Below are 72,089 nucleotides of genomic sequence, written 5' to 3'. Positions count from 1 at the left end.
CACAGTGGAACAGAGAAAGTAAAAGATTGTGAAATAGACTTTGAGCCTCTTTGTGATGGGACCACCAGGTGTTGCTCATTCATAGACTGCAGAGAGCGAGTTGGAGCATAGACCTGAAGAAGTGAATTGAAGTAAGTGTGTGCGGTTCCATTAGCTGTTCTGAAGGCCAGAGTCAAAGCCTTGAATTTGATGCGGGCAGCTACAGGTAGCCAGTGGAGGGAAATCAAGAGTGGGGTGACTCGAGCCCTTTTTGGCTGATTGAAGACCAGTCGTGCTGCTGCATTCTGGACCATCTGCAGTGGCTTAATTTTGTTAGCTGGGAGGCCAGCTAACAGAGCATTGCAGTAGTCCAGTCTTGAAATGACCAGAGCTTGGACCAGGAGCTGTGCAGCATATTAAGACAGGAAAGGTCTGATTTTCCTGATGTTGTAAAATCATTCTAGACCGGGTGGTTGATGAGATGTGTGCAGTGAAATTAAGCTGGTCATCTACCACCACTCCCAGGTCCTGGGCTGTTCTGTTTGGTGTTAGTGTAGTTGAACCAAGATGAATAGTGAGGTTGTGGTGAGCAGATGAGTTGGCTGGGACCATGAGGAGTTCTGTCTTGGCAAGGTTGAGCTGAAGGTGGTGTTTCTTCATCCAGGCTGAAATGTCAGAGAGGCAGGCAGAGATATGAGCTGAGACAGTAGTGTCTCCAGGCTTGAACAACAGGAAGAGCTGTGTATCATCTGCATAGCAGTGATAGGAAAAGCCATGTGCCTCAATGACCATTCCGAGTGATGTTGTGTACATCGAGAAGAGGAGGAGTCCAAGCACTGTTCCTTGAGGAACCCCAGTGGTCAGCTGGTGTGTCTTGGACACCTCTCCTCTCCAGGAGACCTTGAAAGATCTGCCAGTGAGATATAACTCAAACCATCCAAGCGCAGTTCCTGTGATGCCCAGGTCAGACAGGGTGGACAGGAGGATCTTGTGGTTCACTGTGTCAAAGGCAGCAGACAAATCAAGGAGGATGAGGATGGATGATTTGAAGTTAGCTCTCGCCAGTCACAGGGTTTCAGCTACTCACAAGAGGGCAGTATCTGTTGAGTGTCCTTTTTTGAAGCCAGACTGATGTCTGATGAGTAGGTTGTTCTGTGAGAGAAAAGCAGACAACTGGTTGAATACGACTCTCTCAAGAGTTTTATACAGGAAGGTTAGGAGAGAGACTGGTCTGTAGTTGTCAACTACTGTGGGGTTATGTGCTTTTTTTTAAGTAGTGGGGTTACTTGTGTGAATGAACCGCCACATCCTCACACGGTTCTACACCTGCACTGTAGAGAGCATCCTGACTGGCTGCATCTCCGCCTGGTACGGCAATAGCACCGCCCACAACCGCAAAGCACTGCAAAGGGTGGTGTGAACTGCCAGACACATCATCGGAGGTGAGCTTCCCTCCCTCCAGGAAATATATACAAGGCGGTGTGTGAAAAAAGCTCGGAGGATCATCAGAGACTCCAGCCACCCGAGCCATGGGCTGTTCTCACTGCTACCATCAGGCAGGCGGTATCGCAGCATCAGGACCCGCACCAGCCGACTCCATGATAGCTTCTTCCCCCAAGCAATCAGACTTCTGAACTCTTGATCTCCCACGATCAAAATACATCAGCACTGCACTTTATTACCCTTACTCTTATATCTCACACCGGACTGTCATAAATTATATTATTATTATATTATATTCTCTCTTAACAACTTACTATCAACCGACAGCCTGAATGTCAGTACAGTACAATACTGTACATTCTATATATATATATACTTTTTTTTATATATTTTTAATTTTTATTGAATAATGTGTATCTATATAGTAAAAAAAAACAAAAAAAAAACAGCGTATTGTTTACTGTACAGTGTATGTTATTATTTGTATATTGTTGAGTGTAATTATGTGTATAACAGATGTTTAAATTGTGTTGTGTTAATTTGATGTTATTGTAAATTGGTATATGTCTCATCACTGTCACGACTGCTATGTTGATCGGAACTGCACCCAAGAATTTCACACACCATTGCACTTGTGTATATGGCTGTGTGACAATAAAGTGATTTGATTTGATTTGATTGATTGATACTTGAACCTGCTTGAATGTATTGGGAAAGTTTCCAGTTGTGAAAGATGCACTGATAATGTATATGAGTGCGGGTAAGATTGATGGAGAGGCAGCTTGTATAAAATGTGAGGGGACAGGGTCAAGTGGACAGGTGGTAGGACGGTTAGAAAGAAGCACTTTGGAGACCTCAGTCTCAGAGAGAGGGGAGAAAGAGGAGAACAGAGGATGGGATGTTGGAAGAGAGTGGCTGTGGGTGTTAGGTGTAGAGAACTGACTGCTGATGCTCGATACTTTGTCAGTAAAAAATGTGGCAAAATCATCAGCAGTCAGAGTACTGGTGGTAGAATGTGGTGGAGGTGGACAGAGAAGAGAAAGTTGATAATAGTTTACGGGAATCTGAAGTGTTACTGATCTTGTTGTGGTAATAATTTTAGCAGCAGAAACTCTAGCGGAAAAAGAGAAGTGACTGATACTAACACAGGTCAACAGGGTCTTTTGACTTGTGCCAGTTTCTCTCTGCAGCCCTCAGCTCAGTGATCACGAAGTAACCTCGAGGTCAGTGAATTAAATTAAACTGAATTAAATCTAGTGCTCGAACTTTGTGCGAGATACCAACAGCTGTTCCCATTTACAAATATTATACTTATAAGATACAGATTAATCTATATATTAGATGCAGAACATACATTATTAATAGAAAACATAAGTATTAATTTAGTACAATCTTGTTTTAAATAATTAAAAAATAATAATCGTAAAAGGCCGACTTAAGCATGAAGATCTACATATTCTGCAAAGATCCTGTTAAATGAAAAATATATGGCAGTAAATAATTTCCGAAGCATATTATAGATTCTGACTTCCATTGCATTTCCACGCCAGTAATCATCAGATGTCCTCAGCGTTTCAAAACAATTAATTATTTTGCAAAGCAATTGGTTCAGTCGATTAAAAATGTCAGAAAGCTTCGATTCTCCCGTCACCAGTGTTTATATAATAAACTGTGGATATTCTTAAACTTCAATAATATCAAACCAACAATGAATCAACACAACTTTAAACATTTAATAACATTGTATTGTTTTCAAATATGCATAAATGGAAAAGTACAGACGGTTCATGTAAATCATCAAATGTAGAGTTGACCCTTGACCTGGACACGACAAAAGAACCAATTACGATTCTCAGAAACAGTTCCTGTTCTGAAAACAGAAAATCTCTAATTATTTCTCAAACTGTTTTATCAGACACAGTTTCGCAGGCTAATAACATCAACGAATGATCACTGTTATTACTGTATGTAGTGTTATCGCAGGCCTTTGCGCTTCATCAGCTTTTTCTTCTTCAGCTCAGCGAGTTTCAGTTTCTTCTTGTTTATTTGAGACTTTGGAGCGTCGAGTTCGATCTGAACGGGTTTCTGCTCTGCCTGGAGTTATAAACACTTCGTCTTTGACATCACTTCCTGTCCCTCTTTCCTCTTCTCGTTCTTGATCTCCTTCACCATCTGTCTCTCCTTCTGTTTAGCCGCCATGGCCAAACGAATCATTTGCCGATGCTGCAAACAAAAACATCAATGTGTCCAATAACATGCGTGTTTCAGATCACGTGACAGTGTGACAATCACTGAACAGCGAGAAGCTTCTTACCATGTTGGGCGACTGGAAATGCGGGTTTTCATACAGGGTGGGTCCGCCGAAGCTGCCCTGGAATATCTTGATGAAGTTCAGAACAAAGCGAGGACCGATTTCAACGAGAGACGCGTCTTCTTCAGTGATCTATGGATGACATCACAACCATCGATTAAAAAAACCCTTCAGTGTTAAAACATTTATGTCAGCGTCCTTGAGTATTTATGATCTCACCTGATAGTTTCTGAACCATATTCTGTTGTCTGCGATAGTGAACGTTAACACGTGATCCACAAACGGCTGACTCCTCGGGTGATACTGAGGTGTCGAGAAGATCTACAAGACCAACGTCACAGTAAAATGACTGAAAGGAGTTTGTAGTTCATGTCATCGTCTATTTATTAGTGTACAACTAAAGCTTAAGATATACACATTATTACAGCTATGACTTCAACTAAAGTTTACTCACTAAACAGCACAGGAAAGAAAACTGCACTTGTCAAGTGATTTCATGGGATTTAAAGAACAAAACACTGATACTAACCTGAGTGAAGAGTTCTTTTAACAGCACGTAATGAGGCTCCTGGTCAAATTTCTATAAAGTGACAGAAAAGCATTGTTGTCATTATCATGTGTTTGTGTGTGTGTGTGTGTGTATGATCTTAAGTGTGTTTTTACTCACCTGGTCAAACAGCAGCAACGGTCTGGAGCCTTTTAAACAGTTCCCCGTCATTTTCATCTCAGCGAGTGTGTGAACTAAACACACATTTACATCATATCAAACCTTTATATTTAGATACAACACAGTGTGGAATATTTGTGGAAATACTGAAAGAATTAATTTGTACCATTTTGAACAAGAAACTTGGCCGACGGTCCGTGAGGGACATCTGAGATCCTAGAAAAGAAGATAAATTTACTTAAAATATTAACAAGACCAATTACACATTATCTACTGCATATATACTATTTAAATCATCATAAAGTGGTTAAAACAGCTTCTTTTACTGATATTGTGTGAATTTTACTCATTGAATGAGGCATAAAGTAATTTATAACACATTTTAATGTCACATTAGTTGATGTTTTACATGTAGTGTCCTCATAATTAAATGTACTTCTAAACATTTACATTTATGCATTGGGCAGACGCTTTTATCCAAAGTGACTTACAGTGCCCTTATTACAGGGACAATCCCCCTGGAGCAACCTGGAGTTAAGTGTCTTGCTCAAGGACACAATGGTGGTGGCTGTGAGGATTGAACCAGCAACCTTCTGCTTGCCAGTTCAGTGCTTTAGTCCACTACACCACCACCACACCTGGCACCTCCCACAGCGGTGTGAATGAAGTCTGAATGTTCGAAAACAATGTGCGGTTGCTCAGCTGTTTACAACTTTTTTTTGGCTCCGAGCAAAGAACGAAAAAGAACTTTGCCATGAGTGTACCGAGGCCTTAAGTCTACAAATGTCCCGATACAGGAGTCGGAATCTGGTCCAATACCATGCTCATGTACTTGTAGTAGAAATGCTCCGATACCAAAAACCGATACCATCTGACGTATGAATGTCATTCCGTAAACATTCAGCACACAAATTAATATCACATTATGTCAGTGTGATTATTAAACTACAAAGGCAAATAGAGATAAATACATAGTGTGCATGTGCTGCACACTTCATACACTATATTGCCAAAAGTATTCGCTCACCCATCCAAATAATTGAATTCAGGTGTTCCAATCACTTCCATGGCCACAGGTGTATAAAATGAAGCACCTAGGCATGCAGACTGCTTCTACAAACATTTGTGAAAGAATATGGGCCGCTCTCAGGAGCTCAGTGAATTCCAGCGTGGTACTGTGATAGGATGCCACCTGTGCAACAAGTCCAGTCGTGAAATTTCCTCGCTACTAAATATTCCACAGTCAACTGTCAGTGGTATTATAACAAAGTGGAAGCGATTGGGAATGACAGCAACTCAGCCACGAAGTGGTAGGCCACGTAAAATGACAGAGCGGGGTCAGCGGATGCTGAGGCGCATAGTGCGCAGAGGTCACCAACTTTCTGCAGAGTCAATCGCTACAGACCTCCAAAGTTCATGTGGCCTTCAGATTAGCTCAAGAACAGTGCGTAGAGAGCTTCATGGAATGGGTTTCCATGGCCGAGCAGCTGCATCCAAGCCATACATCACCAAGTGCAATGCAAAGCGTCGGATGCAGTGGTGTAAAGCACGCCGCCACTGGACTCTAGAGCAGTGGAGACGCGTTCTCTGGAGTGACGAATCACGCTTCTCCATCTGGCAATCTGATGGACGAGTCTGGGTTTGGCGGTTGCCAGGAGAACGGTACTTGTCTGACTGCATTGTGCCAACTGTGAAGTTTGGTGGAGGGGGATTATGGTGTGGGGTTGTTTTTCAGGAGCTGGGCTTGGCCCCTTAGTTCCAGTGAAAGGAACTCTGAATGCTTCAGCATACCAAGAGATTTTGGACAATTCCATGCTCCCAACTTTGTGGGAACAGTTTGGGGATGGCCCCTTCCTGTTCCAACATGACTGCGCACCAGTGCACAAAGCAAGGTCCATAAAGACATGGATGAGTGAGTTTGGTGTGGAAGAACTTGACTGGCCTGCACAGAGTCCTGACCTCAACCCAACAGAGCACCTTTGGGATGGATTAGAGCGAAGACTGCGAGCCAGGCCTTCTCGTCCAACATCAGTGTCTGACCTCACAAATGTGCTTCTGGAAGAATGGTCAAAAATTCCCATAAACACACTCCTAAACCTTGTGGAAAGCCTTCCCAGAAGAGTTGAAGTTGTTATAGCTGCAAAGGGTGGGCCGACGTCATATTAAACCCTATGGATTAAGAATGGGATGTCACTTAAGTTCATATGTGTCTAAAGGCAGATGAGCGAATATTTTTGGCAATATAGTGTATATGAGTGCTTATATTATATATGAATATGCTCATATCATTTAGAGCTCCTGGAAACATCATCATGAGCATCGAGCGCTCTGTTTGTAGCAGATGACAGCGAGCAGAGCACTAATTCACTTTGCAGCATGAGCCACACACAAACTACATATTTATTTCATTAAATAGCAGCCTTTTACGGTTTAATTATCACACTTAGTGACCGGCTTTTCTGGAAAAAACACACAGAAAAGGCTTCACTCCAAAATAAAAGCTACATTTAAATGGAAAAATTTATCATGACTGTATAATAGTTGTGTAATATTCACTGCAATACTACTAATAATAAATCAATAGAAATGTTATTATATTTAAGCAATATCTCACATCTGTGATACTCTGTTACACAGCACTTTATTTGACCAAAAATAACTCCAATGTTTTATTTTTAATTGTGAGCTTCTGTATAAAAGTTCTTAATTTCATAAAAATAATACAATGTTATGTTGAATATGAATTGTTCTATTTTCATTTGTTCTATTTTATTTTCACTGAAAACAAGTTTTAAAGAATTAATTTGTTGAAACACCATTTTGATGATAAAATTGAAGTAAACTGTTGATATGTAATTCAGAAAAAATCACAAAACAGGTATCGGCGAGTACCGAAAAGTAACAGTACTCGTTCTCAAATAAATGTTATGGAGACATCTCATGAATAATACAGTGTTTACTCACCACATGTAAAGATCCTGCTTCTTCTTGGCTTCAAAAAAGATGCACTTGTTACAGTTTTTAATTTCACACGCCTTTAACAGATCAGTAAGAACGAACTTTTCAGACATTAAAGATCAGTGAGTTGTCTTTTTATTGGATGGGTTAATTACCTCATTATCCACAAACAGTTTGTCTTTTCTATCCATTTTGGTGTCTGTAAAAATAAAATAAAAAACTTCAGAGATTTGTCAAACTTCACAAATGAATGATAAGATTTGTGTTTATCCTGGTTTAAGTTTAGTCATTCAGCAGGTCTGATGTGCTTTTACCAGCTTTACTGTGTGGCATTATAGTCTTTAAGTCCTGCATCAGGTGTCTCGTCCTGAAGTTGATTCCACAAGAGGAAAACACCAAAACTCTCTCTTTATTTGTCCATTCACCCTTATAACATTCAGATCAAGATAAATTCATTAACTTCTTCATCAGTGAATACATGAAATGACCAAACCACAACAAACATTACATAGAATCATAAACACACATTAAACATAGAGACATTAAATCAGCATTAATCCACTATAATCATTCACTTATATTCCTGCAACACTAAGAAGCTCATGAATATGTAATGAAGTAAACACTTGTTTATTGCACCGTATATTTTTGATCCAAATAATTAGAATAAAAGTGAAAGAACATATGAGTTTACATAAGATTAGTTTATAAATACATTGTTTGGATTAAAGTGATTGATTTGGACTCACCATGCTGACGGAACGCGGATAATATTTGTTTGTTCTTGATCAGATTTTAGATTCTGTTCTTTATTTTGCTGTGTTTGAGCTGTTTTCTGCGGATCTCTCCACTGCATGCTTTCTTTTGGGTGCTGCCAACTTTCTCAGGCACGTCACCGGAAGCGTCCTCTTCCTCTTCCTCTTCCTCTTCTCATTAACGGCGGTTGTGTAGTGCATTTCCCGCCACTTTCTGTTTGCATGGCTTAGAGACTGCCCTTCCTCTCTTCTCTTGCCCCACAAACCCCCTTCGGTCCCAAAGCAGGAACAGAGAGGGTTGGAGAAAATAAACAAAAAATTAATTAACAAATTAACCCTTCCTCTATATTCTACCAAGTAGAATTGTATCTTTTATCAACTGAACATATGTATTTTTTCCCTTTAACAGGGTCTTTACTGATAACTGTTTTCCCTCCATCCTCTCCAACGTCTCCTTTAATTCCTTTCTGCATCATATTTCTTACACGGTATTAACACGTTCCACATGTTCCAGTCCACACAAATCACACAGTCCTGATGTTTGTTTACCCATTAAACATTTTGTGCTGTTTAACCCTGTATACCCCAATCTAACTCTTGCTATTATACAATCTTCTTTCCTGTTTCCTCTAGACTGCCTTCCTACCATAGGCTGAATATCATAAACATTTCTCCCATTCACCCCTGAACCCCAATGACTCTGCCAGGATTGATTTGCTTGTGTCTTTATTATTGTTTTGAACTCTGATCTACTGTATGGAATTTGTAAATCTACATCACTTCTTTACATTGCCTCTTTCGCCAGCTTATCTGCAATTTCATTCCCTCCTACCCCTACATGACCTGGGACCCACAATAAAAAACACTTTTATATTTCTTTGTTCCAAAATATACAAGTCTTGAAGTATTTCTACTACAGTATCCTGCCTACTATTTGATTGTTGAACTTCCAGACGTAATAAAGAGATAGAGATTCTGTGCAGATAACTGCCTTCATAGTCCTTATTTTATATTTTATTTATTTTTAGTTCTCCTGTGTATACTGATAAGTAGTCTGATATTCTTTTCTTTTCTGCAATTTCCATTTTTGGAATAACATATGCTATCCCTACTTGATTCCTCATAGGATCTTTTGAAGCATCTGTAAATATCTGAGAGCAAAATCTATAATTATTCCAGATATACTCCCTTACTATACTAGCTTCTTGAACCATGCTTCCTTTCTTTTCTCTTGTTTTTAACAGAGTTTAGTCAACTGCTGGACTAGGTAACAGCTGAATTAACCAATCATGGAATACTTTCAAGATTTCCTAATCCCATTTCATTCACTATGTTTCCAATCCTTCTACACTTTTCCATTCCCCCAACATGCTTTTATTACAGATTTCGTTGGCTGTGACTCATCTTGACCTTTTAAATTTGTCCAAAACATTGTCTTCAGTTGTTTCCGCCTAATACACAGCGGCATTTCCCCCACCTCAACTTGCAATGCCGATACCAGTGTAGATGTATGTGCACCTCAGCAGATTCTCAGTGCTTGGGACTGTATTCTATCTAACCTTAATAACTGTGTCTTGCTGGCTGAATCATAGACTACACACCTGTAATCCAATACTGATCTGATCATTGATATATATATATATATCGTCTTCAGAGCTTCTCTGTTTGCTCCCCACTCTCTTCCAGCTAAACACTTCAATACATTTAAAATACCTTTGCATTTTTTCTATTTTATCTATAAGACTTTTCCATGTAAATTTTTTATTGAACCATACCCCCAAAAACCTTACTACTGTACCTGACACAATGATTTATCATAAAATGTAAGATTTACTTTACAGTTAACTTTTCTCTTTGTGAAAACCATCATCTGCATTTTTCAACGGAAAATTTTAATCCCCATTTTTTGACCAATTCTCTACCTGCATCAATGCTTTTTGCATTTTCCTTTCACAATATTTTATGTTCCTCCCTCCACACCAGAGAGCCCCATCATCAGCAAATAGAGATTTACTTACTTTACTTTCGACTGTTTCAAATACATCATTTATCATAATTATGAACAATAAAGCACTTATGATGCTACCCTGTGGGGATCCATTTCTCCGATATTTCCTCTCCGACTTTAACTTTTATTACTCTTTCAGCAAGAAATTCTTTTATCCAATTATATATTCTACCCCCTGTCCCCAACTGCTCTAGTTTAATTAATATTCTCTCCTTCCATAACATATCATAAGCTTTTTCTACATCTAAAAAACCTGCTATCACTGATTCTTTATTTTGTAATGTTTTCCGTATATCATTCTCTAAACACACAACTGAATCCACTGTACTTCTCCCACTTCTACATCCATGTTGGTATGGGGAGAAACTTTTCCTTTTTTCCAAATAATATATTAGCCTATCTGCTATCGTCCTCTCCATTAATTTGGATAAATGAGACGTTAGTGCTATTGGTCTATAATTTAGCGGGTTACTTGGGTCTTTCCCTGGTTTTTTATTGGTATTATTAAAGCTTCTTTCCAACTCTGGGGGATTTCCCCTTCCATCCAAACTTTATTATAAAACTTTAAAACCACCTTTATAGACTCATTACTAAGATGTTTCAACATTTCATAACTTATACCATCTTGTCCTGGAGTTGTTTTTTTCATTTTTCTAACGCTCTTCCTAACAAATTGTTCATGGCTTCTCTCTTTCTCATTAAGTTAGGATCTCTAATAATGTCTTCTTCCTAATTTCTTTACATTCCTCTGATAAATTCTCGGAACTATTCACTTTAATGAACGCACTTCTCATTAAAGCTGCTTTCTCTTTATTACTTACTGCAACAACTTCCCCTAAGCATAATACTGGAAATTATGCTTATCAAATCAAAATCAAATCACTTTATTGTCACACAGCCATATACACAAGTGCAATGGTGTGTGAAATTCTTGTGTGCAGTTCCGATCAACATAGCAGTCGTGACAGTGATGAGACATATACCAATTTACAATAAACATCAAATTAACACAACACAATTTAAACATCTGATATACACATAATTACACTCAACACAATATACAAATAATAACATACACTGTACAGTATACAATACGCACTATATAGATACACATTATTCAATAAAAATTAAAAATAAAAATATATATAAAAAAGTATATATAGTATATATAGAATGTACAGTATTATACTGTATTGACATTCAGACTGTCAGTTGATAGTCAGTCGTTAAGAGAGAATATAATATAATAGTAATATAATTTATGACAGTCCGGTGTGAGATAAAAGAGTAAGGGTAATAAAGTGCAGTGCTGACGTATTTTGATCATGGGAGATCAAGAGTTCAGAAGTCTGATTGCTTGGGGGAAGAAGCTATCATGGAGTCGGCTGGTGCGGGTCCTGATGCTGCGATACCGCCTACCTGATGGTAGCAGTGAGAACAGCCCATGGCTCGGGTGGCTGGAGTCTCTGATGATCCTCCGAGCTTTTTTCACACACCGCCTTGTATATATGTCCTGGAGGGAGGGAAGCTCACCTCCGATGATGTGTCTGGCAGTTCGCACCACCCTTTGCAGTGCTTTGCGGTTGTGGGCGGTGCTATTGCCGTACCAGGCGGAGATACAGCCAGTCAGGATGCTCTCTACAGTGCTGGTGTAGAACCGTGTGAGGATGTGGCGGTTCATTCCAAACTTCCTCAGCCATCTCAGGAAGAAGAGGCGCTGATGAGCCTTCTTCACAACGACTTCAGTGTGGATGGACCATGTGAGTTCCTCAGTGACGTGGACACCCAGGAACTTGAAGCTGCTGACTCTCTCCACTGGTGCTCCATTGATGGTGATGGGACTGTGTTCTCTGTCTTTTCTTCTGAAGTCCACCACAAGCTCCTTTGTCTTACTGACGTTGAGGGAGGGGTTGTGCTCCTGACACCAGTGTGTCAGAGTGTGCACCTCCTCTCTGTAGGCTGTTTCATCATTGTCAGTGATCAGAACTACCACCGTCGTGTCATCAGCAAACTTAATGATGGCATTGGAGTTATGTGTTGCCACACAGTCATGTGTGTACAGGGAATACAGTAGTGGGCTGAGAACACAGTCCTGCGGGGCTCCAGTGTTGAGGGTCAGTGATGAGGAGATGTTGCTGCCTATTCTAACCACCTGGTGTCTGCTTGACAGGAAGTCCAGGATCCAGCTGCACAGCGAGCTGTTTAAGCCCAGAGCCCGGAGTTTCTCATCTAGCTTGGAGGGCACTATGGTGTTGAATGCTGAGCTGTAGTCTACAAACAACATTCTCACATAAGTGTTCTTTTTTTCCAGGTGGGAGAGAGCAGTGTGTATTGTAGATGCAATGGCATCATCAGTGGAGCGGTTGTTGCGGTAAGCAAACTGCAATGGGTCTAGTGATGGAGGCAGCACAGAGCAGATGTAATCTCTGATTAGTCTCTCAAAGCATTTGCTGATGATGGGGGTCAGAGCAACAGGACGCCAGTCATTTAAGCAGATTATTATTATTCTTGACTACTTTAAACACTTTCCTTTTCTTTTTAACTGCATTTGAACAATCCTCAGTCCACCATGGATCTATCTTCTCTTTCCTTTTCTCTTTACTTCTTAGAATACTTTGTATAACTATGTTTATCTCTTTACTCACTTCTATTATCTCACTTCTTCTTTTCACTTACCTCAATTTTTTAAAGCCTTCTTCACTCAAATTACCAAATTCCCCCAATCAGCTTTTTCTAACACACATTATTCTTGGATTTTCCCTCTTTAACCTCCTTCGATCATTATATAACACATGATTGGAAAATTATCACTTTGTACATTCCTTTAATACTTCCCAATTCACAACCCCTCTTAATGAACTAGAAACAATTGTTAATTCCACTTCTGATTCTAATCCTGTTGCCATATCTATCCTTGTTGCCCTCCCATCATTTAAATATACCATATTCTTTCCTTCTAGTATTCTCTCTATTACCAGTCCATTATGATCTACCTTTTTCCCACCCCATAATGTGCTATGTGCATTAAAATATCCACACCAAATTACCCTTTCCCCATCTAATCCTTCAACTTCTTCAAGCTCCATTACGTCTAACTTTCTACATGGATTATAAAAGTTACACACTACATAATTTCTCTTCTTGACCCAAATCTCTATTACCACATACTCCATATTCAACCCTTTTCCTATCACTTTATATGGAATACCATATTTTATAAAGATTATACATCCACCCCATTTCCTTTTTCCCTATCCTTCCTTACACTTGAATATCCCTTCACCGTTTAAGCCATGATTCCTGAATACAAATCACATCGGGTTTAATTTCCAACTTATTTATATACTGCAGGTTCACCCTTCTTAAACTATAATCACACTCAAAATTACATTAAACAATTAAAAGAGAAAACATAAACCCACATCCTGGGGTTCAAAAATCGGAGTCTATTCAAAATATAAATGAAACCTGGAAATAAAGTTTTAGGATTTTGCAGGTGCGATTAACTGAAAAGGGTTTAATAATTGATCAGTTTGTGACGCGTGTTGGCACAGTCATTGACCAGGAAAATAACAATGAAAAGGTTGCCGACCCATGCTCTAAAGGAAAGTGTAAAACTCTTGTTACTGCTCACTAAATTTGTCAACATTTTTAATATCTTTTTAGCTTTTTGCATTTGACTTAAATGGTGGAACAAAATGACTCTTTAAAAGTACAAATACTCCATGTAGTTTGTCAATTAATATGAGCTCATAAAAACGGCATGTATAATTATATAAGAATGAGAGAAATATTGTTTTAAGTTGTTTAAAATGAAGCATAGCACGTCACACTGCAGGAGATTCAACTCTCCATTTAATTGTTTTATTTTCATGATTCACAAAACGCGATGACGTTTCAGTAGAAACCCCGCCCACTAACGTCGCTGCGTGTGTACGTGCGCGCGAGTGTGTTTGTGGGTTGATCAGAGTTGAAGTGCACGCGTTGAGCGACGGTTATGAGTCCGTTTCTGTTTCCTTCTGGATCTGATTCTGATGAATATGTGAGATTAACGGCTATTAACGGGACTGACTGTCGGTCTCCAGTTCCGATCGAGTCTTCATGATCAAAGAATCCGCGGAGTGAGTAACTTTAATAAATAAACACAAACACACATTACAACACAAACTACGTTTCCATCCAAAGATTGTTTGCGAAAAACTTTTAGCGCATCAAAATAAAGATGTAATTATTGCAAATTAGCAAATTATCAATAAAATTTCATAAGTGTCAATATAATATTTTTCCGTTTAACTCTAGCACATAAAGTCTGTCGATACTTCAAATATCGTGAAAAACTGGTTTGGAAACACTTTGTCGAGAAAACTGGCATTAACGCAAAAATATAGAGTCACATGACAGAATTTACCGCAATCATTAGCCTGTGTTAATCAAGACAACAAGGTATACATCCTTGAACACAGTTTATTGTATGTGATTATGGATTGATCTGAACAGCAAACATGACACTTCCAGGAGTGCCAATTAACCCTATAACCCTAACATAACCCTAACCCTAAAACTCTATAACCCTAACCTAACCCTATAACTCTAACCCTACTTAACCTAACCCTTTAACCCTAACCTACCCTAAAACCCTAACCCTATAACTCTAGAACCCAAACATGACACTTCCAGGAGTGCCAACACAAATATCTCGTATCATGCACCTGTCATCGACAAGTACAAGGAGAACAAATGAATGGCCACTGTTTGTGATTCATTTAATCACATCTGTTTATTTATTAAAGTTGCTTTTCCACACCATTCAAAGTAATAGAATTAGCCTATAATACAAAACACATATCATTTCTGTGCACAAAGATGTTTTAAATTAAAACAAATACACGATACTAGCAGAAAAACATCAGTGTGCTTTTCTGGAACACTAACATATAGCCCAATTATATTAAATTATTGTTTAGCTTAGTTTTGAAAAAAATGCCGGCAATATTCCCTGTATTAAATTAATTACCAAACGAAAAAAGCATTAAATTAAAAAAATCAATTACCAAACGAAATATATATATATATATATATATATATATATATATATATATATTTTAGACCTATATATGCCTTTTCTTTACACAAACTTAAATTAGCTTTACCCTGTTCTGTAGATGAAACAAGTCGTCTGAATGACATTCTCAGAATGTTCTAGACTTTTATCAAGACTATAAACTATTAGAACTATTTGTCTAATGCTGATTTCACTTTCAGAAAACGAGTATTTGAACATTTTAAAACATTTAAATATTTTAAATCTAACCCTCTTGACCTTGGGTTGCATTAGCTGAGCTTCTTCAGAAAATATAAAATGCATTATGACGCTAAAATTAATTTTAGATGACAATCAAGTTCAGTTGGTTGTTAAAAGTTGCTGGACAAATATGCGGGACATAATGCAGTTGTGATGGCGATGCTTTAGATCAGATGATTGTTCAAAATATCCTATTGAATATCAGGAATGTATCATATATGTAAACCCTGATATTACACAGCATCAATGTTTCTTTAATATCTGTGCACACAGTATATACACGTCGATGGATGATCCTTATACTGAGACTGAGAGTTTCCCCATTACTTGGTGCAGGTTGCCAACTTGAACAGGGCCATGATGATTCACTTTCGGGTCAGAACCGGTGTCAACCTGCGATAGACGCAACATCAGGACCAATATTTCAGTCCTATCAGAAGGGCAACTGCTCCCTTTTGATTGCATTTATTTGTGGAATTAAAATGACAGTTAGTGATAAACACACATTTCTATATGGAAATCGCTCGGGGGCAGATTTCTTTTGCGAAAAACCAAAACGTATGCAACAAACTGTTTTTTTTTAAGCATGATGTTGTCACGCACACCATTTTTATCGATAAAAGGCCATTTGAATGGAAACAGGCAGAAGACGGCAAACCTTTTTTTATGCATTTTCACTTTGTCGATAACAAAATAGTGTGAAAAGTGGAAGGAAACTAGACTACAGACGTATTTCTACAGACACTCACACACTAAACACTACACAAACACTCACAGACTGACACACACAGTCGTACACACACACACACTCACAGACTACACACACACAGAAACACACACACACTTTTTTAATAGATAAACACTTCATTGACATATTAACTAATACTCAAACAGCAGATGATTCGTAAAATAAACTCCTGTAGGTGTTGTTTGTTTGTTTGTTTGTTTATTTAGTATCTTTATGTTGAGTTTGGAGGAGATTGTTATTTGTCCTTTTGATACAGTTACAGTAAATTCCTGCTTTCTGTTTCAGTTTGAATCTTTAGGAATTTAATGGGTTTTTCCCTCATCTGTGTGTTTATGATTGTTACTAACATGTGACTCAGTTTTACTCTTTGCTGTAAACATCTCAACTGTGTGTCAGTGTTCGACAATAGCAGAAATAAAGGTGTTTTACTGGAGATCAGTGGATGTATTTCTGCTGTTGTGATTGACCAGACTATCAGATCGGTTCTTATTGAGTTCACTGGAGATGTTGTTTGGTGTTGAGCTTTAAATTGGCTGAAGTTTGAAGGACATTAAATGACATCTCATCACATCATGAAAGATGGGAGACAAAACTGATGATCACCTTTTACCGTCAAGTGTTTCTTGCTGCAGTGTTTTAATGAATATATGTATTTTAGTTTTGATGGTTTTACACTGCAGAGAATTGCTCATACATTTGAAGTTGGAAGTTTACATACACTTAGGTTGAATTCATTAAAGAGCATATTATGCTAATTTACAGGATTGTGATTTTATTTTGGGTGTCTACTAGAATACATTTACATGCATTAATGTTCAAAAAACACATAATTTTTCTCATACTGTACATTTCTGCTAAACCTATTTTCATCCTCTGGCTCAAATGCTCTGAATTACCTCCTGTCTCTTTAAAGCCCCCCTTTCCGAAAAGCCCAGTTGGCTTTGATTGGTCAGCTGGCCTAGTCTGTTGTGATTGGTCAACCACGTAGAGCGTGTGTCGGAAATGTAACGCCCCTTACCATAACCGATTTTCAGGCTTCCTGAGCAGCTGTAAACACTATTGTAACTATGGTAACCGTGGCGTTGGTTTTTGCCATACCAGTTTGAGTCCGATAATGAAAGTTTGGAAGAACAAGCTGATCGACCCGAATCACCTTCGCAAGCACGGTAAGTTTTAATTTAGTAGCTTTCTTACAAGTACACTGTTGATTATTGTGAACTTAACAAAGCTTCAAGTAAAAGACACGTAGAGCATCTAAGTTAGTCATCTTGTGCTGGAATGGGTGTAGCTGAACTTTTGTTGTCAGAGATATGAACGGAGAACAGAGGCTTACTCCCGGTTAGTGAGCAAGTTAGCCATGGACTACCGATAGCGGCCGTAACATTACAGCTTGTAATTATCAGTAACCACTGCTACTTCAATTCACCTGCCTTTGGAAGTCCAAACAAAGAGGTTTTTCTTTTGCAGTGAAGAAAACAGCATCTTCTCGACATGGTGACAACACTAACCCAACTCATCCTGGCCTCGGCTATAACTACGTTTGTTTGAGTGTGGGCCAAAGTAGCCCTTAGGCGGGCATTATGTAAATGTGTTACATAGTGATGAAGATTCTTTACTACAATCCAGCCATTTTTTGTAGCTCTTGAGCAATGTTGTCTGTGGGAGAGAATAACTCCCTTTTGCGTGGACTTCGTGCTTTGTAACTTTGCAGACCTTTTACATGCACAAACAGCTATATTACACACTAAAGGAAAGGTAAAATCCCAAAAAGCATAATAGGGCCTCTTTAAAACTCATTTTTTAACCACTCCACAGATTTCATATTAGCAAACTATAGGTTTGGCAAGTCGTTTAGGACATCTACTTTGTGCATGACACGAGTAATTTTTCCAACAATTGTTTACATACAGATTGTTTCACTTTTAATTGACTATATCACAATTCCAGTGGGTCAGAAGTTTACATACACTAAGTTAACTGTGACTTTAAGCAGCTTGGAAAATTCCAGAAAATGTTGTCAAGCCTTTAGGCAATTAGCCAATTAACTTCTGATAGGAGGTGTAGTGAATTGGAGGTGTACCTGTGGATGTATTTTAAGGCCTACCTTCAAACTCAGTGCCTCTTTGCTTGACATCATGGGAAAATCAAAAGAAATCAGCCAAGACCTCAGAAAAAAAAAAAACTGTGGACCTCCACAAGTCTGGTTCATCCTTGGGAGCAATTTCCAAACACCTGAAGGTACCACGATCATCTGTACAAACAATAGTACGCAAGTATAAACACCATGTGACCACACAGCCATCATACTGCTCAGGAAGGAGATGCATTCTGTCTCCTAGAGATGAACGTAGTTTGGTGTGAAAAGTGCAAATCAATCCCAGAACAACAGCAAAGAACCTTGTGAAGATGCTGGAGGAAACAGGTAGACAAGTATCTATATCCACAGTAAAACGAGTCCTATATGGACATAACCTGAAAGGCTGCTCAGCAAGGAAGAAGCCACTGCTCCAAAACCGCCATAAAAAAACCAGACTACAGTTTGCAAGTGCACATGGGGACAATTATCTGTCCTCTGGTCTGATGAAACAAAACTGTTTGGCCATAATGACCATCGTTATGTTTGGAGGTAAAAGGGTGAGGCTTGCAAGCCGAAGAACACCATCCCAACCGTGAAGCATGGGGGTGGCAGCATCATGTTGTGGGGGTGCTTTGCTGCAGGAGGGACTGGTGCACTTCACAAAATAGATGGCATCATGAGGAAGGAAAATTATGTGGATATATTGAAGCAACATCTCAAGACATCAGCCAGGAAGTTAAAGCTCGGTCGCACATGGGTCTTCCAAATGGACAATGACCCCAAGCATACCTCCAAAGTTGTGGCAAAATGGCTTAAGGACAACAAAGTCAAGGTATTGGAGTGGCCATCACAAAGCCCTGACCTCAATCCGAGGAGGCCTACAAACCTGACTCAGTTACGCCAGTTCTGTCTGGAGGAATGGGACAAAATTCCAGCAACTTATTGTGAGAAGCTTGTGGAAGGATACCCAAAACATTTGACCCAAGTTAAACAATTTAAAGGCAATGCTACCAAATACTAACAAAGTGTATGTAAACGTCTGACCCACTGGGAATGTGATGAAAGAAATAAAAGCTGAAATAAATCATTCTCTCTACTATTATTCTGACATTTCACATTCTTAAAATAAAGTAGTGATCCTAACTGACCTAAGACAGGGAATGTTTTCTATGATTAAATGTCAGGAATTGTGAAAAACTGAGTTTAAATGTATTTGGCTAAAGTGTATGTAAACTTCTGACTTCAACTGTATGTAAAGTTCTTATGGAGCAGGTTGAAACAGGTTCTAGTGGGTTGCAGTTATTTTCTGCTTGTGTTCCTCACAGATCTTTTGAGCTGCAGAATGAGTAACACACTGTCCTGCAGAACAAATCCTCTCCATTACAAATATTCTTTAACTAGTTTCATTCTGAGTTAACTGCGTCTTTCACATGTCATGAACTTATCTGTCCCTCCAGAAACCCACAAACACACTCTCTCACACATACACTCTCTCTCTCTCTCTCTCTCTCTCTCTCACACACACACACACTTCTGAAGATAACAGTATGACTGCATGTCTGTATACGCCCTGATAACAGTCAGTCTGCATGTTTTTGTCAGCAGTGTTTGTGTCATGTTGTTCTGAACAAGATGGACAGGAAAAAGAAAGTTCAGAAGATGAGTGTTAAAATTGTGTTTGAGGAGATTGAGTAACACACTGTCCTGCAGAACAAATCCTCTCCATTACAGATATTCTTTAACTAGTTTCATTCTGAGTTAACTGCGTCTTTCACAAGTCATTAACTAATCTGTCCCTCCAGAAACCCACAAACACAACATTAAATCATGTCAGTGTTTAATCTAGCACATGCTTTTGTAGTGTGTAATGTGACCACAGACTCGTTTCACCTCTCGCTGCAGCTTACATTGTGTTATGAACTATTGTACAGATGTTGTGCGGTATTATGTTGTAGTATTGTGGGTGTTTTTCATTGGATGATGATGATGGTGTTGTGTTGTTATTGGACTGGCTATTGTGAGTCCCTGAAGAATGTGAGCTGTAAACGATCTTTGTGTCCTTCATTAAGACACTAACACTGCATTTAAACTGTATGGCTTAATGCACAGTTCTTTTGACCATATCCAATTTTCTTTTCCCCCAACTGTTTACATTCACATAAGACATAAGGACTGTTTACATTTTACATTAATTAGCCATAAAGACACTCTAGGCTGTCAGTCAGCATTATTCAGCAGTTTTTAGCATTGTTCTAGTCTTAATAAGTGATTAATATGAACAGCAAAGATTAAACCCTTATTTTCTTTCTTTTTTTTTTATATATTAAATTTTTTTTGATTGATTCCTATATTAACACATACAAGCAAGAACATATACAAACAGAATCAATACTTAACCCCCTCTATTACTACCCCCCCCTCCCAATCCCCGACCCTACCCAAAACAACATCCCAGTGGTCCCACATAATTATAGACACACAAAAACAAATATTAAAAAATATAATAATGAATCAAATATAATTCACACACATAACCTCTACATCTCTCTCTCCACTGTCCCTCCCCGAGAGCCCTCCAAAAATGCCAAATATTTGCCCCACTTTCCCATAAACAAGTCCAAATTACCCTATCCTCTAGATACCCCTTCTTCAAACACTGCCACCCTCCCCATCTCTGTACACCACTCTAGAAATGATGGCACTCCGTTGGACTTCCAACCCCTTAAAATGACTTGTCTGCCAATCATAACACTTGTTAAAACCAAATGTTTTGTAAATTTGTTCCCCAAATTTATGACAGCTCCGTCGCCCAAAATACAAAGTCTGGGGCAAAGCAAAACTTGAGTGCCCAAAACGTCAAACAAATAGCTCTGCACCTTCATCCAAAAAATCTTGAATCTTAACACACCCCCAAATGGCACGAGTTGTGTCTCCAACTTCTGATTGACAACGCCAGCAGTTGGGTGTGTCTTTAAGACCAAACCTATATAATCTAGAGGGGGGTCCAGTAAAATCTATGTAGAATCTTAAATTGCATAAGGAGAACCCTTGCATCTCTAGATGCAGACTTGACATTTTTTAGAATCTTAGTCCACACTTCCTCCTCCAATACCAAATTCAAATATTTTTCCCATAATCTCCTGATAGAAGTTAAAGCTCCGTCCCCCAGACTCTGAATTAGCAGGGAGTAATACACTGATGCCTCATGACCTTTTCCAAAAGCAGTAATCACCTCTCCCAAAGCATCTGCTGCTTTAAGGGGGTGTGTGCTACTCCCAAAAATAGTACAGAGCAGGTGGCGCAGCTATAAGTACATATAAAACTGAGATCTGGGAATCCCAAAATGATGACCCAGATTCTCAAAAGATCTCAACACTCCACTCTCATATAGGTCACCGAGTGTATTAACCCCCCTCACAATCCACTCTGACCAACAGAAAGGGGACTTATTGATACATAATTTTGGGTTCAGCCATATGCTTGAGGCAACATTTAAATAAATGTCCGAATTAAATACTCTGGCCACTCTTGTCCAAATCATGTGCAAATGTGAAATAACGGGGTATGACTTAACTCCTTCGGTTAGTTTAATAGAAAGGCTTTGCAATGGTGAAATAGGGGCAAGGACTTCCTGTTCAATAGAAAACCAGGGAGGGGCTCTCTCAGGTGGAAGCGACCAATGAGCCAAATGTCTGAGACCGAACGCATAATAATAAAACAAAATCTTGTGTAAGCCTAACCCACCTTTGTCAATCGGCCTATGTAATTTGTTGGAATGTAGTCTGGGATGTTTACCATTCCAAATGAAGGACTTTGCAATTCTATCAAATTGCTTAAAATAAGAGAGAGGGACATCTACAGGGAGAGACTGAAGCAGGTAGTTGAATTTTGGAATACTGTTCATTTTAATAACATTAATCTTCCCAATCATCGATAAATGTAATGAAGCCCATCTGTCCACATCGCTCAAACTTTTTAATTAAAGGGTCAAAATTAACTAACTAAATCAGACAAATTTGCTGGGAATAAAATACTCAAATACTTAATGTCCTGTTTGGGCCACTGAAAGGTGCCCGGCTGAAAAGCTGTTACTGGGCAGTACGCTGTCAGAGCCAAAGCTTCGGATTTAGACCAATTAACTTTGTATCCTGAGAACTTGGAAAAGGAATTAATAATTCTGTGGAGGCAAGGTCCGGAGACTGTGATGGCCACTCCAGAACCTTCACCTTTTTCTGCTGTAACCACTGGAGGGACAACTTGGCCTTGTGATTAGGGTCATTGTCATGCTGGAAAGTCCAAGAGCGTCCCATGCGCAGCTTTTATGCAGAAGAATGCAAATTGTCTGCCAGTATTTTCTGATAACACGCTGCATTCATTTTGCCATCAATTTTCACAAGATTCCCTGTGCCTTTAGAGCTCACACACCCCAAAACATCAGTGAGTCACCACCATGCTGCACAGTGGGGATGGTATTCTTTTCACTACAGGCCTTGTTGACCCCTCTCCAAACAGAGCACTTATGGTTGTGACCATAAAGCTCTATTTTGGTCTCGTCACTCCAAAGGCATGTCAAGGTGTTGTCGGGCATATTGTAACCGGGCTTTTTTGTGGCATTGGTGCAGTAAAGGCTTCTTTCTGGCAAATCGACAATGCAGCTCATTTTTGTTCAAGTATCATTATATTGTGCTCCTTGAAACAACCACACTGTCTTTTTCCAGAGCAGCCTGTATTTCTCCTGAGGTTACCTGTGGGTTTTTCTTTGTATCCCGAACAATTCTTCTGGCATTTGTGGCTGAAATCTTTCTTGGTCTACCTGACCTTGGCTTGGTATCAAGAGATCCCTGAATTTTCCACTTCTTAATAAGTGATTGATCAGTATTGACTGGCATTTTCAAGGCTTTGGATATCTTCTTATATCCTTTTCCATCTTTATAAAGTTCCATTACCTTGTTACGCAGGTCTTTTGACAGTTCTTTTCTGCTCCCCATGGCTCAGTATCTAGCCTGCTCTGCATCCACGTGAAAGCTAACAAACTCATTGACTATTTATACACAGACACTAATTGCAATTTAAAAAGCCACAGGTGTGGGAAATTAACCTTTAATTGCCATTTAAACCTGTGTGTGTCACCTTGTGTGTCTGTAACAAGGCCAAACATTCAAAGGTATGTAAACTTTTGATCAGGGCCATTTGGGTGATTTCTGTTAACATTATGATTTAAAAAGGAACCAAACAACTATGTGATAATAAATGGCTTCATATGATCACTATCCTTGAATAAAAGACAGTGTTTTTACATAATCAGTCATATTTTCAAAATCAATGCCAAAGTTTCACAATTTCTGCCAGGGTATGCATACTTTTGAGCACAACTGTATTTTTATATATTTTTATTTATTTACATCATTCACAATGCTTCATGAGATAGGCCTTTCTCACACTTCCGTGTTTCTCACTTCCGGGGGTGGCCCTTGCAGGGTAAACTTACTTCCAGTATCAACAAGGGTTATTGAGGGAGTCACGAGGTTCGGAACTGTGTGCAGAGCTCGCCGTTCACTATGCTAGTTTTAATACTTTTTATGTCATAAACTGGTGAGGTTCCATACACCCTGTTCAATAACTGTTTTAGGAAGACAATATATCAAAAAATTCAAAATTCTCAGGCTCTGGAGACATTAAAAGACACTTATGTGCTCAAGCTGAAACCCCTGAGCAGCAGGCTGCAAGCCAGGGAGCTGATTTGGCCGGAGAAGTGAAGGAAATTCAGCGAGAATTGTTAAACATGTTGGCAATGCTGACAAAGGTCGTTGCTGATTTGGAGGATCTTGCTGTAATAAGTCGATCGATTACTGCCATGGAGACAAAATTCACTGAGGTGGTCGCAAGAGGGGGGATGTCGAGAAACGGATCGATTATCTGGAGTCATCGGAGAGGGAATTATCTGCTAATCCGCTAGCGACTAAGGTGGATTTAGAGCATGTCTGGGAGAAGTTGAAGGATATGGGGAACCGTAGTCGTGGAATAACGTCTGTATTGTTGGAATTCCTGAAGCCGAAGAAGGTCAGGATATGGTGAAATTCCTGGACGGGCTCTTTCCAAGTCTGCTCGACATAACAGGCCATAAGCTGGAAATCGAGCGAGCTCACAGGGATCTGGCTCGGCGATCCACTGAGAGAGACAGGCCCCGATCAATTCTTGCTAAATTTCTGAGGTCATCCGATAAAGATCTCGTGTTATGTGAGGCGAGGAGTAAAGGAAGGCTTTCTTGGAAGAACCATAGCATTTTCTTGTTCCCAGACTTTGCGAATTCGACGAGAGAAACGTGATTGATTCAAGGAATGTAAGAAACTCTTACATCGACGTAAGGTCGCTTTTGCACTGATGTTCCCGGCCAAATTGAGAATAGATGCTAAGGATGACCGTAAAACATTTACATGCCCACAGCAAGCAATGTCCATCATAAAGTCAATGGAGTGAGTTATTTTGTGGTACTCGCGTTGCAGCCAAGTGAACTGACTCACTGAATATTCACTTGACTGTTTGAGGAAACTGAGCGCCTTTTTTGTTTAGAGTTTAGAGGGATGGATGCTAATTGGCGCTGTTAATGCACACGTTTTTCTTTTTTCTGTTTGTTTGATTTCGGGGGGAAGTTCGGGGTTTGATTGTTGCTCTAATGTTGGAATGCGGTCTTTATAATTTTATTTGACACAAAATCTATTTTTTCGAATATGTCAAATGTTAATATGAGTGGATTGTCTCTCTCCACGTGGAATGTGAATGGGTTGGGGCACCCCATAAAAGAAGGAAGGTTATTTCTCTTCTTAATCGTAAGAAATATGATATAGTGTTTCTTCAAGAAACGCATCTTTCCCCACAGGAAGCTGAAAAATTTGGGAAGATATGGGGTGGACATGTTTTCTTTAGTGTTGGCTCAAGTAAGAGCAGGGGAGTCATTACACTGATAAGTAAACATCTACAATTCAAATGTCTCAAACAGATTAAAGATAAATTAGGAAGAGTCAAAATCTGATTTTGGCTAATATTTACACAACGTTGATGATCAGGGCTTTTTTATAGATCTTGAAGGGATGTTGCAAGCCGCTGGCACCCCTCATGATATAATATTGGGAGGAGACTTTAATCTTTTGATGGATTCAGTCCTTGATCACAGTGAAGCAAAAGTGTGTAAGCCCACTAGAGCAACAGTAACGTTTCACAGGATGTGTAAAAATCTTGGTCTTGCAGATATTTGGAGACTTTTGAACCCATCTGGTAGGGACTATACATTTTTTTTCATCAGTCCATAAGATTTATTCTAGAATAGATTTTTTTTTTATATCTAAGTCCCTCATTTCATCTGTCGTTGATTGCTCAATTGGAAATATTTTAGTCTCAGATCACGCTCTGAGTTTAGAGGTGTTGCCACATATGGAGAAAAAGAAATCAATAGTTGGCACTTTAATGTATCACTTTTGCAAAATCCTGAAATACAACTAATGTTAAAGGCTGAAATCAATGTTTATATGGAGACCAACTGCTCCTCAGTATCCTCTGTGGGCGTGGCTTGGGAGGCACTTAAGGCGGTTCTCAGGGGTCGGATCATACAGTATGCCTCATTCACCAAAAAATCCAATGCACAAGAACTCGTGGAGTTGGAAGGAAATAATAAAAGTGCAGAGGCAGAGCTGAAGCACCGAATGTCATCTGATGGCCTCAGAGAATTGACCCGATTGAAATACAGATATAATACTATTTTGCCACGGAAAGTGGAGTTTTGGTTATTCAGGGCAAGACAGTCATACTTTGAGTCGGGGTCAAAGCAGGGAAGCTTTTAGCTAGATATATAAAACAGAGAGAGTCTTTTTCTATCATTCCCTCAGTGAAATCTGCTGGTGGTGAAATATTTACTTCAACCATTGATATTAATAATGCCTTTAAAGAATTCTATATTGATCTTTATAGTTCCACGTCTTCGTCTACAGATGAAGATATTAGGAACTTTGTGGAACCATTAGAACTCCCTAAACTGATGACTGAGCAAAAGAATTCTCTTGATTCTGAGATAAACTTGGAGGAGCTTGACGAGGTAATTAAGTCCCTACCTACTGGCAAGGCTCCGGGGCCAGACGGTTTTGCCGCTGAGTTTTTTAGATCTTATGCTACAGAACTGGCTCCACTTTTGTTAGAAGTTTATACTGAATCATTAAAGAATGGAAAGCTTCCTCCAACCATGACACAATCTCGGATCAGTCTGATTCTTAAAAAGGACAAAGATCCAAGTGAGTGTAAAAGTTCCCGTCCAATTTCCCTGATCCAGCTAGACACTAAAATATTGTCAAAAATTTTGTGAAATATTTCTGTTAAATATTAATTTAAATATTCAGGCTAAAAAACAAAGTTATACAATCAGATTGAAGCAGCAGCTGTGACGTTCAACGGTGTGCAAAAACTATAAACTGACAAGTGATGCCTTTTGTCTCATAATAAAATCAGCTCATCACGTTGGATATTTATTGTCATTTCTCTTCCATCTGGCATCACTTGTTTTATATACTGTATGTTTTACTAACTTTCACACATTAACACCAGATTGGTGTAAGGATCTTTTTCAGCTGTGGTTAGCTAGGTGTTAACCATTGTGTTTGTTCAGTTCACTGGATGGCAGAAGTTTCTGCTCACTCTTTAATTTGTTGTTTTTACACGTCTGGCCACAATTTGTTCTTTGCACTGCAGCCAGTCGACACTTACAAACACAAGTATTTGTCTGGATTTAGTGATGTTGGAATGTAAAGCATCAGAATCATATGATGTTTATTGATTCCCTGAAGTCTCATTAAAGAACCGGTGTAAAGTATACCAGTTTTTGAAGACGTTAGTACCATTTAGTGTACATTTAAGTGATGCACAGAAATTAAAATTATTGGTCTAAATAAAAAAATCTGGTCACACTGGGCTGAAAATGATGAACTTTGTAATAATTGCATTTTAAATGTTAGGGTTAGGGATGCACCAGAACCATTTTTTTTGTAACTACACATTTGATTATAAAATAGATCAGACAAATAAATAAATAACCTAAAAAATTTGTAGCCTATTAAGAAAACCTTTGTTGTTAAATACTTTACTGGATAATGTAGCAGCAAAATGAACCGTGATTCCAGTGAAACTCTTCAGTGAACATGAATCTGTTGGCACATTGTATGTGGAATGGGTTTTTAGTGGATCTCTTTTAGTTGTGATTGGGTGTCACGTTATACAATTTACATATTATTGTAATTTATAATATACTATTATATTATTGTTAATGATCAGAAAAGTAATGTATTATACAATAATACAATTTCAGTTGTAATTTCCTGACTTTAAAACCCTCTGGCTTTTATTTTGGGGGAACAATCCAGGAAGAACTTTGAGTTTGTGTCTGTAGGCGAGTTCACACACGAGCAATGAAAAACGCTCTTTAATTAATGCACTAATGACCATGAGAGCAATCAATTCACATTTGGGATGTGGACTTTTAACATAAACAATGCTTTTTCTCCATGTGAGTTTCTGTTGCTGGATTTTAAAGTAACAGTTTCTGTACAGATTTACTGTCTAGATTTTCAGCCATTTGTATTATTATTTTTTGGCTGAAAACCGAAAGTAGCATTTTTATGCCATTTTAGGCAGAAAATTTGTGTATGCACATTTGATATCTTGCCAAAAGTAGCGTTTTCAGTCATTAAAAATGACAATTCATGACCATTTTTCCAAGGTGTAGCTTACATTTAAAAGTAACCAGCTAACACATATGATACGTTATTCATGCATCCATTATTGAGTGAGGAATGCGGCATTAGTGTTGAGTAAAGGTGAAATGTGTGATTTCTTGTGTTTGCTGAAGGGAGTTTTTCTTATTAATGTGTCTTTTAAAGCTGTTTGTGTGTTTGTCTCTCTTTAGGTGAAGTGTACATGGCTTTGACGGCGTTTGTTACCATGGAGACATCGTCATGTGTGAATGTATCTCATGTGAACAGCGACACGGCATCAGAGAAACAGACGTGTAGTGCCGCCCTGCTGGTTCATCTGTACAACTGTAGAGATGACACGAGTGTTCTGACGTACCCGCCGGGAGAATACATCGCAGAAGAGATCTGCATCAGCGCAGCCAAAGAGTGTGGTGTGTCTCTGTGTGTGTCTCTGTGTGTGTCTCTGTGTGTGTCTCTGTGTGTGTCTCTGTGTCTGTGTGTCCCTGTGTCTGTGTGTCCCTGTGTCTGTGTGTCCCTGTGTCTGTGTGTCCCTGTGTCTGTGTGTCCCTGTGTCTGTGTGTCCCTGTGTCTGTGTGTCCCTGTGTCTGTGTGTCCCTGTGTGTGTCCCTGTGTGTGTCCCTGTGTGTGTCCCTGTGTGTGTCCCTGTGTGTGTCCGTGTGTGTGTCTGTGTGTCCCTGTGTCTGTGTGTCCCTGTGTGTGTGTCCCTGTGTGTGTGTCCCTGTGTGTGTGTCCCTGTGTGTGTGTCCCTGTGTCTGTGTGTGTCACTGTGTGTGTGTGTGTCACTGTGTGTGTGTGTGTGTTTGTGCCTCTGTGTGTGTGTTTGTGTGTGTGCCTCTGTGTGCCTCTGTGTGCCTCTGTGCGTCTGTGTGCGTCTGTGTGTCTCTGTGTGTCTCTGTCTGTGTGTGTGTGTCTCTGTGTGTGTGTGTCTCTCTCTCTGTGTGTCTCTCTCTCTGTGTGTCTCTCTCTCTGTGTGTCTGTGTGTTTGTGCCTCTGTGTGTTTGTGCCTCTGTGTGTGTGTTTGTGTGTGTGCCTCTATGTATGTCACTGTGTGTGTGTGCGTCTGTGTGTGTGTTTGTGTGTGTCTCTCTCTCTGTGTGTGTGTGTCTCTCTCTCTCTGTGTGTGTGTGTGTCTCTCTCTCTGTGTGTGTGTGTCTCTGTCTGTGTGTGTGTGTGTGTGTGTGTCTCTGTCTGTGTGTGTGTGTGTGTGTGTGTGTGTCTCTGTCTGTGTGTGTGTGTGTGTGTGTGTCTCTGTCTGTGTGTGTGTGTGTGTGTGTCTGTCTGTGTGTGTGTGTGTGTGTGTCTGTGTGTGTGTGTGTGTCTCTGTGTGTGTGTGTGTGTGTCTCTGTGTGTGTGTGTGTGTGTCTCTGTGTGTGTGTGTGTGTCTCTGTGTGTGTGTGTGTGTCTCTCTGTGTGTGTGTCTCTCTGTGTGTGTGTCTCTCTGTGTGTGTGTCTCTCTGTGTGCGTCTCTGTGTGTGTGTGTGCGTCTCTGTGTGTGTGTGTGCGTCTCTGTGTGTGTGTGCGCGTCTCTGTGTGTGTGTGCGCGTCTCTGTGTGTGTGTGCGCGTCTCTGTGTGTGTGTGCGCGTCTCTGTGTGTGTGTGTCTTTCTGTGTGTGTGTGTGTGTCTCTCTGTGTGTGTGTGTGTGTGTGTGTGTGTGTGCGCGTCTCTGTGTGCGTCACTGTGTGTGTGTGTGTCTGTGTCTGTGTGTTCATGCCTCTGTGTGTCTGTGTGTTTGTGTGTGTGTGTGTGTGTGTGTGTGTGTGTCTCACTGTGTGTGTTTGTGCCTCTGTGTGTGTATCTGTGTGTTTGTGTGTGTGTATCTGTGTGTTTGTGTGTGTGCCTCTGTGTGTCACTGTGTGTCTGTGTGACTGTGTCTGTTTGTGTGCGCGCATATGTCTGTGTGTTTGTGTGTGTGCGCATGTGGGGCCGGAGAAAATTTTGGCAGGACAAGTAAGAATCTGATGCACTATTTCGACCACGCTAATAGAAAGAACCCTTAGCGTTGAGCAATCCTCTGATGTAAACACATGATAGAAGTGAATAGAAATAGAGGTGGAGTTTGGTTAAAGGAGGGTTGTGATTGACAGGATCAGATCAACATGGTCTTCCACAACTCTATCTAAAATAAGCTTTATTTAAAAACTATAGCAGTCTCTGATATTACCTTATTTATATAACATTGTCTGTCTGTGTGGTTGAGGCAGAGAAAGTGTAATTAAACTATATCATCATGTTTTCACACACACGCACACACAATAGTCTTTGTTCTGGTTTAATTAGTTTAAATGACTTTCACACTGGCAGTTTAGTGTGAAACAGAGCATGGTTCCCATGAAAAATGTTACATGAGCACTGTTTTGCAGACTGGTACTGAACCCAGAGACTATATGTATGAGGTGGTCTGAGCTCGGTTGCAATACAGCGCAACAGTGCCCTCCTATTGGTTCTGGAGGTATTTTCTCCATTGATTTCTTCCATAGACTTTTAATAAAATCCTTCATAAAAGAGTTGTGAGCCATGAACCAAACCAACCAGCTCCGAGGAGAATCACAACATCATGAACTTTGTTTGGAGGCAAAAAAGTATTTGAAAATCAGACATAAAGACAAAGATACAAGACTGTGTACTTACCGTCTTTCATCGGTCACAAACTACAATCCCATGAAGCATTGTGAATGATGTCATTGAATAAAAACCGATGGGAATATATAAAACTATTGATTTTAGGTTGTTGATTATAAGTATTGAAACAATATATCATTCACAGTGCATCATGGGAGTGGGCGGTCACTCCGAGACACGTTTCGTGGGTTTCGTTGGACGTGGTTCTCTGATTGGTGGATCTTTCTCTGCTGCATCATGGGTAATGTAGTTGTTTACCATGAATTCTGCTATCAAACATGATTTTTATACAGTGAAGTTGAGAGCGCAGACTGATGGCTTCAACGGAAGCATATAACGATATCGATGAACAACCTCGTAGCTCATTGTAGGTCTGTCTTTAAACGGTTTATAAGTTATCGTTGAAAATCAGTTCTTACTTCTGGAACCAGATTGTTGCGCTCTATAGAACTGTGGAGTGAGAAAACAACCTATACTCGGGTCCGCACTTGTTCAGAAAGTAAAATAACTTTGCCGATTTAAGAATAGTCGTCTCCTGGATATTAACGTTTGCTGAATTACAGCATGCAACGCACAGAGGCACAAGTGTCGTTCACTAATCCTGTGAGAGGAGACCTTGCTGCTAAACCAGTAATGATGTATTATACATTAATATTTTTGTAGTGTTTTGTATGTATATTTTTTATATTGTTACATATATTAAAATGGACTGATTCACAAGGCAGAAAATACCTGTAAATGTCCGTTTGAACTCTATTATGAGCGTGCGGCGTAATGTGACGTGGTAAAACTTGATCACTCAAAAATTGCATGCACTCTAGATTGCGGTAGTTTAATTGAGTCGTCATTTGTTTCACCCAGCGCTCCATTTTTAACAGAAGTTCATCAAAAAATGAAAAAGTGGCTATATTCACACAGCAGTAGAATACAGTTGTTACAAACACACGCACACACAAACACACACACGCACAAACACATACACACAGTTCAGCTGCATTCTGTAACTTAAATCATCACAACTGAATTATAAGAGTGAGTTCAGTTAACCGGTGCTGTGTGAATGCTGCTGCACTGGACAACAAGATGTGTGTCAAATTACACCATTTAAACACACACTTGCCTCTAGAGGACATTTTCACACCTAGTTCGTTTGAGCACTCCAAACGGTCACAGAGCGGTATAACGTGTATATGTGAACAACCCAAATGATCTCAGACCCACCTAAAAGGTCCCACAAACAAAACCGAACTCTGATCACCTCGGGAGGTTCGTTTGCGGGTCCTTTTGTGGTTTGATTGATTGTTGCTATGTGAAGGCGAAGAGGTACCAGTCCGTTTTGCTTTTGTTATGACATGAGTACCTCAAGGCTTGCCATTCAACTGCATTACATAATCGCCTTATTGAGATTATCAAACTGCGATTATTGTGAACTTTAAATTGCACACATTTTACTGTCCAAATAAGGGAATTTTAAGCAGATATAGAAATACCATGATTAGCATGACCGCGCTGTTATCTGAGCACTCCAAATGAAACCGTCCGCAGTCAGAGCAGCTTCTGAAGAGCATGTGAAGATGAACTGTTTTGAAGTGCTGTGATGCACGTGCCGTTTGCTGAGGTTCACGCCAAACTCCTACGAAAATACAAGCTATTTTGATGGTGAAAGCAAAGCTGTCCGTTTCACTTTAATTTAATGTTTGTGTAATGGCAAATTATTTGGGTTCATTAATATATGCAGTATTAATGACATGCAGGAGGAGACGCCTGATTTATTTCTGTTGAGAAACATATTTTTAAATAGTCATAGAATCTTATTTTGTTTTCCTTCATGAGAAATAAGGGTTTGTGGGTTTAATCGGAGACCCTTAACATAATGTTAAAGTAAAGAATTTAGGGGGAGTCATGTGACGCCACGTGAGGTTCGGACGTGTGAACAGCAAGCTCTGCGCACTTTGCTAGTTTTAATACTATTATTGTCATAAACCGGTGAGATTCGATACACCCTGTTCAATAACTGTTCTAGGAAGACAAAATGTCAAAGAATTCAAAATCCTCAAGCTCTGGAGACATTAAAAGACACTTACGTGCTCAAGCTGATGCCCCTGACAAGGCCGCAGACCAGGGAGCCGATTTGGCTGGAGAAGTGAAGGAAATTCGGCTTGAATTGTTGAACGTGTTGGCAATGCTGACCAAAGTCGTTGCTGACTTGGAGGAGCTTGCTGTAATATGTTGATCGATCACTGCCACGGAGACGAAATTCACTGAGATGATTACAAGAGTGGGGGATGTTGAGAAACGGATCAATTATCTGGAGTCATCGGAGAGGGAATTCACTGCTAACCCGCTAGCGACCAAAGTGGATCTAGAGCATGTCTGGGAGAAGCTGGAGGATATGGAGAATTCCTGAGGGAGCAGGGGGTCAGAATATGGTGGAATTCCTGGACGGGCTCTTTCCGAGTCTGCTTGAAGTTAACAGGCCATAAGCTGGAAATCGAGCGAGCTCGCAGTGTTCCAGCTCGGCGATCCGCTGAGGGAGACAGGCCCCGATCAATTCTGGCCAAATTTCTGAGATCATCCGATAAAGATCTTGTGTTACGTGAGGCGAGGAGTAAAGGAAGGCTTTCTTGGAAGAACCACAGCATTTTCTTGTTCCCAGACTTTGCGAATTTGACGAGAGAAACGTGATCGATTCAAGGAATGCAAGAAACTCTTACATTAACGGAAGGTCACTTTTGCACTGATGTTCCCGGCCAAATTGATAATAGATGATAAGGATGGCCGTAAAACATTCACATGCCTCCAGCAAGAGATGTCCTTCATAAAGTCAATGGAGTGAGTTATTTTGTGGTACGTTGCAGCCGAGTGGACCGACTCACTGAACATTCGTTTGACTGTCTGAGGAACTGAGTGCCTTTTTTGTTCCTTTTTGTGCTGGTTCCACCTAGTGGCTGGAGTTTGTTTTGTGGAATAACACTCCTTCGGGACAGTGTTGTGGATGAATCTGCATGTTCTTTGTGCTTATGCCTCCTATTGGCTGGAGTTTGTTTGTGGAGTATTTCTTGCAAGTCATTGGAGTGATTGGGTCATTTGTTGCACTCATGTAACAGTCGAATGGGCCGGCTCACTGAACATTCGTTTGACTGTCCGAGGAAAATTAGCGGCTTTTTATTTTTATTTATTTATTTTTTGTGCTGGTTCCACCTAGTGGCTGGAGTTTGTTTTGTGGAGAAACACAACTTCGGGACAGTTATGTGGTTGAATCTACACATTCTTTGAGTTTATTCCGCCTATTGGCTGGACTTTGTTTTATAGATTATCTTTTGTTGTGTAATTCTGTCTCACAAAATGTGTATAGAAACACTGGACTTGAGCATTCCGATGGCAAAAGTGTTGCGGGGGCACTCGTAGGCATACATGGACTGTTTGAGTTTAGAGGGATGGACGCCAGTTGGCACTGTCGTGCGCGGGGTTAATGCGCATGTTTTTCTTTTTTCTGTTTGTTTGGTTCTGGGGGAAGTTCGGGGTTTGATTGTTGCTCTAATGTTGGAATGTGATCTTTATAATCTTGCTTTTGACACAATCTATTTTTTCTCATATATCAAAATGTCAAATGTTAATACGAGTGGATTGTCTCTCTCTATGTGGAATGTGAATGGGTTGGGGCACCCCATAAAAAGAAGGAAGGTTATTTCTCTTCTTAAGCGTAAGAAATATGATTAAGTTTTTCTTCAAGAAACGCATCTTTCCCCACAGGAAGCTGAAAAATTTGGGAAGATATGGGGTGGACATGTTTTCTTTAGTGCTGGCTCAAGTAAGAGCAGGGGAGTCATTACACTAAGTAAACATCTACAATTCAAATGTCTCAAACAGATTAAAGATAAATTAGGAAGAGTAATTATTGTTTTAGCAAAAATTCAGGGGCAAAGTCTTATTTTGGCTAATATTTACGCACCTAACGCTGATGATCAGGGCTTTTTTATAGATCTTGAAGGGATGCTGCAAGCCGCTGGCACCCCTCATGATATAATATTGGGAGGAGACTTTAATCTTTTGATGGATTCAGTCCTTGATCATAGTGAAGCAAAAGTGTGTAAGCCCCCTAGAGCAACACTGATGCTTCACAGGATGTGTAAAAATCTTGGTCTTACAGATATTTGGAGACTTTTGAACCCATCTGGTAGGGACTATACATTTTTTTCATCAGTCCATAAGATTTATTCTAGAATAGATTTTTTTTTTTTTTATATCTAAGTCCCACATTTCATCTGTTGTTGATTGCCCAATTGGAAACATCTTAGTCTTAGATCACGCCCTGGTGAGTTTAGAGGTGTTGCCACATATGGAGAAAAAGAAATCATATAGTTGGCACTTTAATGTATTCCTTTTGCAAAATCCTGAATTCCAACAAATGTTAAAGACTGAAATCAATGTTTATATGGAGACCAACTGGTCCTCAGTATCCTCTGTGGGCGTGGCTTGGGAGGTACTTAAGGTGGTTCTCAGGGGCCGGATCATACAGTATGCCTCATTCACCAAAAAATCCAAAGCACAAGAACTCGTGGAGTTGGAAGGGAATAATAAAAGTGCAGAGGCAGAGCTGAAGCACCGAATGTCGTCTGATGGCCTCAGAGAATTGACCCGATTGAAATACAGATATAATGCTATTTTGTCACGGAAAGTGGAGTTTTGGCTATTCAGGGCAAGACAGTCATACTTTGAGTCGGGGGACAAAGCAGGAAAACATTTGGCTAGATATATAAAGCAGAGAGAGTCTCTTTCTACCATTCCCTCAGTGAAATCTGCTGGTGGTGAAATATTTACCTTGGCCATTGATATTAATAATGCCTTTAAAGAATTCTGTCTTGATCTCTATAGTTCCACGTCTTCATCTACTGATGAGGATATTAGAAACTTTGTGGAACCATTAGATCTTCCTAAACTGACGTCTGAGCAAAAGAATTCTCTTGAATCTGAGATAACCTTGGAGGAGCTTGTCGAGGTAATTAAGGCCTTGCCAACAGGCAAGGTTTCGGGGCCAGATGGCTTTGCTGCTGAATTTTTTAGATCTTATGCTACAGAATTGGCTCCACTTTTGCCAGAAGTTTATATGGAATCATTAAAGATTGGAAAGCTCCCGCCAACCAAGACACAAGCCCGGATCAGTCTGATTCTTAAAAAGGACAAAAATCCAAGCGAGTGTAAGAGTTACCGTCCAATTTTCCTGATCTAGTTAGATGTTAAAATATTGTCATTTTGGCTAACCGATTAAAAGGTTATGACGTTTCTTATATATATCAAGTGGGGTTTATTCGGGCCGTAGCTCTTCTGATAACATCAGGCGTCTCATCAATATCATGTGGTCAGTAGCGAATGATCAGACTCCAGTTGCTGCCATTTCACTGGATGCTGAAAAGGCCTTTGATATGGTAGAATGGGATTATCTTTTTAAGATTTTGGAAATACTTTTATTGGTTGGATTAAGTTACTTTATAAACACCCTGTAGCAGCGGTACAAACAAATGGATTAATTTCAGATTATTTTACTCTGGATAGGGGCACTCGGCAGGGTTGCCCTCTTTCCCCTTTATTGTTCTGTCTTGCCCTGGAACCATTAGCAGCCGCGATAAGAAAGGAAGATGATTTTCCAGGGGTGATGGCGGGAGGTGTGGAGCATAAGCTTTTGCTTTACGCAGATGATATTTTATTATTAATCTCCGACCCCACTAGATCTTTGCCTTGCCTCAACAGAATTATTAATTCCTTTTCTAAATTCTCAGGATACAGAGTTAATTGGTCTAAATCCGAAGCTTTGGCTCTGACAGCATACTGCCCAGTAATGGCTTTCCAGCCGTTATTTTATTCCCAGCAAATTTGTCCGATTTAGTTAGTGTTAATTTTGACCCTTTAATAAAAAGTTTTTCGAGCGATGTGGGCAGGTGGGCTTCATTACATTTATCTCAGCTACGTTCAGCTACGATATCAGAAGACTACAAAGGACAGTTCGGACTGCTGAGAGGATTATTGGTTGCCCCCTGCACCCCCTTCAAGAACTATACACTTCCAGAGTGAGGAAAAAGGCTGGAAAAATCACTCTGGACCCCACTCACCCTGCCCACTACCTTTTTGAACTGTTGCCTTCTGGCCGACGCTTCAGAGCTCTGAGCACCAGAACCGTCAGGCACAGGAACAGTTTTTTTCCTCAGGCTATCCATCTCATGAACAGTTAAACTGCCTCATTGAGCAATAACTATGTGCAATACACAGTTTAGTCTTTTTATATTTATCCAACACATCCAACCTCCTCTGCCATTTCATTCCTCTAGGAAAAAAACTTTTGCACTGTACATAACAGATTTGTATTAGATTTGCACTACCCATGTGTATGTGTGTATGTAAGTATGTGTGTCTGTACATATGTGTATAATTATTTTTTATTTTTTATTATTATCTATGTCTTGCTGCTGTTTTTGTATGGTTGTACACTGGAAACTCCTGTCACCAAGACAGATTCCTTGTGTGTGTAAGCATACTTGGCAATAAAGCTCATTCTGATCTGATTCTGATTCTGATCTATGATTGGGAAGGTTAATGTTCTTAAAATGAATTGTATTGCAAAATTCAACTACCTGCAACAATCTCTCCCTGTAGATGAACCCCTCTCTTATTTCAAGCAATTTGATAGCATAGCGAAGTCCTTCATTTGGAATGGTAAACATCCCAGATGACATTTTAATAAATTACATAGACCGATTGATAAAGGTGTGCTAGGCCTACCCAAGATTTTGTTTTATTATTATGTGTTCAGTCTCAGACATTTGGCTTATTGGTCTCTTCCACCTGAGAGACCCCTCCCTGGTTTTGTATTGAACAGGAAGTTCTTGCCCCTATTTCGCCATTGCAAAGCCTTTCTATCAATCTAACCGGAGAAGTTAAGTTACACCCCGTTATCTCGCATTTACACTCAGTATGGACAAAAGTGTCCAGATTGTTTAATTGGGACATTTATTTAAATGTTATCTTGAGCATATGGCTGAACCCAAAAATTATGTTAATTATTTTAATATGTCCCCTTTCTGCTGGTCAGAGTGGATTGTGAGGGGGGTTGCTACACTCGGTGACCTATAAGTGGAGTGTTGAGATCCTTTGAAAATTTGGTTCAGCATTTTGGGATTCCCAGATCTCAGTTCTTTAGGTATTCCCAGCTGCACCACCTGCTCTGTATTGTTTTTGGGAGTAGCATACACCCCCCTAAGACAGCAGATACTCTGGGAGGGGTGATTACTGCTTTTGGAAAAGGTCATGAGGCATCAGTGTATTACTCCCTGCTAATTCAGAGTCTGGGGGACGGAGCTTTAACTTCTATCAAGAGATTATGGGAGAAAGATTTAAACTTGGTACTGGAGGAGGGGGTGTGGGCTAGGATTCTAAAAAAACATCAAGTCTGCATCTAGAGATGCAAGGGTGAACCTTATGCAATTTAAGATTTTACATTGATTCTGTTGGACCCCCTCTAGATTGTATAGGCTTGGTCTTAAAGACACACCACCTGCTAGCGATGCCAATCAGAAGATGGAGACACAACCCATGTCTTCAGAGTTTTATGTGTGACGTATTGGGCACTCGGATTTTGTTTTGTCCCAGACTCTGTGTTTTGGTTGATGGGGCGGTCATCGATATGGGGAATAAACACAAAAAATTGGGTTCTGACCAGTGTAATGATCACCAGGCAAATTATTTTAAGGGGATGGAGGTCGGCTGGAGTGCCCCCATTTCAAGAGTGGTGCACGGAGATGGGGAGGGTGGTGGCTTTTGAGGAAGTGTCATTTAGAAGAGGGGGTAACTTAGATTTGTTTTTTGGGAAATGGGGAACTCTGTGGAGTTTTTGGAGTTTATATACAGTATATATATATATATATATATATATATATATATATATATATATATTTATTATTATAATTATTATTTTTGTTTTTGTTTTGACGGTCAGGGCGGGGTTGGGGATTGGGAAGGGTAATTGTGGGGTTTAAATGTTGATTCTATGTATATATGTTTTTCTTTATTTACTGTATGAATCAATAAAAATTTTTAATTACAAACAAAAAAAAGTAAAGAATTTAGGACAGAAATATATTACTCTTGCATAATATTAATATAATGGATGTATTCAGCACACATACACCTTAAGAAGTGACAATTTATCATCATAATCACAATTATATGTATGCCAATTTATTGTTAGTCAAATGACATACAGTAATCGTGACTGCCATGGGGTCTGAGTTCTGAAGGAATTGTGGTATGAACACCAAAGGGCCTGAGACCACATCAATGTAAAAAGGACCAAAAATGAAAATGGGTCCTCTTACATTGTGAACACCAAAAGCACTGAGGTCATTTGCAGCTGGTTCCCATTTTGGTTCACTTTAACTGAACTGGGTTTGGTTCATTTTAAACAGACTATATGTGAAATCACCCTCTGAGTGTCTGTGTGTGTTTGAGGAATTGATGTCTCTGATCAGACAGAAAACACAAGATCTGTCTTGTTTTATGTTTGCTGTGGCTTCAGTGTTGGTGCTGCTACACTTCTTGTTTCCATTCTTACCACTTCCTGTTTACCCATCTGTGTGTCTGTGTAGGATACTCCCCGATTTACTTCTTCATTTCATTTACTTCCCTTTTAACACTTCACACACACACACACACACACACACACACACGGTCCTCATATGACATCATGTAATGATACTTAAATCAGTTCACTGTGATGCATGTGTGTGTGTTTTGTCAGGTGTGAGTCCCATGTACTGCAGTCTGTTTGGACTGATGAGAGAGAGAGACCGTGTCTGGTGTCCGCCCAATCACATCTTCAAGATTCAACCATCCACCAATGAGGCGCTTCTGTTCAGAATCAGGTACGCTCATGTTACACTTGTGGAGAACTCAAGACTGACTCTCTCTCTCTCAGGCTCCATTTACACTTGGTATTTGATGCGTTTTGGGTGATCTGATCTCAAGCTGACAAGCAAGACACATCACTGTTTACACTTGGTCATTATATGTGTCTCTTTTGAGCACTTCCCCACTTCGAGGGGAAGGTCTCTGACTTCATGACGACAAACATCAAACATTACGTCAATATATAAAGAACAAAAATAGTCATAGAAGAAAAGGGGGAGGGGGGGGTCTGGGTATCTCAGCGAGTATTGATGCTGACTATCACCCCTGGAGTCATGAGTTTGAATCCAGGGTGTGCTGAGTGACTCCAGCCAGGTCTCCTAAGCAACCAAACTGGCCTGGTTGCTAGGGAGGGTAGAGTCACATGGGGTGACCTCCTCGTGGTCACTATAATGTGGTTCTCGCTCTTGGTGGAGTGCGTGGTGAGTTGTGTGTGGATGGCGCGGAGAATAGCGTGAAGCCTCCACATGCACTATGTCTCCACGGTAACGCGCACAACAAGTCACGTGATAAGATGCACGGATTGATGGTCTCAGACGCAGAGGCAACTGAGACTCGTCCTCCGCCGCCCGGATTGAGGTGAGTAACCGTGCCACCAGGAGGACTTGGAGCGCATTGGGAATTGGGCATTCCAAATTGGGGAAAAAAGGGAGAAAAAATAAAAAGAAGAAAAAGAAAGTGCTAAAAATCTGCGCACCATTTCTCTAAATTATACTTGTATTTAATCTAAGCACAAGTGTGAAATTTAGAGCAGAATTGTCAGTTATTTTAGTGGCTTATCTGTATTAACTGAGCTTCAGATGTCAATGAATGTTTATATCAGACACACTGAAGGAGATCCATCACATTCTTGTACATGTATTTGCTTTTTTAAATGTTCTGATTATATGGTAATTTCCTTTTAAAACAAGTTTAAATTTGTTTTAGTGCAGCGGTTGATTGACAGGTGAGTAGGCGGGGCTTCACTGCTGTTTGAACGGATGAGCATTTACACTTCGAGCCCAATGTGCTCACAAGTGTTTTCAAACACCTCTGAATGTACTTTAAGTGGACAAATCTCAAAACAGTTTGGACCCTGTTTACACCTGTCTTTAGTATCGTCTTGTTTCAAACAGAACACCCAAAACACATCTTAATTAAACAGGGCAAAAGAGCATCTCTCTCTCTCTCTCTCCCTCTCTCAGTTCCATTTCAAAGTCCTTCATTAGTATGATTGTATTTACACACAATGTTTCTAAAGCATCAATACAACAACAGCTGACAAGAACACTTGATTATGTTGATGAAAGTAGTGTTTGTTTTCTCAAAAATGAATTTTGCTGACACTTATGCGTAACTGACCTGGCCCAGAAACACCTGCATTACATTTCGTTTTGCTGAACTGGAAAACTGTGGCTCGAGGTTTCAGGGTTTGTCAAAGTCTCTCTCTCCGTCTGTCTGTAGGTTTTATTTTCCAGGCTGGTATGGGAGTGGGTCAGACTGTGCCCGCAGGTACGGGGTAACCAAGAGTTCAGAGGCACCTGTGCTCGATGACATCACAATGGCTTACCTGTTTGCACAGGTGAGGAAATACTGTGACTCTGGGTACATTTTGACTCAACCAATGGTGTGAGTTTGGGGCTGGACAATCTGTTTGTCTGACCAATAGTGGTTAGAAGTGTTTAGAAACCTTTTTATTTTATGTAGCACATTTTATACACAATGGAAATTCAAAGTCCTTGACCTGAAGAGAAGTACACATAAAAAAAACTAAAGTCAGGTAAGAATAAATAAATTCAAAATAAGAATGAAAAGAAATAAAAGTTTAATTTTGGTGTATTAAAGTGAATATAAAGAAATGAATAAGAATAACCTGCAGTACGATCAGTGTCGTGCAGAACAGGTAAACAGATGTCGTCTGAGGTGCTGCGCAGTGAACATCTCCTGTGTTTCGACAGCGGTTGCAGAGCGCAAGTAACTTTGTTTCAAGAACTGCGACCTTTTGTAAAAGTCAGTGACAGTTTGAGCCGAAAGGAGGCGTTTTCTCTCTCTGTCTATCCTGTTTTAGGAATGTAGGAGAATGGTAGATGGCTTTGACAAAAATACCCTAATTATTTGTGATATTCCAGTCCTGAAAGTGTCTAGTTTTAGAGTAAGTGTCAGTGCAGAGTGTTTCAACACTGAGCTGAACTGCTGATGTAGAAACTAGAAATGAAATCACAAAGGCAACAGAGCAGTAAGTGAAAGCTTCTGAACAGTAGCAAAGCAGGAGTGATCTTCTTTGTTATTTTACTGTAGAAATCAATGAAAGTGTTTGTGTCTCTCCATGTGTCTGTCTGTCTGTTAGTGGCGGTGTGATTTTCTGAGCGGTGCTGTGAGTGTTCCAGTCAGTCTGGAGTTTCAGGAAGAGTGTCTTGGATTGGCTGTTCTTGATATGATGCGACTGGCCAAAGAGAAAAGCAGGTCACCTGTTGACATCTGCAACCACAACAGGTGAGACATCAATCATGACCTTTGACCTGCTGAGGTGATCATGCGCTGTTGAGGTTTGATCTGTTCATGACACAGTCTGTTGTTGATTTGCAGTTATAAGGATTTCCTCCCTCAAAACATGCGTGCTCACATTCAGAAGCAGCACTTTGTGACCCGGAAGAGGATCCGTTTCCGCTTCAGGAAGTTCATCGAGCAGTTTGGTGCCTGTCGAGCCGCACCATCAGACCTGAAGCTCAAATATGTGGTCAGTCTAGAGACGCTGCAGTCCGCTTTCTACACCGAACGATTCCACGTCAACGAACCGTCTGCAGGAAATGTCACCATCATCGTCAGTGGCAACCACGGCATCCGATGGTCCCGAGGGAAAGAGGCGAGCGATGGAGAGGTACTGCAACGTTTCTGAGATTTGTTATATTTATCAGACACAGTTCCTGTTGTGAGACAGTGGAGGAAGCTGTTGTGTTTGTTTGCTTTACTGCATTACATCTTTTCGCTCTCTTCAGGATCTGCAGGTTTACTGTGATTTCTCTGATGTCATTGATATCAGTATAAAGCAGGGCACTAAAGACGGATCAATTGAGAACCGAATTGTCTCCATAAACAGACAAGACAGTCAAACACTGGTACAACACACACACTTCCTCACACACACACACATTGATAGAGTAAATCATCATAGTTTTGGTCTGTTCTCAATAGATATTTTTCCTGAAATGTTTTCTGTCTGTCAGGAGTTAGAGTTTCATTCTCTGTCAGAAGCGTTGTCGTTCGTCTCTTTGATTGACGGCTACTACAGACTCACTACAGATGCACATCATTATCTGTGTAAGGAGGTGGCACCACCTAGACTGCTGGAGGCCATTCACATCAACTGTCACGGTCCAGTGTCGTGAGTTCGCCCTTACATACATACATACACACACGTGTATATACACATGAAAGTCTTTGTGAATAAATAAATGCACTCTTGTCAGGACGGAGTTTGCCATCAGCCGTTTGCGGCATTGTGAAAATCAGCGAGGCGTTTATATCTTGCGCTGCAGCCCTAAAGATTACGACAAATACTTCCTGTCATTCGCCATTGAGGTGAGTGTTTGTTTTTGTCATTAATTATTATTATTATAATTATTCTATCATATGAGAGATGATGATGAAGGATTAGTGTTTGAGTTTTAACACAATCATGTTTTATTTCTCAATACACAAACACTGGACTAATACAGTATGATTCATCTGTGATGTGTTTGTTGTAGTGTGAAGGTCAGCTGCAGTTCAAACACTGTCTGATCATTCGCTCTCAGTCGGGTGAGTTTGTGCTCAATGGAGCTAAATGCAGTTTTGGGAGTTTGAGTGAATTACTGCAGCGTTACCAGAAGGAGGCGCTCCGCTCCGACACACACGTGTTCCAGTTCAGCTGCTGCTGTCCACCGCGGAGCAAAGGTCAGAGAAATATAAATATATTACCGCTATATGATTATTATATATTAGTATGTGAGAACTGAACTGATGTGTGTGTGTGTGTGTGTGTGTGTGTGTGTGTTTAGATAAATCAAATCTTCTGGTGTGCAGGAATAATCAAACATCAGACGCGAGTCTCGCACCATCTGTATTTAAACACATCAATCAAATGATCTTCCACAAGATCCGTAAAGAAGATCTACAGATTGTAAGTATGAACACACACACACACACAGGGCGGCTCTTTGACCTTATGAATGTTGTTTCCTCCTGACCTCTGACCTACTCCACAACTCTGTACACACAGTATTCTGTCTAATGTATTGTGTATTTCTGTGTATATATATTTTATTCGAGTTTAAGTTGTTTTAATGTTCTGTGTCTGTGGTGTTTCTGTGTGTACTGGAAGTGTGTGTGTGTGTTTGTGCATGTGTGTTGGTGTACGTGTGTTTTTGTGTGTGTGTTTTTGTGTGGGTGAGTGATTTGTACGTGGCAATAAAATCATTTGTCATTCTGATTGTAATCTCAGTGTTTGTAATATGGGCTGATGAGTTTGTGGTGGTGTTGGTGTCAGATGGAGAATTTGGGTCAGGGAACGTTCACTCAAGTGTTTCGTGGCGTTCGGAGAGAAGTGGGAGATTACAGAGAAATCCACAAGATGGACGTTGTGTTGAAAATTCTGGATAAAAGCCAGCACAACTACACAGAGGTATTGTGGGAAAAGACAAACTCCTTCTTTCAGTTTGAACAGTATTTGATCGCTCTCTTTCTCTCTTTCAGTCGTTCTTTGAATCGGCGAGCATGATGAGTCAGTTATCACATAAGCACCTGCTGTTCAATTATGGCATCTGTGTGTGTGCTGATGAACGTGAGTTTCTCTCACACACACACACACACACACACACACACACACACACGCACACACAGAGTTGTCTCATTATTTTAAAATGGTTTTGATTGTGTTTTAAGCATCTGTGTCTCTTGCAGACATCATGGTGCAGGAGTATGTGCGCTTTGGTTCTTTGGACACGTACCTGAGACGAAACCGCAACTCCATCAACATCACGTGGAAGTTGGAGGTGGCCAAACAGCTGGCGTGGGCGCTCCATCACCTGGTGAGAGTCACTCAATGACAAATACAATTTCCAAAGGAGGGAAAATTGATTTGGACTCAATGTACAATCAAAATGTTACTACACCACATGTACAAACACACACACATGCTCTTATAAAGACAACTATATACAACTTTATATAAGAACAGTATAAACAATATAAAATGTTAATTAAAATACAAATAAATAGGCATTAAACTAAAATAACCAGTCTCAAGAACCCTTATTTAATATTCTAATTGCGGTGGGCACAAATGAGGAAAAAAATAAAAGAGATTCAGTTTATTTTATTAGGGGGCAAAAGATGATATTCTTTGTTAACAATATGCAAGGGGTCAGATGTTGTTTTTCTGTTATTTTGGAGAGAGATCTGCAGCAGTTCCACATGTTATTAGTGAAGATTTGCTCTGTGATTGTGCAGGAGGAAAAAAACATGATACACGGAAACGTTTGTGCCAGGAACGTTCTGGTGACCCGAGAAGAAGATCGAAAGACCGGAACGCCCCCGTTCATAAAACTCAGTGACCCGGGCATCAGTATCACTGTCCAACACAGAGAATGTGAGACCTGAGACCAAACCCACTATCATAGTCTCCAAAAGCAGATTAACTCTGAATTCATCTGTTACTGCTGCTGTTTTTCCCCTCAGTCTACAGAAAAGTTTCATTTGAGCAGGAGTATTTAAGACGAGAGGACTTGTCTTATTGGTGCTCTGTAGATCATCTAATACTCTTGTGTTCTGTCTGTAGTTCTGGTTGAACGGATCCCGTGGGTTCCGCCGGAGTGTGTGAGAGACAGTAAGAACTTGAGTTTGGCAACAGATAAGTGGAGTTTTGGAACCACGCTGTGGGAAATTTACTGTGGTGGAGAACATCCACTTGCGGCATACGACTGCTCAAAGGTAAAAGAGTCATTGAAACATCTCTCTCTCTCTGTGTTGTGGCCGTTGTTGACTGTGAGTTAATCATTTTTTGTGTGTTGTGTAGAAACTGTTGTTTTATGAAGACAAACATCAGCTTCCAGCTCCTAAATGGACAGAACTGGCTAATGTGATAAACAGCTGTATGGATTATGAGCCGCTACACCGACCGTCATTCAGAGCGCTTATTAGAGACCTCAACAGTCTCTATACACCAGGTACTACACTACAAACTACACTACACATTACACTATTACACACTACACTACACTACTATACACTACACTACACTACACTACTACACTACAAACTACACTACACACTACAGTGCACCACACTGACCCTCACTGAGAGTTTTGTGTGTTTGTCAGACTATGAGTTGTTGGTGGAGAGTGAGATGGTTCCAAACAGGAATCGAGCTTTGGGTTTTTCTGGAGCATTTGAGAATCAAGAACCAGGTCAGTTTGAGGCCAGACATCTGATTTTCCTCCAGCTACTGGGAAAGGTATGACATCATCATCATCATCATCATCCATTAATTGTTTCACTCATTCATCTGCATCAACACTAGACTAGACCTGGAACTCTTGTGTGTTTGTCTGCAGGGTAATTTTGGTAGTGTGGAGAAATGTCGTTACGACCCGTTGCAGGATAACACCGGTGAGGTTGTTGCAGTGAAGAAGCTGCAGCACAGCAACGCTGAACACCTGCGAGACTTTGAGCGAGAGATCGAGATTCTGCGATCGCTGCAGCATGAGAACATTGTCAAATATAAGGGCGTTTGTTACACTGCAGGTCAGAGATGGTCCGAGCACATGCTGCTCCTTAAACTGTCTTTCCATTCTTTCTCTTTATCTGTCTGTCTCTCTGTCTGTCTGCAGGTCATAAGAACTTGCGGCTGATCATGGAATATTTGCCATTCGGTAGTTTGCGAGATTATCTTTCCAAAAATAAAGAGCGATTTGACCACACGAAACTACTGCTGTATGCCTGTCAGATCTGTAAGGTGCTGAAAACAAGTTTCTACTTATTCAGAGTTCTGTTTGTTTTAAAGATCAAACCATTGATTAGAAAATTAAATCAGTCTTATTTCTGTGTTTGTTTAGGGAATGGACTATCTTGCATCCAAGCGTTACGTCCACAGAGACTTGGCCACACGAAACATTCTAGTGGAGAGTGAATTTCGGGTGAAAATCGGAGACTTTGGGTTGACGAAAGTTCTTCCTCAGGATAAAGAATATTATACCGTTCGTGAACCGGGTGAAAGCCCCATATTCTGGTGAGGAGATTTTCGAATGAACTGACAGCGTGCGAGTCGTTCGAGTTTATATTCAGATGTAGTTTGCAATTTAAAGTTCTGAAAATGTATGTGTCCATTTAAGAGTTATTTTATGTTATTAGCTCAAATAATTCATCATGAAACTTGGCAAAGTATAAACATTATCTATTAAACATTAACAGTATTTATTTATTGTAAGTATTTAGAACTTTTTATTAAAGATGTTTGAATGTTTGTGTGTTGTGATGAAGGTACGCTCCAGAGTCTCTTACGGAGAGTAAGTTCAGCATCTCTTCAGATGTCTGGAGTTTTGGAGTTGTTCTGTACGAACTTTTTACATACAGCGACAAAAACTGCAGCCCTCCAACTGTAAGTGCCTGTCTCTCTCTCTCTCCATCAGACACATGATCATATTGTATGTTGTGATGTGTGTCTGTATATGTGTGTGTTTGTTTCAGGTGTTTATGTATCAAATGGGGGAGGATAAACAGGGTCAGATGATTGTTTATCACTTGATCGATCTGCTCAAACGAAACTATCGTCTGCCACCTCCAGACGAGTGTCCTGCTGAGGTAAATACATTAACACCCCTTGACCCCTAACCCTAACTCATGAAGGTGGTGCTGCGGTCAGACCAGTGGAATCTAACAACTCTTTTATGTGTCGTGTCTCACTCAGATTCATGCGTTGATGTCAGAATGTTGGGCGACAGAGCCGAGCGAGCGGCCCACGTTCAAAACTCTCGCTCAGAGAATCGACACGATCCAGGACCGCAACAACGGATGCTATGATCATCAACACGCCTGCAGCAGAGCGTCTCCGATCAGAAGCACCAACATTCAAAAGAACACCAACATCTGCTGATGCTTCACATCGCTGTGTCACCTGACACACGCATCAATGTTTAAAACGGGAAAATTCCTTGGGGATGAGAACATTAAAAACCAGAAATATTTGAAGGCTTTTCTTTGTTTCTTCTTGAGTATTCTGGCATGTCGTGTTTTCCACTACAGGATCTGCAGCACTTTCCTCTCAAGATCCTCATATACGAGGAAGATCTCCTCTGTTCTGCTCTGTTCAGTTTTGTGCTGGTAAACAGCCACTGGTGCACATGTGGACTGATGTGAGAAGTTCAAGAAGCACAACTTCTGTCTGTGTTTTTAGATTTTATGTCTCATTTTTCATCTTCAGTGTGATGATCTGATCAGACTGTACAAACCCATTTACACAACAGCAGGTTTTACACGTGCATCAAATAAAACTACAACTGTTACCAACAGTAATGGCTTCAAACGTCCTGCAGGTTGACATGCTGTACTCCATATAAAACTCTTTTCATAGTTGTACATTACACATGCTGTTATTACGTGCTCATATTAAGAGACTAGTATGAGACTTACACAGAATTATTTGTAGTTTTAAACATTCATATGTCTCATTGCAGGACTATTTAATTGAACTGCAAAGAAACTAAAAGCGGATGATGAAATGATAAACTTGTTACAACATTTCAGGTCATGAAGATCATCATCCTGCGCACAGGTCAGACTCAAAGCTTCTTGTTTTTTGTGGTGTTTTGGAGCGACAGCTGCACACCCGATGACTGGATGGTCAGATTTCAAACCTTTTTTGTTGTTGTGTCTGCGACTGATCTAGTGCTTCTTATTGCAGAGTTTAAACTTTAAACAAGGGCAATAAGCTTCTGCCTTGTAGTGTGCACTAGGGTTAAAATATACACTTTCCATTATACATAATTTTAACCTAAAATATTGATGCTTTAAATTAATGTCCATGTTATTCATCAGCAGCCTAAATATGCATCTGCAAATGTAACATAAGAACATTGTGTTTGATATTTAGACAGTATTTTTTGAAGTGCCTTTCCTCATCAAGTTGCATTGTTGCTTAGCAACCGTGTCTGACGTTTCCTACATTAACTTAAAACTTTCCTTGGATGTTAAATGAAAGACTGCATCAGTTTAATTCAACTTCCTGTTTGCTTATTTTTGTTTGTGGTTTAGCTCTATTTAGTGTTGCTGATTGTTTTTGTTTTTTTTATTAAAATTATTTTTTAAATAGTAAATCACCATTACGGTGATAAGTGTTCTCTTTAGTTGGGCACTTGAACATGTTTTATATTAAAGTTTTTCCTGGAAGTGCAAACTTCACAACTTTTGTACACATATGAAAAATAAACTCAAACTTATAATAATCGAACATGGCAACACTGTTTTCAGGCCATTTCAAACATCATCTTGAGAGATATTGAGACATTACATTTGTTGCCCAATAAACATTTTATTTGCACTTAATTTACACCAAAAGCTGTAAAACTGATTCAGTTGTTGTGACGTGCTTTTTTGTTCTCTCACTTTTTCCCTCTTCTTGCTGTCCCTCCCTCTTTGCTGCAGTAGACTCGTTTAATAAGCAAATAGCAAATCATCAAAAGAGGTGAAAATATGAACATTTACAATAAAAAAAGATTCAATGGCCCAGTTATTAAGATCTAGAAGAATCGGATGTCACGTGACGGCATGCAAGGAGCAGACGTGTGAACGACGAGCTCTGCGCACTTTGCTAAATTTTCAATTATTTTCATGTTTTAATCTGGTGAATTTGATACACCCAGTTACACATTTGCTCTTTGATGCAAAACATGGCAAAGAAGTCAAAATCCTCGGGCTCTGGAGACATTAAAAGACACTTACGTGTTCAGGATGAAAGCCCCGACAGGCCTACAGACCGGGGACTCGATTTGGATGGTGCGGCGGGAGAGGAGATCCAGCATCAGTTGTCCAACATGTCGGTGATGTTGACGAAGATTCTTGCTGACTTGGAGGATCTCGCTGTAATACGGCGATGGAAATAAAATTTTCTGAGTTAGTCACAAGAGTGACTGGTGTTGAGAGACGAATCGATTTTCTGGAATCTTCGGAGAGGGAATTAACCGCTAATCCGCCCGCGACCAAAGTTGATCTGAAACATCTCCTTGAAAAGCTTGAAGATCTTGAGAATAGAAGCCGCAGGAATAACGTTCGAATTGTTGGAATTCCTGAGCATGAGGAGGGCAGAGATATGGTGAAATTCCTAGACGAGTTTTTCCCGAATCTGCTCAACATAACAGGCCACAAGCTGGAAATCGAGCGAGCTCACAGAGTGCCAGCTCACAGATTTGCTGAGGGAGATAGGCCCAGACCGATTCTGGCCAGATTTCTGAGATCATCCGATAAAGATCTTGTGTTGCGTCAGGCGAGGAGCAAAGGGAAGCTTTCTTGGAAGAACCATAATATTTTCTTGTTCCTGGACTTTGCGAACTCGACGAGAGAAACGCGATCGGTTCAAGGAATGTAAGAAACTCTTACATCAGAAAAAGATCTCGTTTGCTCTAATGTTTCCGGCCAAACTGAGAATAGAAACGAAAACGGTCGCAAAGTATGTACATGTCCAAATCTGGCAATGTCTTTTATAGAATCAATGTCTGAGTAAACCATTGGATGTTTCTCATGTGAGTGGGCCTGACTCATTGTACTTACTCTTGAGGAAGCTGGGCGACATTTTGGGTTTTTTGCGTTGGCTCCGCCGTGCGGCTGGAGCTTGTTTTGTGAATTACACTTTTCCTTAAAGAAACTTTTGCACTGATGAAAGATTACTTTTGCATTGAAGTTCCCTGCCAGTTTGAGAGTGGACACTATGGATGACCGCAAAATATCAACATGCTCACACAAAGGATGTCTTTTATAAAGCTGACGGATTATGTAAGTCATGGTATATATGTTTATATGGCCTCCGATTGGAATGACTCGACCATCCGGGGAACCGGGATGCTGGTTTTGTTTCTTTTTGTGTTGGTTCCGCCTAGCAGCTGGAGCTTGTTCTATTGAATAACACTCTTTTGGATCAGCTGTGGATTAATCTGTTCGTTCTTCGTGCTTATTCCTCCTGCTGGCAATAGTTTGTTTTGTTGAGTTTTTTTACGGGACATTGGAATGATTACTACATCCGCTGAACTCATAACAGCCGGCTCACTGAACATTCGTTTGTCTGTCCGAGGAATCTGAACGGTTTTATATCAGCTGGAATTTGTTTTGTGGAAGATCACACCTTTGAGACAGTTTTGTGAATGAATCTACACATTCACACTTTTTTTGGACTCAAGATGGCGCCGAGTATGGCTGCTGCGTTGCGAGCTCCGACACAACATAGTAGTGTTTTGTTTGTTTTGTTCACAATTCTTATGTTTTTTGTCTTGGATGTTGTCTGCCTTATTGTCTACGACAGACAAACACTTTTGGACATTGGTTCAGCAATCTCACACCGTAAACCGGACTTCACATTCCTCAATACCGACCCGCTGTTTACAAACACGCAAGCGGAGCCATTTGTCTGGGCAGCACGGCCGCGGAAACACAGGAGGAAAAGGGGAAACAGAGCCTGCGTTCTCATCAGAGTAAGACGCCGCGCAAATCGACCCCTGCTACCCACTATTCTACTGGCAAATTTTCAGTCTCTGGATAACAAGCTCTGCGAGCTGAAAGCACGGATCTCTTTCCAACGAGATACAAGGGACTGCTGCATTATCTGCCTTAGGGAAACTTGGATGTCTGCGGAGATTCCAGACTCAGCCATTGAACCCGCGGGGTTCTCTGTGCACCGAGCGGACAGAGCGAAAGACCTCTCAGGTAAAAGCAGAGGAGGTGGTGTATGTTTTATGATCAACAAATCCTGGTGTGATCAGAGGAATGTACATTCTGTCAAGTCTTTCTGCTCTCCTGATCTGGAATTTCTCATGCTTCTGTGTCGACCATTCTGGCTACCGAGGGAATTCACAGCGGTCATTATCACAGCTGTGTACATTGGGGGAATGCAAGCCGACACAGACCGGGCACTCAAGGAACTGTATGGGATTATAAGTGAGCAGGAAACCGTGCACCCTGAGGCCGCGTTCATTGTGACCGGGGACTTTAACAAAGCCAGTTTAAAATCAGTCGCACCAAAATATCACCAGCACATTAGTTTCAACACACGAGAGGACCGGGTTTTGGACCATTGCTACTCTCCGTTCCGGGATGGCTACAAATCCCTCCCCCGCCCACCATTTGGCAAATCGGACCACTCTTCCATTCTGCTTCTGCCCGCTTACAGGCAGAAATTGAAACAGGAAGCACCCACCCTCAGAACGATCCAGTGCTGGTCGGACCAATCAGATTCTGCGCTACAAGACTGTTTTGATCACACGGACTGGGAGATGTTCCGGTCCGCCTCTGATGACGACATCGAGCTTTACGCTGATAGCGTAATATTTCATCAGAACGTGCGTAGAGGACGTCATTCCGACCAGAACAATACGGATCTATCCGAATCAGAAACCAGGATTAATAGCGATGTTCGCGCAGCACTTAATGTTTGGACCTCCACTTTTAATTCCAGGAACGCGGAAGAGCATAAACAAGCCAGTTATGCCCTCCGAAAAACCATCAGAACCGCAAAACGCCAGTACAGGAGCAAGATTGAAGGACAGTTTAACACCACCAACTCTAGAAGCATGTGGCAGGGAATTAACATCATCACGGACTTTAAAGGGAATAAAAACTCCGCCATGAACACCGCTGCCTCTCTACCGGATGAGCTAAATACTTTTTCTGCTCGTTTCGAGGGAAATAACACCGCCCTCGCGGAGAGAGCTCTTGCGGCTGAAGCTACAGAGGTTAGTTCACTCTCTGTCTCTGTAGCGGATGTAACCCGATCCTTCTGACGGGTGAATATCCGCAAAGCCGCGGGCCCAGACGGCATTCCGGGCCGTGTCATCAGAGCGTGCGCGAACCAGCTGGCTGGTGTTTTTACGGACATTTTCAACCTTTCCCACTCTTTGTCTGTAGTCCCCACATGCTTTAAAACATCCACCATTGTGCCTGTTCCAAAACAATCAAAAATAACTTGCTTAAATGACTGGCATCCTGTTGCTCTGACCCCCATCATCAGCAAATGCTTTGAGAGACTAATCAGAGATTACGTCTGCTCTGTATTGCCTCTCTCTCTTGACCCGCTGCAGTTTGCTTACCGCAACAACCGCTCCACTGATGATGCCATTGCACCTACAATACACACTGCTCTCTCCCACCTGGAAAAAAGAACACTTATGTGAGAATGCTGTTTGTAGACTACAGCTCAGCATTCAACACCATAGTACCCTCCAAGCTAGATGAGAAACTCCGGGCTCTGGGCTTAAACAGCTCGCTGTGCAGCTGGATCCTGGACTTCCTGTCAAGCAAACGCCAGGTGGTTAGAATAGGCAGCAACATCTCCTCATCACTGACCCTCAACACTGGAGCCCCACAGGGCTGTGTTCTCAGCCCACTCCTGTATTCCCTGTACACACATGACTGTGTGGCAACACATAGCTCCAATGCCATCATTAAGTTTGCTGATGACACGACGGTGGTAGGTCTGATCACTGACAATGATGAAACCGCCTACAGAGAGGAGGTGCACACTCTGACACACTGGTGTCAGGAGCACAACCTCTCCCTCAACGTCAGTAAGACAAAGGAGCTTGTGGTGGACTTCAGAAGAAAAGACCAGAAGAGAGAACACAGCCCCATCACCATCAATGGAGCACCGGTGGAGAGAGTCAACAGCTTCAAGTTCCTGGGTGTCCACATCACTGAGGAACTCACATGGTCCATCCACACTGAAGTCGTTGTGAAGAAGGCTCATCAGCGCCTCTTCTTCCTGAGATGGCTGAGGAAGTTTGGAATGAACCGCCACATCCTCACACGGTTCTACACCTGCACTGTAGAGAGCATCCTGACTGGCTGCATCTCCACCTGGTACGGCAATAGCACAGCCCACAACCGCAAAGCACTGCAAAGGGTGGTGCGAACTGCCAGACACATCATCGGAGGTGAGCTTCCCTCCCTCCAGGAAATATATACAAGGCGGTGCCTGAAAAAAGCTCGGAGGATCATCAGAGACTCCAGCCACCCGAGCCATGGGCTGTTCTCACTGCTACCATCAGGCAGGCGGTATCGCAGCATCAGGACCCGCACCAGCCGACTTCATGACAGCTTCTTCCCCCAAGCAATCAGACATCTGAACTCTTGATCTCCCACGATCAAATACATCAGCACTGCACTTTATTACTCTTACTCTTATATCTCACACCGGACTGTCATAAATTATAGTATTATTATTATATTATGTTCTCTCTTAATAACTGACTATCAACCGACAGCCTGAATGTCAATACAGTACAATACTGTACATTCTATATATATATACTTTTTTATATATTTTTAATTTTTATTGAATAATGTGTATCTATATAGTAAAAAAAAAAAAAAAAACAGCGTATTGTATACTGTACAGTGTATGTTATTATTTGTATATTGTTGTGTGTAATTATGTGTATATTAGATGTTTAAATTGTGTTGTGTTAATTTGATGTTATTGTAAATTGGTATATGTCTCATCACTGTCACGACTGCTATGTTGATCGGAACTGCACCCAAGAATTTCACACACCATTGCACTTGTGTATATGGCTGTGTGACAATAAAGTATTTTCTGTTATGTAATTTTGCTTCACAAACTTATGAGGCAAAATTGAGCAATCCGATGGCAAAGTTGTCATGGGGCTCTCGTGGGCGTTCATGGACCTTTTGAGTTTAGAGGGATTGTCGCGGGTTGGCGCTTTCGTGCGCAGGGTTAATGTGCACATTTTTCTTTTTTCTGTTTGTTTTGTTTGGGGAGATGTTCGGGGTTTGATTGTTTCACTAATGGGGAATGTGGTCTGTATAATTTTGTTTTTGACACACAATATATTTTTTCTACTATATCAAAATGTCAAATGTTAATATGAGTATACTATCTCTCTCCACATGGAATGTAAATGGGTTGGGACACCCCATAAAAAGAAGGAAGGTTATTTCTTTTCTTAAATGTAAGAAATATGATAGTGTTTTTTCAAGAAATGCATCTTTCCCCGCAGGAAGCTGAAACATTTGGGAAGATATGGGGTTGACATGTTTTCTTTAGTGCTGGCTCAAGTAAGATCAGGGGAGTCATTACACTGATAAGTAAACATCTAAAATTCAAATGTCTAAAACAGATTAAAGATAAATTAGGAAGAGTCATTATTGTTTTAGCTGAAATTCATGGGCAAAGTCTGATTTTGGCTAATATTTTCGCACCTAACGCTGAAGATCAGGGCTTTTTTTATAGATCTTGAAGGGATGTTGCAAGCCGCTGGCACCCCTCATGATATAATATTGGGAGGAGACTTTAATCTTTTGATGGATTCAGTCCTTGATCACAGTGAAGCAAAAGTGTGTAAACCCCCTAGAGCAACACTGACGCTTCACAGGATGTGTAAAAATCTTGGTCTCACAGATATTTGGAGACTTTTGAACCCATCCGGTAGGGACTATACATTTTTTTCATCAGTCCATAAGATTTATTCTAGAATAGATTTTTTTTTTGATATCCAAATCTCTCATTTCATCTGTTGTTGATTGCTCAATTGGAAACATCTTAGTCTCAGATCACGCCCTGGTGAGTTTAGAGGTGTTGCCACATACGGAGAAAAAGAAATCATATAGTTGGCGCCTTAATGTATCCCTTCTGCAAAATCCTGATTTCCAACAAATTTTAAAGACTGAAATCAATGTTTATATGGAGACCAACTGGTCCTCAGTATCCTCTGTGGGCGTGGCTTGGGAGGCACTTAAGGTGGTTCTTAGGGGCCGAATCATACAGTATGCCTCATTCAGCAAAAAATCCAAAGCACGAGAACTTGTGGAGTTGGAAGGAAATATTAAAAGTGCCGAGGCAGAGCTGAAGCGCCGTATGTCAAATGATGGCTTCAGAGAATTGACCCGATTGAAATACAGATATAATACTATTTTGTCACGGAAAGTGGAGTTTTGGTTATTCAGGGCAAGACAGTCATACTTTGAGTTGGGTGACAAAGCAGGGAAGCTTTTGGCTAAATATATAAAACAGAGTCTTTTTTTTTACCATTCCCTCAGTGAAATCTGCTGGTGGTAAAATATTTACCTCAGCCATTGATATTAATAATGCCTTTAAAGAATTCTATATTGATCTTTATAGTTCCACGCCTTCATCTACTGATGAAGATATTAGAAACTTTGTGGAAACATTAGATCATCCTAAACTGACGATTGAGCAAAAAATTATCTTGATTCTGAGATAGCCTTGGAGGAGCTTGACAAGGTAATTAAGGCCTTGCCAACAGGCAAGGCACCGGGGCCAGATGGTTTTGCCGCAGAATTTTTTAGATCTTATGCTACAGAACTGGCTCCATTTTTGTTAGAAGTTTATACTGAATCATTAAAGAAGGGAAAACTTCCTCCAACCATGACACAAGCCCGGATCAGTCTGATTCTTAAAAAGGACAAAGATCCAAGCGAGTGTAAAAGTTACCGTCCAATCTCCCTGATCCAACTAGATATAAAAATATTGTCAAAAATTTTGGCTAACCAATTACGTTATGACATCTCTTATACATATAGATCAGGTGTGCTTTATTTGGGGCCGTAGCTCTTCTGATAACATAAGGCGTTTCATTAATGTCATGTGGTCAGTGGCGAATGAACAATCTCCGGTCACTGCCATCTCACTTGACACTGAAAAGGCGTTTGATATGGTAGAATGGGATTTATTGGTTGGATTAAGTTACTTTATAAACACCCTGTAGCAGCGGTACAAACAAATGGATTAATTTCAGATTATTTTACTCTGAATAGGGGCACTCGGCAGGGTTGCCCTCTTTCCCCATTATTGTTCTGTCTTGCCCTGGAACCATTAGCAGCCGCGATAAGAAATGAGGATGATTTTCCAGGGGTGACGGCGGGAGGTGTGGCGCATAAGGTTCTGCTTTACACAGATGATATTTTATTACTTGTCTCTGAACCTACTAGATCTATGCCTTGCCTCCACATAATTATTAATTCCTTTTCCAAGCTCTCAGGATACAAAGTCAATTAATCCGAAGCTTTGGCGCTGACAGCATACTGCCCAGAAACAGCTTTCCAGCCGGGCGCCTTCCAGTGGCCCAAACAGGGCATTAAGTATTTGGGGATTTTATTCCCAGCAAATTTGTCTGATTTAGTTAGTTAATTTTGACCCTTTAATAAAAAGGTTTTTGAGTGATGTGGGCAGGTGAGCTTCATTACTTTTATCGATGATTGGGAAGGTTAATGTTATTAAAATGAATTGTATTCCAAAATTCAACTACCTGCTTCAGTCTCTCCCTGTAGATGTCCCCCTCTCTTATTTCAAGCAATTTGATAGCATAGTGAAGTCCTTTATTTGGAATGGTAAGTGCCCCAGGTTAAATTTCAATAAGTTACATAGGCCGATTGACAAATGTGGGCTAGGCCTACCCAAGATTTTGTTTTATTATTATGCGTTCGGTCTTAGACATTTGGCTCATTGGTCGCTTCCACCTGAGAGAGCCCCTCCCTGGTTTTGTATTGAAAAGGAAGTTCTTGCCCCTATCTCGCCACTGCAAAGCCTTTCGATCAAACTAGCCGGAGAGCTTAAGTCGCACCCCATTATTTTGCATTTGCACTTGATATGGACAAAAGTGTCCAGAGTGTTTAATTCAGATATTTATTTAAACGCAGCCTCGAGCATATGGCTGAACCCTAAACTATGTATTAATAAGTCCCCTTTTTGTTGGTCAGATTGGATTGTGAGGGGGGTTAATGCACTTGGTGACCTATATGAGGGTGGAGTATTGAGACCTTTTGAAAATTTGGTTAAACATTTTGGCATTCCCAGATCTCAGTTTTATAAGTATTTACAGCTTCGCCACCTACTCTGTACTATTTTTGGAAGTGGCACGCACCCCCTAAAGCGGCAGGTGCTTTGGGAGAGGTGATTGCTGCTTTTGGAAAAGGACATGAAGCATCAGTGTATTACACCCTACTAATTCAGAGTCTGGGGGATGGAGCCTTGACTTCTCTAGAGATTATGGGAGAAAGATTTACACTTGGTATTGGAGGATGGAGTGTGGACTAAGATTCTTAAAAATGTCAAGTCTGTATATAGAGATGCAAGGGTTTGCCTTATGCAATTTAAGATTTTACATAGATTTTATTGGACCCCCTCTAGATTATATAGGCTTGGTCTTAAAGACACACCCGCTTGCTGGCGATGCCAATCAGAAGTTGGAGACACTACCCATGTCTTTTGGGGGTGTGTTAAGATCCAGGAGTTTTGGTTGAGGGTTCAGAGGTATTTGTGTGATGTTTTGAACACTCAGGTTTTGCTTTGTCCCAGACTCTTTATTTTGGGTGATGGGGCGGTCATGCATTTAGGGGATAATCACATAAAAAATTGGGTTCTGACCAGTCTCATGATTGGCAGGCAAGTAATTTTAAGGGGTTGGAAGTCAAGTGGAGCACCCTCTTTTTCGGAGTGGTGTGTGGAAATGGGGAGGGTAGCTGCATTTGAAGAGGCGTTAAGTAGAAGGCTGGGATTTAGGGACGTATTTGCTAAAAAATGGGGCAAATATTTAGTTTTTTGGGGGAGACTCTCGGGGAGGGGATGTGGAGAGTGTAGTTTAGTTTAATCATGTATGTTTATTTTTATTTTATTTATTTGTGTAATAATAATAATAATAATAATATATATATATATATATATATATATATATATATATATATATATATATTATACACACACACAAATAAGTAAATAACATTTATTTTCAAATCTATCTGCAGATCCTATTATGGAAAATTAATTTTTTTCTAAATTAATAAATGTCATCACATTCTGTGCCAAGATGTGGCAGAAGGGCTTGGGCCTTCCACAACAGGATTATTCTTCGATAGGCAATAAGGGAAGGAAAATAAATGACTCTAGACTGTTTTGCGGTAAGGGACAAGATTTCCTTAGGGATCCCAAAGATGGTTAATGAGATGATGGGGGATTGGTGACACCATTCACCTCATCATTTTAAAGAAGTACTTCCAAAAGAAGCTTCGGACATGTACAAAACGTGAGTTAAAAGGATAGTCCATCCAAAAATGACATTTCTCACATTTACTCACCCTCATGCCATCCCAGATGTGTATGACTTCCTTTCTTCAGCAGAACACATTTGAAAAAAAAATTGAAAAAAATATGACCTCAGAAGGTCCTTATAATGCAAGTGGATGGTAGCACAATTTTTGATGCTCCAAAAAGCACAGACAATCCGCATTAACATCATTCATATGACTCCGGTGGTTAAATTAATGTCTTATAAAGTGATACGATCGCTTTTGGTGTGAAAAAATCAATACTTAAGTACTTTTTTACTATAATCATTTTAACACGTGCTTCAGTTTTTTTTTCCACTTTTCTACTGTTTCAACTGCTTGTATTTTACCGCGCGCACCTGTTTCTCTCATTTTCCTTGTCTTTTTTTCCGCTTGTCTACATCTCACATCTCGACTGCATGCATTCGTTTTCTCTGTTTTACACAGATTATTGCATCAATCTAAAAAATCTGCTGATCAGGAACCACATCAAACCACATCGATCTCAAACCCTTGCCACACAAGAACAACCATAACAACAATAACAACAAACAATTGCGGTAAGTCATGGCATCCGCTCATATTATTGCTTACTGCATTGCATGCCACATGCTTACTATAGCTTCTTCCATCAGCAGTGAGGGATTACATGTGATAAAGGTAAGGAATTAGTTAGGCTGATGTAGAAGGTTAATGAGTTAGAGACACGCATCCGAACGTTAGTGGAGGTCAGTGAGAAAGAGAAGCTGGTAGATACTGTTTCGGATGTGGGTAGTACAGCGAGCAACACAAACACTTTGGTTCCGGCTGTAGAGCCCCCGCAGCAGGGCATTTGGATGACGTCTCGGCAGCATACTCGCTCAGCAAAGCGACATCACTCTCCCGTTCCTGTTAGGGTTTCCAATCGATTCTCCCCACTCAGTGATGCACCCACTGAGAATCATGTTGAAAGAGCCCTAATAACTGGTGATTCTATTGTAAGGAACGTGGAAATAGAGACTCCAGCCACTATTGTTAAATGCATTTCAGGTGCCAGAGCGTCTGATATCAGATCAAATTTACAAGTGCTGGCTAATGCTAAATGTAGATTTTCTAAAATTGTTATTCAGGTCAGCACTAACGGTGTCTGGCTTCACCAGTCAGAGATCACTAGAGATAATGTTAAAGAGGTGTGTGAATTTGCAAAAATGATGTCAGACACTGTAATATGATCTGGCCCCCTCCCTGCTCATTGGGATGATGAGGTTTATAGTTGATTAGTGTCACTGAATGGCTGGATGTCTGAGTGGTGTCTGCAGAATAGCATAGGATTTATAAACAATTGGAAGAGTTTTTGGGGTAGACCTGACCTGCTAAAGAGAGATGGACTCCATCCATCCAGGGAAGGTGCCGCTCTCCTCTCTAGTAATTTGGCTCATAGACTTAATAGTGATAGTATATGACTAACTGTGGCACAGGTCAAGAAGCAGACAAACTGGTTAATCCAAACATTTGCTAGCTGCCTTGAGACATCACACAGGTCACATAAACTGCAACACATAGAGACTGTATCACCAAGATATCATATAGAGACTGTGTCTGTTCCCCAAACTACCAAACACAAACCCCTCACTGAATCATTTAGAAAATAATTTATTAAGGTCAAACTTGGAAAAAAAAAAAAGTAAGATAAACGTCATATAAAGGTAGGGCTACTAAACAGTAGATTTCTTTCAACCAAAGCAATAATTGTAAATTAAATTATTACAGATCATAGTTTGGATGTGCTCTGTTTGACTGAAACCTGGCTTAAACTGGATGAATATATTAGTTTAAATTAATCTACTCCCCCAGTTTATTTTTATAAACAGTAGCCTCGTATGAAGGGTCAAGGAGGAGGCGTTGCTACAATTTACAGTGAAGTTTGTGGTGTTACTCAGAGGACGGGAAATGGGTTTAAGTCTTTTGAACTAATAATACTTAATGTGACACCATCGGATATAAATATATAATCTGTCATATTTTGCCCTTGCTACAGTATATTGATCACCTGGGCCATATTCTGATTTCTAGTAGTAACTGTAGATAGAGCTTTAATTGTTGATGACTTCAACATTCACATAGATAATGAAAATGACACATTGGGAGTAGCATTTATCAATATTCTCAACTCTCTAGGAGTCAGACAAAATGTGACAGGACCAACTCATTGCCATAATCATACACTAGATTGAATTCTGTCATATGGAGTTGATGTTGATACTATATAAATTCTACCACAGAGCATTGACATCTCAGATCATTACCTTGTCTCTTGTTTGCTGTGATCAGCTAATGTCACTCAATCTACACCATGCTATCGTTCAGGTAGAACTATTCTTTCGACCACTAAAGATAGCTTCACTAATAAACTTCCAGATTTATCTCATATACTCAGTAAGCCACAAAGTCTAGGAGAACATGAAGTAATATCAGAAAATATAAATACAGTCTTCTCTAGCACTCTTGATAGTGTCATCCCCCCCTTCGATTAAAGAAAATGTAAGAAAAAAGCCCTGCAACATGGTACAATGATCACACTCATGCTCTCAAGAGAGCAGCTTGGTAAATGGAGCGCAAGTGGAAGAATACAAAATTAGAGGTATTTCAGACAGGCACTAAAAGCTTCCTGGTCAGCATATTTTAGGAAATTCATAAAAAATAACCACAACAATCCTAGGTGTTTACTCAGTACTGTAGCTAAATTGGTTAGGAATAAAGCATCGACTGAACCAGATATTCCATCGCAGCACAAAAATAATGACTTCATGAATTCTTTTACTGATAAAATTGAAATAATCAGAAATTAAATTGAAATTATGCAATCGTCTGTCACAGTACCACAGAAAACAGCATCTCATAACTTTCCTAACGAGCAACTGCAATCCTTCGCTGACATAGGTCGTGAAGAGCTAACAAAACTTATCAAAACATCAAAAGCCACAACATGTATGTTAGATCCAATACCAACTAAGCTCTTAAAAGAGGTATTCCTGTAATCTCAGAAACTCTTCTTAATATTATTAACTCCTCACTATCCTTAGGACATGTCCCAAGAAACTTCAAAATGGCAGTTATCAAACCACTTATTAAGAAGCCACAGCTTGATCCTGGAAAATTGGCCAATTATAGACCAATTTCAAATCTCCCATTTATGTTGAAAATACTAGAAAATGTAGTGTCCTCCCAACTATATTCATTTCTACAGAGAAATAGTATATATCAACGATTTCATTTTCAGGATTTAGTCCCCATCACAGTACAGAGACTGCACTTAGCAGAGTTATAAATGACTTGCTCTTATCATCTGATCGTGGCTGCATTTCTCTTCTAGTGCTTTTAGATCTTAGTGCTGCCTTCGACACCATAGATCACGTCCTTCTCTTGAATAGGATTGAGAATTATGTTGGCATTTGTGGACTTGCATTAGCATGGTTTAGGTCCTATTTAGCAGACTGCTACCACTTTGTCTGCGTAAACAAGGAATTGTCAAATCAAACAAAAGTTAAGTATGGAGTGCCTCAGAGATCAGTTTTAGGGCATCTGTTTTTTTCCTTATATGTGCTTTCCCTGGGATATATTATAAGGAATCATTTTGTAGTTTGGAAGGTGTCTTTGGCATTGTTGGGCTGTGCCAACTAAGTGGCCCAGTGGTTAAAGCATTGGGGTATGGTTCAAAAGGTTGTGAGTTCAAGTCAATTAAAGTACAGTTTTAAAAATTGTGCTCCTGTTGACCTCTGAGTCTTCCTGTTGTGCTTAGTACTATGTAGGCTGGACTACTTTGCATAATTCCTGCTTGAATTCAAATCCACTTGGCAGTAACAAAATTGTTATTTTTTATTAATATTTTTTTTAATGCATTGTTGAAGTCAATTGTTATGCTTTATCAACATCATGTCCTGAGGATACCTGAACTGTTTGGGGACAGTTCCACCTATTGTTAAATAAATAACCCACACTTGTGTGCTGACTTTAAAATCGGCATGTCTTTTTGCCATACCTAAGCAATGGTGGCTAAGTGTCTCAGGTTCTTGACAATAGCTCAAGGGTTGTGGGTTTGATTCCCCCACCTCAGCAAGTCATGCATTAGAAATGTCTGTAGTTCTGGAGATTTTTGTATTGTGCTTTCTGAGTGGTTGCTGTTTTATTCCCCAATTAATTTTGTTTTTGATATTTCATGAAAAGTCAAATGAACATGACATTTATAATGGTGACTGCTGTGCTTGTCTGTAAAAAAAAACTTCTTAGCTTACTCTGTTCCTTGGTGACTGTTAGCTGTGGTTAGAGCCATTTAATATCAAACAGGAAGATCCTGGTTTGATCCTGCACTGATGCAAGTCTGAGTGTGTTATATGTGTTCTGTGTTCTCTGGGTTGTGCAGTGGTTGCCATGTTTGTGCTTGGCCCTGTTGTTGCTTGCAGCTATATTTTGTCTTGTTTTCAGAGAAATCTAACTAAATTTAGTGAGGTTTATGCTTAAAATAACCATTTACCATATACCATAAAATAAGAAAAAACTATTTGCCAATGGAGTAAGAAAAATAAACTTAATTCAAAGGGAAAACAAGTTTATTTTTCTTATCCCTTTAGAATGTTTTTCTTGTTTTAAGCTTAAAATGGACTAAAGTTTGTCATATTTATCTGAAAACAAGACAAACGAACTTATGCTATTTTGCTTGTCAAAGAACAATTGACCATACCGACTTCCGGTAGAGTGAACATTGGCATGTTTGTCTGCCGCTGCTCTCCGGGTTCTTTTCAATGTTTTTAGATGCTTTTAATTTAGTGGCCTTTTGTATGAGTGACCTCAGAAATTCAAGTTTTATACTTCTCTTTTATGGCCAATCTTATGGACTATTGACTTTTTAGTTTGTTTGAAATCTATGCTATACCTCACTGACTGGATTACTTCAAAGGAAATTAACACCGCTGCACTCATCAACGGTCTTCCCCGGGACTGCTACATGCAGTCTTAAATAGGCTGCTTGATTCCCTGTCCATCGTCGACATCCAGTGGGGCTGGAGTGCGTGGACTTTGAATTTGAGTCGTGTTGGTGGATGCATTGAAGATGTTCTGCCTTCTGTTGCCCATCTTGGCCTGTTGGAGTTTTGCTTTGGCCCTCACCAGTTTCAGTAGAGAACACCCTGCTTGTTTGCAAGTCCATGCAATCATTTTCCTTCTGATATGGTGTTATTCTACTCATCTCTGGATTTACAGCGTTTGAATTCCTTGGACCGGCTGTCAGATGGAATATACAACTATTGCGCTGCACTTGGAATTCCGCGTCACCCCCGGTATGTCCATCGAGGGTCACGACGACATCCCTGCAGATTACCGGCTGATTACCCTGACAACCACCACATACCGGCCATCTGTTCTTCACACCATCGCCCTTCGCCCAAATTTTAAAGATTGACATCTTGGGCCCTGCTTTCTGTGCACTTGTGTACAGACCTCCCAGATTTAATAAGGACTTCATCCAACAATTTTCGGAATTTCTCTCTGGACTTGTGTCTCGTGGTGACAGACTCCTGATTCTTGGGGATTTTAATATTCACGTATGCTGTCCATCAAAACCTCTGGTAAATTAATTAATCTCCCTCACTGAGTCTTTAAATATTGTATGACATGTCACTGGTCCAACTCACAATATGGGACATACATTAGATCTTGTGTTGTCTTATGGTCTTTCTGTATCCAACTTAGAGGTCTTAGATATTGGCATTTCTGTCAATTATTCAATAATGTTTGAGTCTGTCTCTACGTGTCCTCTCTCTACTTTTTCTCAGACCCTTATGTCACTCCCGGTCCATTCACTCAACTACTGCCAAGCTTTTTTCAGAATTTTATCTAACGCATTTCACAGATGATGTTTTAGCTGGACTCAACACTGAATCATTGGTTGAAGCTTTTACTAAATCTTGTACTTTTACACTTGATAATGTTGCACTGCTCAAGCCGAGGAGAATTAAGGGTGTTTCACAGCCTTGGTTAAATGACGTCATTCGCGCTTTCAGACAAGAGTGTAGAAAAGCTGAGCGCAAGTGGATACGAGACAAGCTTCAGGTCTCTTATGATATTTTAAAGGAGTGTTTAACAAACTATCAGAGAGCTGTAAAGGAAGCAAAAGCCAAGTTTTTCTCCACATTAATCTCTGATAATGCAAATCAACCAAAAGTATTGTTCAAAACAATTTATTCTGTTTTAAACTCAACTAAAAATGCTTTTCTGGATGCCACCAAGAGAACTGTGAAACATTTTTAAACTTCTTTACTCACAGAATTGAGCAGATTGCGATTGTACCAGCACAATTTAATCAACCACTAATACCTTCCCTGTCCAGCTCCCTGACTTAGGGAAGGTGTATGTTCTTTATGTGGACAACTGGTACAGCAATCCCACACTGTTCCAGCATCTCTTGTCTCTTGGCACAGGTGCCTGTGGGACTTCACTCGCTAACAGAAAGGGGATGCCAGCCTTTACAAGTAAAATTACCAAGGGCCAGGTAGAATTTAAGGCAAATGGAAATCAATTGGCAATGAAATGTCATGACAAGAGGGATGTCCACATGTTTTCCACTGTCCACAGGTCCACAATGTCTGCCAGAGAGAAGACTGACCACATCACCGGGGAGAGGAACATTGCAAAAAATCAGGTTCTTAGTATTTTATTCTTGTTTTCCCAGTAAAAAAAATATTCTAAAAACAAGATATATTTAATTAGTCAAGTCGTCAACCTTTATTTATAGAGCACATTTAAAAACAATAGAAGTTGGCCCAAAGTGCTTTACAGATCAAACAAACAAAATGACAGAGTGATATAAAAACAGATTGATTTAAATAGTTAAATATAAAACATAATAAAATAAATAAAACACTGTAAAATGCAACATCATGTATTTATCCATTTCAAACTATTCAATTATCTATTCAAAAGCTACAGAATATAAATATGTTTTTAAAGAAGATTTAAAAATGGCTAACCTCACATGGAAAGGGAGACTGTTCCAGAGATTAGGACCTATCACAGAAAAGGCACGGTCACCTAACCCTAACCCTTAGATCTATAGCGACAACGAGGAACCCTTAATAAAAGCTGATCAGAAGACCTGAGCGCTCTGGTGGGGGAGTAAGGGTGTAGAAGGTCACTGATATATTGGGGCGTGAGACCAGATAGTGCCTTGTAGACATAAATCAGAATTTTAAAATCGACCCTGAATTTCACTGGAAGCCAGTGTAGAGATGCTAAAACTGGGGAAATGTGATCCCTCTCTCTTGACCCTGTTAAAATCCTAGCTGCCGCGTTTTGAACTAGCTGTAGGCGGGATAATGCAGTTTGGGCCAGACCAATGTACAGTGAGTAGCAATATTCTAACCTTGATGTAATAAGTAAGTGGATCACAATTTCCAAGACTTTATGGGAAAGAAAATGTTTTATTTTAGCGATAGGTCTCAGGTGGAAAAGCTACCCTTGACAACAGCACTGATCTACTTATTAAAAAGGAACGATGTAACACTTCTCAATGGAAGGAGGAGGCAAGAAGCAAGGTTTCCTGGTTCAGGTAGGCGTTTTAATTGTGCACCCTGTCGCTTATAGTTCCACACACACTCAACAGTTTCACAAGTGAATAGTTACTTAAAGAGACCCACTTCATTACATCATCAGCATAACAATATATAACACCGTGGCCTTCCTTGCGCCAATCTCTCTCTCCGACTGCTGGCGATGTGGCTCTTTTAAGCCGCTCTCCCCATGCTCACTGAAATTAGAGACAGGTGTTAGACAAAATTTAGCTCAGGTGTAAGCGCCCTTACCGCTTTCTCTCGCAAGAGATGCTTGACCACGCCCCTGCTGCCACAAACGAGGAGTCTAAAATCGCTCCAAGACTCCTCACATGATCTTGTACATTCGATGACAGAGGATCCAACTGGGCAACCAGACCAGGTAAGGAGGACATGGAGGAACCTAAAATCAGAACTTCGGTTTTGCTTTCATTCAATTATAAGAAATTGTTTGCCAGCCAATGTTTAATATCTTTGAAGCAATTTAGGGCATTCTCAGATGAACAATTATTGTCTACACTCACTGGGAAATAAAATTGGGAATCGTCAGCATAACAGTGATAAGATGTGCTGTACTTCTGAAAAATAGAGCTCAGAGGAAGCATATACAGTGAAAATAACAAGGGTCCTAAAATTTACCCTTGAGGGACACCACACTGTAATTTAGCTGACATAGAAGAAAAATTACCTAAATTTACAGAGAACATCCTTTCTTTTAGATAGGATGAAAACCACTAGATGGCCGCACCCTGGATGCCAACCATACACTCAAGACGATTGAGGAGAATATTATGGTCGATAGTGTAGAACACAGCACTGAGATCTAATAAAACTAAGACGGCAGGTGAACCTGAATCCATGGAGAGTAAAATATCATTAATGACCTTGAGCAATGCAGATTCAGTGCTGTGCAAGTGTCTGAAACCAGACTGAAATGTATCTAAAATTTTAAATATATTTAGATAGGAGTAGAGCTGCGAATAAAAAACTCTCTCCAAAATCTTGCAAATATAAGGCAGTTTGGAGATTGGTCTGTAATTGTTGTGTATTGCCGAATCCAAAAAATTGCCGAATTTTTTTTTTTTTTTTTTTTTTTAACAAACGATGTAGAATTGCATGTTGAAAACTACTTGGAACAACTCCACTTGCTAATGAGCTGTTAATTATAGCTGTCACACTGGAACTGATAGTCATGAAAACTTCATTAAGAAGGCGTGGAGAAAGAATATCCAGCTTGTAAATGGAACACTTCATCTTAGAGACTACATCTGCTAACTGTGCTGACGAAACTGTTATAAAATGAGTTAGGGGCCAATAAGTACATGACGATGGACCCAGAGATTCCCTCGACCCAGTGGTTGATCCTGTGTAGACAATCATGTCCTGCATGTAACCAGAGAGTAAATCACACAAAAACAAAACCTTGACCCCCAAACTTTGCATCTTTGCTGGTGTTAACATTGCAAAACACCATCCTGCCCTTCCACTTCATTAATGACACATCCACACAGATATCCTTGAATAGCACAAAATGAGGAAGTGATGACTGTATTTGTTTTTCTTATTTTATGGAGGGGATCGCTGACACAGGCAGTAGCACTGCTGCTAAATTGCAGGCAATGGAGGATGTGGAAGGGGTCTTGGGAGAACAAGGACCTGAAAAATGTGGTCAGAAACGTGTGATCCATGCTCCAGTACTCCCATAAAGACAACTGTCACAAAAAATGTGTATGTCTCATTGACATTAGTCGGAGCCCACTTTGCCAGATTTCCTTTCACACCAGGTGGTTTTCTTCAGCTGAGGTAAAAGTGACGTGCTGTGATGTCACTTGTCACTGGGGAAAGGGAATACTAGTGATAGGCTATTGGTTAGGGTTAGTGTTAATGACCCTAACCCTAACATTCTAAATCTCGTCAGCCACTCTTTACAGTATCACAGTTTAAAATAATTTTAGATATTTTTAAATATGTTTTATGTTTTAAAGAATATGTAATATCTTTTGAAAGTATATCAACTAAACTTTAAAGAAACATCTGAATTTTTATGATTGAACTTTAATAATTAGAACTAAAATGTAGAAACCATGCATGAATAAAAATTTTCATATTAAATAAAATAATGACTATATAATTTAATTGCTGTCAAACATTTCAAACATTGGTCCAGTTAGTCAGATTCAAAGAATCAAAGCACAAAAAATTCCTGTTAAATATGATTTACCTTAAAGATTTCAGAAGCTTGTCTCACCTCTTTGTCTACACTGTTGACTTGGTCACTGATCTTTTTTTAATTAATTTTTTTCTAAAATATATATGCCATGAACATCAACATTACCATTAATCTAAATTCAAAGTAATAGCCAAACAAAAAACATGGAAAAGTCAAAGAAAAATATAATTGTTTAGATGTATAGCAGGGGTGCTCACACATATAAATGAGATCTACTTTTTCATAATGTTATTAGAGCAAGTTATACCATACACAATATATACATAGTTGGTAGTGAAATTTGACAATACTCTATACCTATTTTGATACCACAGCAAATAAAAATACTTATTTTTTAATTATGTAAGCATTTTTTCAAGTTCTCAAGTAATTATTCAAGACAACAGTCTGTAATCAAATAAGAACAGATATGCAAATTAATAAAACAATAAAATAAATAAATATATAAAATATAAAAACAATAGCACAACAAAACAAAAATTTTAATTAAGAAAACAGTGATTTTTAACAGCTTAAAAAATGAACAGCAGTAGCATATCAAATATAGTAAACATTCAGAATGAAATTAAATGTAACATAAAACCACTAGCTACTGGTCTTTACTGTTTGATTATATTCCATTAATACTTCTTAAAGCTACTAAATTTATTGAGCCAAGAGCAGTGAGCGGTTTATTTGTTTCCTTGTTTAGAAGCAGGTCTATTAGGTTACATTTATATTTCAAGTCGAATATTTTGATACAAATCCGTTTTTTTGTCCCACTGTTAACGTTCACTTTAGACATTACTGACTGTTACTCACCAAGACGTGCATTTGTGGCGTAATTTTAAAGTGTATCTGAACATTTGGGCATGTATCCACATTACCAAGAGTGCTCTAAGATCACAAGTGCATGTAAAGAGCACACATTAATTGCATGTCAGTCAAACAGTGTGTGGCTACAGTAGCAGGAAAAGAAAAAGTCAATCTTTAATATTTTTGTTATTTGTGTCTTTTCTCTCTCTCTATCCTCTTTCCCTTTTGACCTGTTATCGAGATCAATGTAATGAGCACGTCTGATATATACTGTGACATTAAATTATTGTTGTCACACACATGACTCTAAGAAATCCCAGATGTCTGTCCCCTTAATTGTTTTGAATGGGGGTTGTGCATGAGAGATTATTGGTCATTCAGTGTTTCAGTAAAAAAGACTAACAATAAAGAAGTCAGAGATTTAAAAGTCTTTAAAAGTTACCAAAATGCATAATGTTTTAATCTTTTTAACAACATTAACTTGCAATAGTCAAAGATGACTTTTCTGTTTGCTCATGTCTTGACTCGGCTTTTGGGCTCATTAATATTATGTTGTCTGTGTTCACTCAAACCGATTTGCTGAACATGGACTGTGACATGTGAGCCCTAACCAATGGGATTAGCACTTTTGAGTTATTTCTGCCCACTCTCGAAGCAACCAGCTGGCAGAGGCTTCCCCTGGGTCAGGCTTTGTATTAGGCGAACACACCAGTGTGATTATATGTGCCAAAGGGTTAAATAATATCAATCAATGAGTCAACGTTTCTACATTACATGATAATAAAACTGTTAATCAAACGTATGCGGAAAACAGTGTTCAAAATATGGTAAATTATAGTATTTTTCTAATCTGACACCCATACAATAAATACTAGCATTGCAGCATGGTGTATCAACTAGGTTGCTAGGAGACATCTCAGGTGCCAGTAGAACACCTGCTAACCCTAACGGGAGCATTGCAGTTTGTTTGTTAAAACGTTGTCTTCCGAACATCGTGCACTGGAACATTAAGACCACATTAAGAAGCTTCAAAACAACATTTATTGTTTGAATTTGGAGATAACATTTACAGGGTTTAGAAGCTGAAATTAAAAATAAAATAAAACACAAAACAGTCAAAAACGTGTTTTGGTCTAGAATCACATTTCTGTGTAAACAGACAATTGCTGCCTCTGACTCAACATGATAGAATGTGTAACATTTGAAAGAACCAAGTAAATTCATTAAACATCTTAGCTTTAAGGATTTAAGACAACTGTGAGGTTTTCCTAACTTTAAGATGTTATTTTCTTTAAAGACCATTTTGTTTCAGAGAATTTGAAGAACAATCTTAAGAAAAAAAGATGAGAACTTTTTTAATGTTTTTTTCAGGAATACAAAATATTATTAACTTTTTTCTTAAGTTAGGGTTAGGTTAGGTAGTTAGGTAGAAAATGGTAGTTAAGAAGAATTTTCTTCTTAAGAACATTTCGTGAATCTGATCCCAGGTTTACATTTTCAAAGGTTTGTTTTTTTTGGTCTTCTGTTTTGGACAATAATCAATTTGTTTCAGCTTTTTGATTGGTCAGGACTTCATTGCTCCCATCAACCTGACCAATCGCAGCAGTGCTCTACCATTTATAAGAGCTGGAGTCAGACCTGCAGGCTGTTTGGGTGCGATCATTTGAAATAGCAGCGTGAGCAGTTGAAAGCTACGTTGGGTGAGTTGTTCCAAAAAATACAGTAGAGTTTCTTCTCTAAAATCTTTTTATTTCATGTTTATAATAACTTTAGTTACTTTTACATTTAAACTGCTCAATGAGGACTGCTTTGAGAGGATGTGTGTTGTAAAAAGTCCTATATAAAAAAATTATTTGACTTCGACTGCATACATTTTTGAGGGATGACCTTTCCTCTCGGTAGTGTCTGGTTGGCATGATTGTAACCTTCACTCTTGGATAATTGATCCAGCAGTGCTATCTGGGTTGTCCAAACAAATTTTTTTTTACTTTTTACCCTTTTCCAAACTGATGCAGTTTGAGTACTCTTTCTCCTCCTGCTGTACAATACTCTTCACCAATGTTCTTTAGTTCTACACCCTGACCAATGATCCTTGTTCAGAGTGGTATTCTATTTTGAGAGAAAAATGCTATTTAATGTCAGATTGAGGCCAATTGTTGGGTGATTGTTTTGCCATAAGGGTATTATTTCCCTAGCTGTGTAAAAATGGAGCTTCCAGAGTAGAGGGGTTGAATATTTCTGCAAACTGCATACTTTTCATTCTGAGAATGCGAGTGCAAATTTTAACAAAAATATTTATTGTACATTCTCAAGTTTTGCAGAATTTACCTCCAAATACAGCCCTCTAACACCATCTTGTGGTTTACTTAAGAATTGTGTTAGGTCCACAATATCTCAATGTGGATTTGTGATGTTTTACTGTGGTGCTTGAAAAAATGTAGAATTTGTGTAATCTTTTCATTGTAATTTTGCCATAGTTCAAATATGTACACATAAATAGCTAAAGTAAACCAATAAACTTGCATTTTTTGAACTACTGAGCATTCAATCTCAAGGGCCATTAACATGTCAATGTGTGACAGACATTTTGGTTAAAATGCCTTTTTAATGTCTCTG

At 39.8% G+C, this 72,089-nt stretch overlaps 3 protein-coding genes across 13 annotated transcripts; 2 read left to right on the top strand and 1 right to left on the bottom strand.

Annotated features, from left to right (window-relative positions):
- Positions 1–3,173: 3,173 nt before the first annotated feature.
- LOC127428539 (ribosome biogenesis protein BRX1 homolog) lies at positions 3,174–8,297 on the bottom strand. The gene is made up of 10 exons (XM_051676980.1): positions 8,108–8,297; positions 7,673–7,784; positions 7,514–7,557; positions 7,365–7,435; positions 4,567–4,616; positions 4,401–4,474; positions 4,263–4,313; positions 3,953–4,054; positions 3,737–3,865; positions 3,174–3,645 (listed from the first exon to the last, which is right to left on the bottom strand). The coding sequence occupies exons 1-10, from the start codon at positions 8,108–8,110 to the stop codon at positions 3,523–3,525; spliced, it is 759 nt and encodes a 252-aa protein (XP_051532940.1). The 5' UTR covers positions 8,111–8,297; the 3' UTR covers positions 3,174–3,522.
- A 5,781-nt stretch (positions 8,298–14,078) lies between these two features.
- On the top strand, positions 14,079–49,035 carry jak2a (Janus kinase 2a). Of its 2 annotated transcripts, XM_051676964.1 has the most exons (24): positions 14,079–14,242; positions 28,192–28,410; positions 39,409–39,532; positions 41,019–41,136; positions 41,902–42,047; positions 42,141–42,432; positions 42,551–42,670; positions 42,779–42,936; positions 43,022–43,133; positions 43,301–43,487; positions 43,592–43,713; positions 44,080–44,214; positions 44,286–44,373; positions 44,493–44,620; positions 45,042–45,180; positions 45,370–45,521; positions 45,607–45,757; positions 45,911–46,044; positions 46,145–46,334; positions 46,421–46,545; positions 46,646–46,818; positions 47,070–47,187; positions 47,277–47,390; positions 47,497–49,035. In XM_051676964.1, the coding sequence occupies exons 2-24, from the start codon at positions 28,203–28,205 to the stop codon at positions 47,680–47,682; spliced, it is 3,420 nt and encodes a 1,139-aa protein (XP_051532924.1). In that variant the 5' UTR covers positions 14,079–14,242; positions 28,192–28,202; the 3' UTR covers positions 47,683–49,035. The 2 variants fall into 2 exon arrangements, with proteins under 2 accessions (XP_051532924.1, XP_051532925.1); XM_051676965.1 differs by lacking the exon at positions 44,080–44,214.
- LOC127428538 (uncharacterized) lies at positions 28,347–38,529 on the top strand. 10 transcript variants are annotated; one of them, XM_051676976.1, is made up of 3 exons: positions 28,357–28,453; positions 28,514–28,569; positions 28,606–38,529. In XM_051676976.1, exon 3 carries the CDS (start codon positions 29,035–29,037, stop codon positions 29,950–29,952), a length of 918 nt encoding a protein of 305 aa, XP_051532936.1. In that variant the 5' UTR covers positions 28,357–28,453; positions 28,514–28,569; positions 28,606–29,034; the 3' UTR covers positions 29,953–38,529. The 10 variants fall into 10 exon arrangements, with proteins under 10 accessions (XP_051532934.1, XP_051532936.1, XP_051532935.1 ...); XM_051676975.1 differs by having other exon boundaries at positions 28,498–28,553; XM_051676973.1 differs by having other exon boundaries at positions 28,498–28,553; positions 28,594–38,529.
- Positions 49,036–72,089: the final 23,054 nt, after the last annotated feature.

The sequence above is a fragment of the Myxocyprinus asiaticus genome, chromosome 38 (assembly GCF_019703515.2).
Source record: "Myxocyprinus asiaticus isolate MX2 ecotype Aquarium Trade chromosome 38, UBuf_Myxa_2, whole genome shotgun sequence".
NCBI lineage: Eukaryota > Metazoa > Chordata > Actinopteri > Cypriniformes > Catostomidae > Myxocyprinus > Myxocyprinus asiaticus.
The sequence above is the reverse complement of the archived record's forward strand: the minus strand, read 5'-3'. Positions and strand labels throughout refer to the sequence as shown.

Bases quoted from the DNA above. Each gene is read 5' to 3' on its own strand.
- LOC127428539 (XM_051676980.1), bottom strand. The intron at 7,436-7,513 runs GTAATTAACCCA...GATCTGTTAAAG, and splicing joins AACTGTTTGTGGATAATGAG to GCGTGTGAAATTAAAAACTG. The intron at 3,866-3,952 runs GTGAGATCATAA...TGTCATCCATAG, and splicing joins TATGGTTCAGAAACTATCAG to ATCACTGAAGAAGACGCGTC.
- jak2a (XM_051676964.1), top strand. From the start codon at position 28,203: ATGGCTTTGACGGCGTTTGTTACCATGGAGACATCGTCATGTGTGAAT. The intron at 42,671-42,778 runs GTACAACACACA...TCTGTCTGTCAG, and splicing joins GACAAGACAGTCAAACACTG to GAGTTAGAGTTTCATTCTCT. The intron at 46,819-47,069 runs GTGAGGAGATTT...GTTGTGATGAAG, and splicing joins GGTGAAAGCCCCATATTCTG to GTACGCTCCAGAGTCTCTTA.
- LOC127428538 (XM_051676974.1), top strand. From the start codon at position 29,035: ATGTATGTCACTGTGTGTGTGTGCGTCTGTGTGTGTGTTTGTGTGTGT.